General features: G+C 50.9%; 1 protein-coding gene across 1 annotated transcript; it reads right to left on the bottom strand.

The window, feature by feature from the left end:
• Window positions 1-17,726: 17,726 nt before the first annotated feature.
• On the bottom strand, window positions 17,727-56,014 carry LOC144253761 (putative RNA-binding protein 19). Its single transcript, XM_077796459.1, is given in 17 exon segments — window positions 17,727-17,824; window positions 21,329-21,534; window positions 23,214-23,304; window positions 24,420-24,644; window positions 32,623-32,673; window positions 43,033-43,153; window positions 45,014-45,214; window positions 45,767-45,876; window positions 47,029-47,129; window positions 47,482-47,600; window positions 48,181-48,246; window positions 48,936-49,156; window positions 49,938-50,009; window positions 51,754-51,832; window positions 53,161-53,216; window positions 54,768-54,831; window positions 55,844-56,014. Coding segments are annotated over 17 exon segments (2,052 nt in total).
• Between the last annotated feature and the right edge of the window lie 15,724 nt (window positions 56,015-71,738).

The following is a 71,738-nucleotide window of genomic DNA, read 5'->3' as shown; positions in this document are numbered from 1 at the left end:
TCCAATCCAAGGACAAGATAGATCCTCAGTGTGAAGCCACTCCGTAGCTGACCCAAGATGCTGGCTACGTGCTCCCAGGAGCCCTGGGCTCCTTAGCTGGTGCTTTGCACCTTAGAAGTTGACATAGGCTTGGGAACCCTCTGGGGGCAAAAGAAAGGACAGGTGGACTTTTCCAGGCTGTACCCCCACTCCCAGCACAGCTCACACGTAGAGTGTGCCCTCGAAGCCCACTTCCTTTTCCTGCAATGGATTCCACCAGACACTGAACCCCAAATGGACGCGCTGCAGCATGTGAGCCTATGGAAGGCCATGCGAAGATGTAAACGGGGATGTGAGGTCAAGAAAGTGGGTGAAGCAGCTCACCACAAAGTCAAGTTGGAAGGCCAAACCTAAACCTGGCTAAGATGAAGGATATTGATGCAGTCCCATCCTCTTTGATCCTAGCTGTCCCCCTAGGTGCAAAGGGCTGGTGTCTTGTTACTAAGGGAGCCAGAGGCCAAGACGGGAGATCTCAGCAAGAGGCCCCCAGTCACCATTCTAGCTTATACCCAAGCAGAGACCCCTGTGCCACTCTGCCCTTGGGGCTTCAGACTGAGCCCAAGGCAAAGCTCCGACTCCCCTCAGCATGCTCTGTGGAGAGCACAGACAGGTCAGCTCCCGGCACTCCCTTGTGTGACTTCCTATTGGAGAAGCCCCTCTCCCTCCCTGGCTCGGGTAGTGGGGGCCGCCACTGTCCTGTAGTTACTCCGAGTGTGGTTTCCTCTTGGGCCAGTTTGCACCAGGCTCGAAGTGCCCCTGAGGTTTCTAGGGGAACTTGGAGGGTGTCTAGACTTTTGGAAAAGGAAATAGTTATGGGACGTGTGATCCCTGGGGTCTGCCCCGTGGAGCATCAGGAATCAATCATGCAGGGGACAGCCAGAGAGACTCTGTCGGGGTTCAGCTGACTGGTTTGCACAGTCGAGGATGTGAACTCTGGCCTTCAGCTGTCTCCTCAGAGCTCCTCCTGAACATCTCTCCCTGAGCCTCATCCTTCCTCTCCCAGGAGATGGTGATGGGAGTCCCCTTTCATGGGCCATTGGGATTTAGTAACTTGAGATGACCAAGGGCTTGGACCTCACATGACACTGCGTAGCACTAGTTGCTATTATTTTCTCTCCTGTGGCAACCATCTGTTGGCTGTATAACTGGACATGAAAGGGAATTGTGCAATCACACCTGAAGGGAGGATGTGTCGTCCCCAAGGCCACGGTGAGGACCACATGATGTCAACATAGACCCCATGCTGCTTCACACAAAGTCATCTGTCTTGGGAGCTGGGTCAGATCCTCCTCCTCCCTGCAGGGTGTGGCTCTGGGCAATGCTGCCTTGCTTTGCTTCAGTTCCCTTCCCTGTAGGAGGGAGGTGACACCAAGCCGTCCCTGTGAGGCTCAGATGAGCCATGAACCTGGAATGCCAGGACTGCAACGGGGACTGCAGGCACAAGTTGCTATCCTGTGCAGAAACACCACTGAGATGTGACTAAGAACCAGGTTGTAATGAGAGTCCAGGATTCTGGGCCAATCCCTGAAGCAGCTGAGTTAGTGAGGGGCATATTAGTGCCTCCCCCTCCCTCCAGGTGACTTCTCCACCCCTTTCAGATCCCACCCTGTTTTCCTTCCTTTCCATCCCCCTGGTGAAGAAAGGACCCCATTGGAGGAAGCCCAGCCCATCTGTTTTAAAATTCTGGGAAAGATACCAAAGGCCTCCCCAGCTGGGGCCTTGCTGCCTCTGATAAGGAGGACCGGGTGAATTCTGAAAATTAAACAAATCCTGGTGTCTTTGAAAGGTCACTCTGCTCTGAGGTTGGCCGTCCCGCCCCAGACAGACTGCGGGGCCACCAGCCGGAAGGAGGGAGTGTCAGGAACACATGAGACCAAAGGAGAGGAGGCCCGAGAGGAGGCCCAGATGTGACTCCCACAGGTGAGAGGCCTGTGAGCTGAGGAAGGGTCCTCTCCTGAAGCTGGCCATCCCCAGGCTCCTTTGCAGAACCCACAAGGTGCCAGAGTCTGGGGACAGTGTCCCTCTCTGGAAGAACCCACTCAGGGGCAAAGCCAGAGCTCTCCTCCCTGGTGACAGCAGATGGGAATGTGTGTCTGGGGACATAGAGTCCATCCAGGGCTCTGCTGACCCTGCTTGGGGCTGCTCCTTCCCTCGGGAGCTGAGGGACACTAGCAACCAGTCACGTCTAGATGTGTACGTGCCTCGGAATGCACACAGCAGTAGGGCCAGGGGACGTTTGCCAACGGCTTTGCCCCTGTGTATGTGGCAGGCCATCTGGGCCACTGGGGACCCGGTGAGCCCCGGAGGTAAGAGGACCCACCAGGAGTCTGAGAAGGATGCCAAGCTTTGAAAATGTGCCCAGGAAACGTGGCCTGGACCACTAAGCCACATGTGGGCCTTGTCTCAATCCTTAAAGTGGCTGAGTTAGTGATGGATGCTCTGGTCAGATGTCGCATGTCGATAGCCAGAGGTGTTGGATCCCGGCTGTGCCACCCACAGCTGGGGAGCTTCGACTCAACCTTACCCCAAGCCTCTGCTCCCTATGGCCACCCGTTGCTGCTCCCCATCTCAGCCCTTATGACTCCATGAAGGGCCTCTGGAAATGGCTTCATGAAGCTTCATGTGTCTTGTAGTCCTTCAGTACACAGAGGATGCTTTTAAAGCTGTCAATCCTTTGGCATCAGACAATCAAACCTTTACCTGCAGATTAGAGGCTTAGGGGTCATAGAAAGGGGGTGGTAAATCTGTCCCTTTTAGCTTCCTAGGTCTATTCATGGAGAAACGGAGGAGGCCTTGATCAAATCCCAGGTTTATATCTGAGGCACCATGGAAAAAACAGCTGTGTGAAGTCACAACCTGGTTCCAGATCTCAGCCCTGCTGAAGGACAGAAGAGGCTGAACACCTGAGGAACTTTCTGGAAGCAGGTTTGTTGGCTGCAGCCCACCCATCCAGAGTGTGGCTCATGCCTGAAACATTCTCTGGACAGAGATTCTGGAAATTTTCTGACCTTTATCCCCTGGAGGCAGGGGGAGGGGCATTTACATAACAAGTTTCTCTGTTCCATTTTCTAGACCAGACACAGGTTTTGCAAGTCTTATGTTTTCTTGTTGTACAAAAAGATTATTTTTTAAAACTAAGTTTGCAGATGGTCCTCAATCCATGAGGATGAAATAATCCTATAAATATCATTTCACAATACCAACTTCTATCCAAACGGGGAAACCCACCCATGTCACAACTGCAAAACTGCATTGCTCACCTTCTGAATGATCATCTATCTATCCAGTCTAGTGTCCACTGCTGAGCATATTGCTGTCCACAATAGCCTCCTGCATGCACCTGCTCTCTCAGAGCAAAGGGAGGAGATATGCTCCCCTCTGAAGTGAGGGCTGATCCTGGGCCTTGCTTGAATCAACAGGGTATGTGGTAGGGGGACAGTGATGTCCTGAGCCCTTTAGAGAACTTGGCAGCTGTGCCTTCTAGAAACCCAGATGCCATGTTGTAAGGAAGCCCAGGCCAATCTGAGGAGGATCCAGGAAGAGACCCTGCATCTGAATCACCAGCTAAAAAATAAGCAGGCAAAGGACGGTAGCTGACAATCTCCTGAGACAGAACAACCACCCAGCAGAACCCTACCCCATGAGAAACACGTGGTCGCTGTTCTCTTCAGCTGCTGTTCTAGGGAGCATTGTTGTGCAGCAATCATTCTGCTCCTCTTGCAGGAGGTAAGCTCCATCACGTGTTTCCTCTGAATTGATGCCACCATGTCGCTGAGCCCTCTGTAATGGCTCAGAGATGGTGACAGTCATTCACACGGGTGTGGGGGCCTCTCCACCAAAGTCACAGGCCCCCTGTGGCTTGGAGACTACCTGGGTTCTTGAATTTTGTCTGGAGTTATCTATTCCTGAATAATCCGGGGTGGCAACAGCACTGTAGACCAGGTGACCTGGAATGTTCCCACACCTGACCAGGGTCGGCCCCCTTTCCAAGGGATCTCCATCTCCCCCAAACTGTGGCTACTGTTCTTTCAGTTGGGAGGTGCATTCTTATCCCCACCCTGCAGCAGGACCCCTTCAGCTTCTGCTTGAATGAGCAGCTATTCTAGCCACATCTGTCCCCTGTGTGGCTGGGCACACTGAGGGTGGTTTGTGCTCCCCCTTCACTATAACCCCCAGCCTAGCTCGCCAGCTCTGGTCATGGGTGAGGAGGAAGATGCCCAGCCTCCTGCACCAGTGGCCTCCATTATATCCCCCATGTTGGAGCTCTGTTCCAACCCCTCCCCCAGGCTGGGCTGACAGGCTCCTAGTTTGCACTTTTCCCAAGCAGTGTCCACTTTGGGAAGGGTGGCGGGACTCAAGAGCAGTCACTCCCTTTGACAAATGCCAGTGCTGACAGCTGGACACTGTTTTAAAAACCCCGGCCCCCACCACGCCCCAGGAGTGCTGGGTAGAGCAAGAAGATGAGGCCATTCTCCAAGGATGGAAACTCAAGTGGGCGTGTGCAGACGAACTCTGCCTAGAGAACAGTGCGTTCCAGGCCTGATGGCTGTGGTGGCATCACAACTCCGTGGCCTGGGGTACCCTCAGGTAGGCTAGCACACCTCTCTGAACTTCACTTTCCTCCTCTGTAGAGGTAAATATATTGCTGTCTGTCTTGCTAATTCTCCTCAATGGATCACCACACTCTGTTCACAACAGCCCACGTTTTTCTGTAGGTCAGACCATGAGCATTGGTTGGCCAAGCCTCTGGAACAGGGTCTCACGAGGCTGCACTCAAGGTGCCGGCTGGGGGCTCATCAGAAGGTTCCCTTATGCCAGGCACGGTGGCACATGCCTGTAATCTCAACTGCTTGGGAGGCTGAGGCAGGAGGATCATAAGTTCAAAGACAGCCTCAGCAAAAACGAGGCCCTAAGCAACTCACTGCAACCCTGTCTCTAAATAAGATACAAAATAGGACTGGGGATGTGGTTTAGTGTTCGAGTGCCCCTGAGTTCAATTCCCAGTACCCTCTTTTTTAAAAAAAAAAAAAAACACTTTTGTGCATAACTGCTCCAAGCTCCTGAGTTGATTGGCAGGATTGTCTTTCACAGGTTTTAAACTGGGAACCTTCAGTTTCCTGGTGACTGCTGGGTGGAGGCTGCCCTTGGGTCCTTGACACATGAATATCGCCAACATGACCAGCTTCATCATAGCCATCAAGGGGGAGGGTCTGCTGGCAAATGGCCTTCATTATTGTCTCTAATGTATTCGTACCCAATCTCTTGGCCATGTGCTGTTGGTGAGAAGTAAATCTCAGGTCACACTCATACTCAACAAGGAAAGGACTTACAAAAACATGAGTGCCACCGGGGACCTTCTTGAAGCCTGTTCACCACACTCCTCGGCTCCTTCATTTGGCCTCCAAATTGAGTAATATATTGGGGGGGATTGCTTCCTGCCAAGCCTGTTTTTTTTTTTTTAATTCTAACATCAGGGTCCCTGGAGGAATCGGGGCACACCTGTTTAGTTGATCAGAGCACAAAGTGACAAGTGTTGGAGAAAAGTGCTCTCAGAGGTTTGGTTTATAAATGCACTCAGGTACTAGGGAGGCTGAGGCCGGAGGACAGCAAGTTCAAGGCCAGCCTCAGCAACTTGGACCCTGCCTCCAAAATGTCAGTCAAGGCACAGGTAACCCTGCCATCTACTTGGTGCACAGTGATACTTGGTCCTGGGTGTTCAACAAGAATGTCTTCATATTTGCAGTGGATGATTCTTTTTTTTTTCCTAAAGCCAAATTTTTATTTCAAAGCTTCCTTTCATGGATTCCTCAGTTCTTGTCAAAAACAAACTGGGAACAAAATAGTCCAAGTTCGTTCATTCAATGAACATTCTAGCATCTTGTTATGGTGGGTACCCAGGTGCATGCTGGGGACACTTGGAGATGACAATCACTGGTTCCTCTGAGTCTGAATCTGAACCTCAGCTGGCTCCCTTCCCACCACCTGGGCCCCTTCGGTCCTGTTCCTTTCTTCCCCAGCCTAAGCCCCCGCCTCTTTTTCAATACAGTGTTGGGGGAAAAGGAAGAGTGTTCTGCAGTGCACCCCGGAAGCTCTCCTGCTCTCCCCACGGAGTGTGCTCCTCCCCCGCCCTGGGCAAGTCACCTGTCACCTCCTCTCTAGGTGGAGAATGGACTGTCACTCCCCTACTTCAGCAGCTGAAGAGACGACAGGGGAAGCCAAGTAGTGTGTAAGCTGCCTCCTGCGAGGAGCTCGATCAGCCACGGAGGGAGAACGTGGAATGGTGTAGGAGCAGGGGTCACTGGAGCCCCTGCCCCTGGGTTTTGCAGGACCAAGAGCTCTGGAGGAGGATGGTCGCCATGAGGGTCGTGCACCAGTGTGAACATCCTGAGGCCACGGGACCATGTTTAACAGGATGGAAGAGTTGAGAACATGGGGTGAGCACTGCATCAAGGACCTCCTTCTGGGGGGCTGTTGTGTTTGCCTGCGCCCTCAGCATGCAGGTCCTCGCAGGCTGTGCCCTTTGCTCCCTGCAGCTATCCAGCGTCCATCCATCCCTCCATCCCCGCTCTCATCCATCTTCTAGGTCAGCAGAGCCTGCTCCTCTGTCAGCTGTGCTGACACTGCCCTCCTCGCCCACTTCTCCCAGCCCACAGACTCCTCTCGGAGCCACCTGCTGCCGCGCCCCCTCCCTCCACGCCCCTCACTTCTGTCCTCCCTTGTCATCCTCCAACTGCAAAAGATGCACGAGATGGAACAAAGCAAGTGCCTGGCGGCAGGGAGGAGACTGACCGCAGGAGCTTCAACCCCTGACTCTGCAGAGTCCAAGACGCTGCTCCTCAAACCCAGACACACCTGGGAGCCACTGGGCCAGGGCCTGGCCAAACTGGGGAGTCCAACTCTGGAGGCCCAGGTGGGGCCTGGGATCCTGCACTTCTAGCAGCTCCCAGGTGGTGCTGCTGGCCAGGGACCACACTGAGAAGCCACACCTGGGACACCGCCCAGTTCCCCTCTGCCTGGTCCAAAGGAGGACTTTGGAGGACTCTGAGAAGGGCTTATCTGACAGAGGATCCTGTGAGGAAACTTCTGGGGCCTCTCAGGGAAGATGGTCATGGCAGGTGGGGTCATCCTGGGTTTCACCTCCTCATCCATCTTGGAGAAAGATGCATATCCTAATGGAGGTTGAGACTCTTTACAAAAGAAGCCCAAATGACCCGAGTTGGCTTCCCCCCACCCAGGGGTAGAGCTCAGTCTCCCCTACTCTCGCTCCCTGCAACCTTAAAAATGGGTGGTGGCAACCACTTTCTTCCTGTGAGGGCAGGCGACTGAGAGTCATCGCCCCATCTTCCCGGTAACCCATTGGCCCTGTCTCATGAGTAAACATCACGTCAACCCCAACAGAAGGGCCTCCTGCAAAATCCCTGACCAAGGGACATGACTAAGTACCATGTGGGGTGGTTGTGGTCTGGATCTGGATTGTCCCCCAGTGTGTTACGGGCTTGGTTCCCCAGGGGAACTGTAGGAGGTGGAACCTGGCTGGAGGTCGTGGGCCTTGGGAGTAGACCTTGGGGGACTTTATCTTGTCCCTGCCCCTCTGTCCTTGCTGGCTGCCTTGAGCTACGCAGCTCTGCTCCACCCTGCCGCTCTGCCAGGATGATCTGCCTCACCATGAACCCGCAGCCATGAGGTAGTGGAATGTGGACAAAAACCTCAAACTGTGAGCCCCAACATTTTTCCTTTAAACTTTTTCTCAGGTGTTTTGTCATAGCAATGAGAAGCTGACTGACACAGGAGTCCTGGAAGAAACCTTATAACAGCAAAGACAGAACACAGGTGTAAAAAGTGGTGTGTCCAACTGAAGACTGCCGTTAACGGGAATTGGTTTGGTGATGGTTCCATGAAAGCTGTTAACGTTAGGGGTGGGGGCTATTGAGGACTCGGTTTTGTCTGTAAATCTAAAATAATTCCCAAATAAAAAGTATACTAAGTAATTGTGGTTGAGAATATGACTTGGAACAAGAATTGCACAAGAGGCGTCTTGGAGTATGAGATGACAGGAAGGAATTAGCACTGTTTGAAATTCTGTCTCCTGCCAACTCTCCTCCAAAATATGTCCATATAACCAGCAAAATATGGTGGGGAGCAGAAGGAAGGGGTGTGGCGGTCCACCCAGATACCAGGAGGGTAAATATCTGTAAAGAACTTAACTTTTAAATGATTATCAATCTGCTTATTGTTGCTCTATGCAGGAAATTCTAAACAGTAATAACTGTGGACCTGAAAATTCAACTTTTAACTGTTGAAAATTGAAACCAACCTAAGTCTCAGTCCCAGTGTTGAATGTTGCTGCTTTAATCAGAATATTTGTCCCTAGAAGAGGAGGCTCATGAACTTTATTTTAAAAATAAAGTTTGTTTCTTTTGACAAGTGGCTCCTGAATTGTGCCCAGCCAGACTGTGGCATTTGGTGGCCCATATGGTGATAGAACCCGCAACCTTGGCATGGGCGGGTTCAAAAATAGTTAAAAACAGATATTGGTCCTGGTTATACTTCTACCTCTTTTAAAACAATTTTGCTCATCATTTGGCATTACTCATATGACAGGAATCCTATAAAATCCACAGGGACAAGGCATAGTTAAAAGAGCTCTTCAAACTATTAAAATATACTTATTAAAGCAAAAAGAGGGAATTGGGAAGGGGTATATATTCCCCAAAGATAAACTTAAAATAACACACTTTACTCTAAATTTTTTAAATTTGGATTCATCAGGGCTTAGTGCTGCGGAAAGGCATATGTGTCCAAAAAATGTACATAAGCCCAAGGTACTTTGGAAAGATATTCTAACAGGATAATGGAAAGTTCCTGACCCAGTAATTGTCTGGAGTTGGGGGTCTGTTTGTGTGTTTCCACAGGGAGAACAGCAGCCAATTTGGATTCCAGAGAGATTAACTAAGGTCCTGACCCAGTGATACTGTTTTCTCTTTGCTTTCAACTATACAAAGTCTAATCTGGGACAGAAAAGATCCATTCTTTATAGGACATATCAGGGCACATACAGGATTGCCTGGTGCCCTTAGTTTGGACAATGATTTAGCAGATAAAACTACACATGACATACATATTTTTTCTACATTGAAGAAGCTACAAATTTTCATAAAAAGTTCCATGTCAATGCTAATACTTTACAAAAGCATTTTAAAATAACTAAGGAACAAGCTAGACACATAATAAAACAATGTCAAAATTGTGTGACCTTTTTACCACATGTTAATCTTAGAGTCAATCCTAGGGGTCTGATACCTAACCATACTTGGCAAATGGATGTCACACACTTGCCAGAATTTGGAAAATTAAAATATTTGCATGTTACAGTTGATACTTCTTCTGGATTTTTGATGGGCTCCCTTCATGCCGGAGAAAAAACTAAAGATATTATAGCTCATTGCTTACAAAATTTTGCCACTGTGGGCATTCCAAAACAGTTAAAAACAGATAATGGTCCAGGAAGTGCAGGATTGGACATCTGTGCCTCCACCAGAACAGTACTAACTCCAGAGATGGGGGTTCAAATCATTCCCACAGGGGTAAAAGGACCTCTTCCCAAAGGAACAGTAGGCTTAGTATTGGGACGAAGTTCTTCTACTCTAAAAGGACTTATGATAAGTCCTGGGATAATTGATCCTGATTATGAAGGTGAAATAAAAATTATAGCCAGTTCTCCAAAGGGTATATCAGTAATTTCACCAGGAGATAGAATAGCACAGTTACTAATAATACCCAACCTACATGATAAATTTTCCAGTCGTACTGTAGAAAGAGGTTCCAAGGGATTAGTCTCCACAGGTGTAGATTGGTCTCTGCTTTCATTAAATTTAGATTCTTTCCCCATGCTAAAACTAAATATTCAAGAACATGAATTTAATGGGCTACTGGATACAGGTGCAGACCTTAGCATCATCTCTCATCAAGAATGGCCAAAACATTGGCCATTACAACAAGCCACTCAAACACTTCAAGGCCTAGGAGTGGCGACTTATCCCCATAGAAGTGCAATGGTATTAGATTGGAAGGATCCTGAAGGATGTGAAGGAACTATACAACCATATGTATTGGATCATCTTCCCATAAATTTATGGGGATGAGATGTCCTAGATCAATTAGGTTAGACATTAACAAATAACATCAATCAAAATGCACCCACTATTATGGCTAGACAAGGTTTCATGAAAGGAAAAAGATTAGAAAAACAAGAACAAGGTATAGCAGCACCAATACAAATAGATCAAGGAATAGACAGACATGGGTTGGATTTTCAGAACAGTGCTGAGAGCCATAGTCAAGTAGGAATCACACATGGCATTTTGGTTTGAAAGGTGACCCTGCACAGGGATTAGGGCGGCTCCAGGTTTAGAGTGGATCCTGCTGGGAATAGGGCGGCTCCAGGATTAGGGCATATCCTGCTGCCTCAGGTGCCCGCTCCTTTAGAGTTCCCATTGAGTTGTTGAGTTCTCGCAGGGTTCTGGTACACAGAGCCCAGGGGAGGGAGTGTATTTTTCCCAGAATGTGCATGTAGAGTGTCGGTGAGAGTTGGGGAATAAAGAGTTGCTGTTTGAATATACAAGGCTTTTGTGGTGGCTCCATTATTTTGTGCCCAGCCAGACTACTGCACTCAGCCATGGTCCCTCCACCAAAAATTCAAATACAAGTAGATCAACTCAAATCACTTAATGACTTTCGAAAGTTATTAGGAGACATAAATTGGATAAGGCCTTATCTAGGTATACCAACAGGACAGTTGGGACCTTTATTTGATATCCTAAAAGGTCCATCAGATCCAAATTCACCCCAAATGTTAATGCCTGAAGCAAGAAAGGCATTAAAAATCATTGAAACATATATTGAAAATATGCATTTGGATAGAATTGATATAAATTTGCCTTTATTATTTATTGTACTACCAACCAAAAATATCCATACAGGAGTATTTTGGCAAGAAGGTCCATTATTGTGGATACATTTATCTTACTCTCCTTATACTATTCTTACTAGGTATCCTGAGGCTGTAGGACAATTAATACTCAAAGCAATAAAAGCAGCAAAGGGAGTGTTTGGAATATCTCCCAATAAAATTATTACTCCATATACTATGGATCAAATTAATGAATTAGCTAATGAGTTAAATACTTGGGCAATAATCATGTGCAAATCTAATGTTTCATTTGATAACCACTTACCATCTAATCACTTAATTTTCTTTTTGGTCATTGCATCCTGTAATTTTTCCAAAAATGACAAGAAAAACACCTGTCATGAATGCTCCAAATATATTCACTGATGGGTCAAATAATGGTACAGCATTGTTTAGTACTCAAACAATCAGCTCAAAAGGTAGAGCTTAATGAAGTATTACAAACTTTTGTGATGTTTAAAGATTCTGTATTTAATTTATTTTCTGATAGTCAGTATATAGTTAATGCTATAGTATCCCTTGAAGATGCTGATAGGATTTCCCCTTCCTCTTGTCTGGAGTCGGGGGTCTGTTTATGTGTTTCCACAGGGAGAACAGCAGCCAATTTGGATTCCAGAAAGATTAACTAAAGCAATTACTACAGACCAAAAAGAAGATGATTTGGCTCAAATGCATAACAGCTGATATCCAAAACTCCAGTTTGGCTATTCTTACATCTGCGACAGAACCAGGATGCTTTTTTCAATATCTATTTTATTATTACCCTTTCCCACATCATGAAGTTCTATTTTGTTTTTTGAGCTCATACAGACCTAGGTTAATGTTTTTCTGATCAGTTCTATTTTTGACTATAGAGTTTTTAAACATTGCAATGGAGATTTCACTTGTAAAATGTTATAAGGCCTTTACTATTATGTTATGTGTTGTATGTATTATGTGTGCACACTTGTGTTTTGTGTTGTATGTTTGTATGTACGCATGTTCATATATCATATATAATGAGTGCTCATGAAAAAATGGATCCAAATATTTTTTTTATTCACGTGATTTAAATGACTTAATTTAAATTGGGTAAACAGCTGTTGAGGAGTGTTTTAACATGTGAACAAAAAACGAGGTTAACAGATCTGTTTACTTTCACCTTTCCTTTTCATTATATTTAATAATTCTGTTCAAGATAATGTAAATTGTTAAGAAAATTGTTTCTTTTAGTACCTTCAGGAATGTTACATAATTTTTTCTTTAGCCATTATTGCCAGAATTCCTATCTTCATCCCAGTGAAGGTGAAGACAAAGATAAAACCAATTTACAGCTTCTGCAAGAGCCATCAGTGAACTGCTTGCAGAACTTGCCTGGACTATGTATCACTTGTATGCATTGTGAACTCACTTGTATGCATTGTGAACTATCTGTTGGTGCAGCAACTTGTGGTAGTGTTGGGGTATTTTTGCTGATGGTGTCATCAGTGGTACAATTTTTCCAAAAGGAGCCATCAATTGGCTTGGTGTATCCTCCTCCCTTCTGCTTGTGATGGTCGTTCAGCTAAAATTTGGGGGCCAACAGAGGTGAGGCAAAGAACCTCACCCCCCCCGCCCCGTACAAAGACCTATCCACAGGTGTGGCTGTATGCTGAACCGGTAGTCAATGACAGGTAAGATCCAATTGCAATGGTACCAACCTAAGACAGGAGGCTGACACCCTGAGCTCAGCTCATAGGATGACGGGTAAGGACCATATGTAGTATTGGACAACCTAAGGCAGGCATGGTCCCTAAGCCACATGCTTGTTGTTTAAACAGAGAGGGGGAGATGTTGAGAGCCATGCCAAAGGGGCCCCAGCAAACTTCCAGCTGCCAGCAAACTTCCAGCTTCCAGCTGATGATTGGCTCACAGCAGCCCCAGCAAACTTCTAGCTGCCAACTGATTGACTCCTTTGTGTGATGCTCATTGAGTTGTTTCCCCGCCCTTTCAGACCACAGAGCTGCTCATTGAGGGACTTTTTTTGGCTCCGCCCACATGACCCAGCCAATCGGCCTCAAGAGCAGGTGGAGTGGGGGAGGTTGAGAGGCTTGTGGGAAGCCGGTGGTGGCAATTGGTCTCTGAAGATTTTCCTGAAGAGCTGTTTGGTTTGGCGTGTGTGTTCTAAAAATAAAGTCTGTTTCTTTTGACAAGTGGCTCCTGAATTGTGCCCAGCCAGATTGCGGCAGTGCTGTCCCCTGAGAACACCTGGCCCCTGGTACTCCTCCTCACTGGTGTGCCAGACTCGGCCGTCCCTCAAGAAAGAGGGATGGATGCAGCTCTTCAGCCCATAGTCAGCCATAGGGGAGCAGGTTCCTTCCAAACACTGTGTCTCTCCCTCCCTCTACACACACACACACACACACACACACACACACAAACACACCCCTCTGACACTTTTCTCCATTTTACAATCCCAAGCTAAGAGTGGCCTGCCCACCCCCCAGATGTCCCATGAGGACGAGATGAAGTCACACTTTGGAAGCACTTAGGCATCGTCATAGTAAGAGACCCGCCTCACACTGATCATCCCTGTCCCTATTACCCAGGGCACTTGGGAGCCACATTGGTGGACCAGCCAGAGTCGGGGCTGGAACTCAGATCTCCTGACTCTATTGCTTTCTTTCTTAATGTTGTTGTTTCCAAGGGGGGGCCTATCAGGAGCAGGGTGGGCTGCCTGGGGCTGGGGGGCTGGAAAGAGCTTCCCAAAGGCCTTGAGGCTCCATGGAGACGTGACTGGTCCTCCCACCTTGGCCTCCCACCTGGGCCTCCCCACACAGGAACCCCTGTGCCCTCACCTCCACCCTGCTTTCCTGCCAGCTAACGTTTCTTCTTGCCTGATTCCAGGGCCATTTTTCTGCCTGAACAGCCCAGAAATCTAAATGTGCGCTGAGTTGGGGGCAGGAAAGCTTTTACTTGTGAGAATCCCTCGGGAGTTACAGCCAGGGCAAGAAGAGAAGGGGTGATTTTACCTGGTGGTGATGCTAGGCCCCCTCCATTCACCAAGGGCTCAGAAGATGCCTGTCAGCGGGGGACAGCCCTCCTCAGAGCCTGGCCAGGAGCTCCCAGTGACTCAGGTGTCCGGAGTGTGAGGTCAGCTCCTGGGCGTCCTGGGCACACGTCCCAGTGAGCCAGCGTGCTCTGTGGCTCCTGACAGAGGTGGCACGTGTCATATGCCCCTGCGAGCCATTATCATCAGTGTCACCCACCTGTCTCCAGTGTAAAACCTACTGCCACCAACAGTCTGGAGCTGGGGAAAGGCGTTTATTTGGTGATTTCCAGCAAGTTGGTCATTTATTGTGGACGCCTGTGCTGGGCCTCCTTAGCCAGAGGAGGGTTGGGTCGGGTCCAGGAGTTTTGCAGGGTTCCTGAGGGGGACATGGGAGCCCAGACCTGGAGCCAAGAGCCTCAGGTTCTTATCCAGGGAGCAGTGACCTGGGTAGGGGACTTGGCCTGTAGAGTACAATGTGACACCTGGGGGAGGAGCCTCCAGCAAGCGCCTTGCTCACAGCTCAGTGGCCTTCTTTTCTCAGTGCCTTGTCCCCTCCCAGTGCCTCGTCCCCAGGGCCAGCCCGAGGCAGCCTCGCCAGCTGCTGCGGCCTGGCCGGTGTTCACAATCATTTTTATTCTAAGCTGTGTTGAGCCCTGTTCCCCAGACGCTGTCAGCCCTGGGTGGCGTTTGCTTGTGGGATTTGCATCCTGGGATGCTGCTGCTAGGACCTCCTGCAGTGGGGGTGCCCTGAGTCCTGTGTCTGGCCTGGAGTCATTTGCCACACATGTTGGATGGCGACATGCATTGGTCATCCCGTTCTGTGTGACGGACACCCTGGGACCTGTAGCTTCTGCAGTAGCAGGTTCTGTGGTTCGGGCTCGGCAGCCCTGCTGGGTTCTGGCTCAGGTCTCTGCTGGGGCTGCAGTAAGTGCCACCTGGGTCGCAGCCCCTAGAAGGCCCACTAGCACTCAGTGAGGATGTCCCTGACATGTTCCGAAAGGTACAGCTCATGTGCCTCCCCCTGGTGCTGTCTGGTGAGCAGCCTCTGAGTCCTGTAGGGAGATCAACTTTTGTGTCCCCTGACACAGCCCCTCAGACCAGATACGCTCCCCTCCCGAGTGTCCCCTGGGGGAGAATCCCCTACCCTGTGCACACCCCCTGGGTCTGCACAGCAGCTGAGCGCACCCTGACCTATGTGCCGTCTCCCTGAGGGCCACCACCCAGGGTCCCCAGCTCCAAACAAGCCGCTGTTCTCAGAGACCCGCCTTCTGCCTCCACTTCCCAGGTACCATGGCCTCAGAGGCCACTCATTTCCGGGAGCCTCAGTTTCCTCACCTGTGCAAGGGAAGAGTCAGCCCCGTCTGATGACATTGCCAAGAGTTAACAGAGGGAGGGACTGATGGAGGGAGGGACTTCCCTGGGACTGCTTTGTGTGGCGGGGGTGGGGCGCCACATGGGACCCCAAGGCCCTACAGTTCCCAGGATGCAGGAGCAGCTGTTGCCTGAAAATCTGCTCAGGAGAAGGAAGATCTGCTGCTGACGGGAGCCCAGGGCTGGGGCACGGTGGCCCTGTGGAGACTCCCCGGCCTGCTCCCAGGGACAGGAGTACTGACCCCTCCTGCCACATGGCTGAGCCTCCCCACCAAACGGCACCCAGTGGATGGAGGCGGGCCCTGTTGAGGGTGAGGAAGCCGCTCCTCTGGGCAGGGGGACCCGGCCCAGTTCCCCCTCACACTGGCTCCACGACTCTATTCTAGTGACCCCGGCAATGGTGACAACAGCCACAACTGTCCAGGGTTTCCTAACTGCCAGAGCATGTGTTTCAGGGCCCAGGCCCAGGGTCACTCAGGCCCCTGTTCAGACTCCAGGCTGTACCCTGCACCCAGAGCTGTGGTTCTGGAACCAGGCCCGGGGACAGAGGCGGGGCTGAGGCTGGGTGGGAGGGGCTATCTATGCTGGTGGCATCTAGAGGGGCTCAGGGGGAACAGGAACGACGAGGGTGGACACAGACCCCAGGCAGGGCCTGGGCCTAGGCAGGAAGTGACCTCACTCATGCGGGGAGGCCAGGGGGGTCAGATGGAGTTGGCCTGGTCCAGAGTGCGGTGCCAGCAGGTTACGCTGGCCACCTGCAGAGGGGGGTCCTCGTGGGTGATGGAGACCGGGGGCCAGGCAGCCTAGGGCCTCCGTGGGGAGTGACTTCCTGTTTGTCTAGGGGTCTGTCCCCACTGGCAGAGTGAGGCCGGGAGGCAGGGCCTGGGCCAGGCCGAGGACAGTGTCCAGCATGCCCACTGCCCCCGCAGCTCTGAGCAGGCCTGGTCAGGGCCGCGCTCTCCTTGCTCTGCTCCTGACTCGGGGTCACTCAGGCCTGGCCTGCGCCCTGCCAGCAGCCCTCACTCGCACTGGGACCCTGGACAGGCGCCCCGCACTCTCTGACCTCCACGACGGGGCTACCGTCCCCATTATCCTGCTTCAGCAGCAAGGAGGAGACAAGGGGGTGGTGGCGCTGGGCAGGAGCCGCCCTGGGTCCAGTGTCCCCGCTGCGCCCAGGGTCGAGCCAGGCCGCTGAGCGGAGCCCGTGCCCGGGAAGCGAGCTGAGCGCCCTGCTCAAGACCCAGGCCACCTTGGACACTGGACAAGGACCGGAACCTCGTCCCCACAAACGTACAGAGCGAGCTGACGAGAGCCCAAGGGGCCCTGGGCTCACTCGGGTCGCCCGCCCAGCGGCCCCGATTAGGAAGCAGACGGAAGCGTGGGAACGTCCTGAGCTTTACTCCTCGGCTCGCTGACCGTGGTCACCCCCAATGACAGAGCAATGACCATGACTCCAGGGTGCCCGGGCCTGTGGTCAATGGGCCGGGGTGGCTGCTGGAACTCAGGTGCAGGCTGCTGCCTGGCCGTCTCTGCTGGGCAGCGTCTCGCCCGCTGGCCGGTGCTCATGTGGCCCCGCCACGGGAGCTCCCCTCTGGCTGCAGCGGGAGCGGACGCACTACACGCAGGTGCCCGCTCTGGGCAAAGCCTGGGGTCGCTTCTGGCCAGGAGTGAGGTTTGTGATGTGTCCACAGCCCTGCTTGCGAGTGGATGCTGCTGGCGTTGGTGACAGGTTCGGCATGGAGCCCGAGGACTCAGTTGCTCGGAGGTGTCCCTGGAGGATTCCGGGGTTCCTGATCCCACTGATGTGGACATCTCTAGGCTGCCTTCTCTGTTAGTCCTTCTGCTAGTCTAACCACTCATTGGACGGACGGACGTGGGAATTCTTGTACGGCAGCCCTGGCAGGAGGAAGGACAGAGGTTCCTACCTGTTCAGCCCGTGGCTGACCCTTTCATGGGCCACCACCAGGGAACGAGGTGGCATCGAGGTCAGGGGGGCAAGGGAACTAGGTGGGGACCTCCCGGCTGGTGGTGCAGAGTCCTGGCTTCATGTGGCTTGACTCCTGTGGCCTCTGCACCCTGACACCCTGACCTTCCTCTCAGCAGGCAGATGGTTAGGGCCACCTGCCCGCATGGCTGCTCCCGCCCCTGCTCCCGGGGCCCAGCACAGGTGTGGGCTCAGTGTCACCCGCGAGGCACCTGCCACCAGGATGCCCAGGTGTGGGCAACAGGCCCTGGGCCGAGGCTTCGTCCCCCTCCACCCTGGACCTGTGAGGTCGGGCGCACAGGGGTGGGGGCGCTGTCCCAGCCCGGCCCCTGACCACCTACCTCTGTGCCAGCTCACAGCTGAAGTGTCTGCTCCTCGCCATCACGGTCACTGTCCTCCAGCTGCTCCAGGATCCCATCCAACACCACAGACCACTTCTTCTTCGGGGGCTCTGTGGGAGCCCAGATGGCACCAGAGGAGGACGCGGGGGCAGGGAGACGCAGGTCCAGGAGGACAGAGAGAAGGAGGGGACATGCACAGGGAGGAGCAGGGGAGGTGAGGCAGGGGACATGGGCAGGGACAGAGGGGAGAGGGGAGGCGGCGTGAGGAGAGGGAAGGGCAGGCGGCCTCTGGCCCCAGCCTCTCCGGCCTCCACCTTCCCCTTCCCCTGTCCCCAGCGGGCCTCCTTCCCTTCCCTCCCCCAGGTCCCAGGCCAGCCAAGCACGCGCCAGGGCTGAGGAGACGAGCAGAAGCCACTCCTCTGACTGGAGGCCAGTTGCCAATGGCGTAGGAAGTGGCTGGCACACAGTAGGAGCTCAATAAAGCTGGGTGCACAGCTGCAGAATCCAGGGACCCCAGGGGCGGCTTTGGAGAAGCGGGGACATCTGGCTTGGGCTTTGATGCAGGCTCCCCCTGACGGAGCACCTACTGCATGCCACGGCCCTGCTCCTCTCAACGGCCCACAGTAGGTGTACAGGGGGTGGAATGAACCAGACGGGAGGTCAAAGGCTGTCCAGCTACGAAGTGGCAGAGCGTGGACTTGACCTCCAGTCACACGTAAGTCACGTCCTCTCTGCTTCTCACGACTCTGGTGCTGGCCAGATAAGAGCCAGGAGACCACAGCAGCTGGCGCAGGGGTGCTGGTTCCCTGGCCCTCCATGAAATGGGGTAGGGAAGCTGGGCTCTGGGGTTCCTACTCAGTCCTTCTGCTAGTCTAACCACTCATTGGTGGGCAGCCTCACTCAATTTAAGGCTTTCTTTGTACAGAGGCAGCCTGAAGAACCTCATGTGCTCCCACTCCTCCTCCTCTTGAGTCTGCAGGTGCCTCGACCCCCCAGAGCCCTGGCCTCCTTCCACATTGGCCTGGGGGCTCCCCAAGGGGGGTGTCACAGTGCTTGGCCCAGGGTGGAATGTCTTGGTGCCCTTCCAGGAGCCCAGGGGGACTGACTGAGCCACCTCCCCCGTCTTACTGTCCGTCACTAAAGGGGACATGACCCTTCCTGTCCTGTCCACGCTGTGGTCTCCTTAAGCCCCTGTCACCTTCTCTCGGGAACCCCAACCTCTTGGGACCCTCTGAACATGTGCTCCAGGCATCTGTCACCTAAGAGACCCCACGTCCTCTGGGCATCGACTGAGCGGGCCCAGGCTGCAGCAGGTGCCCACCTGGAGCCCTCGCCCAGCTCCCTGCCCACCCTGCCCAGCCCGCCCACCAATGCAACAGCCTCCTTTGTCCTGTGCACCTCTGCATCCCCAGCCTGCATCTGGCACTGGGTGGGCTCCCGAGTTCCCTGGGGTGAGCGAGTGGGCTCAGGTGGGGACACGCTGAGCTGCCCACGGGGAGGCAGAGGAGGGCCTGGAGACTGCACCCTCACTGTTGGCCATAGAGGGGGACAGGGGACAGGATGTGGGGCTGGCAGCCTCCTCCCCCTCCCTGCCTCTGCTCAAGGCCAGGGCTGCGCTGATCGCCATCCTCTGAGGTGCACAATGGCCTCTGAGATTGGATCCATGGGCAGGTAACAGGCACCAGGAAATGGTAGGTGACGACACAGTCTGTGGCTGCCACCCACGCTCGCCTGGGACACCCAAGTGTTGGGGCAGGCACTGGCTATACCCATGCAGAATGCACACTGTCTGGCACCCGCACCTGCGCCCCCTGCAGCTGCATCAGGTGTCAATATGGAGGGCCCAGCCACGCCCACCTCGGGACAGTGCTTCCCAAGAGGGACCACAGGTCTTGGGGACCCAATGCCCGGCCTCCGTGGGGCGCTGCATGACCCAAGAGCCCCGTTCTGTGGCTCCTCCCAGGAGGATGGGCAGCGAGAGGGGCCAGTTCAGGAGAAATCGAGGCTAAGGGACTTGTTCTGGGCCTACAGGGATCCAGAAAAGCCCAGATACCTGGGCTCCTGCTGTGGTCCTACAGTGACCAGCTGGTGATCAGGGAGCCCAGAGTCCCCAGGCCCCAGCCTCCACATCTGTAAAATGACAAGGAAGAATACGGGCCTCAGCCAGAACCGTATGCAACAGCACTCCTAGCACACTGGGCTGCAGGGACAATGAACGAGAGCATGAGGACATGCCTAACCCAGCCCTGAGGCCTCCCAAGTGCCCTCAGTCCTGGCCACCTCTAGCCCAGCACCGTCCCCATACGTGCCCTGGTATGGAAGGCCATCATGTGAAACATGGGCAGAAGCGAGACCTGTCCAGTGAGTCCTTCAGCTCTGTGCACAGGGGCTGGTGCCCAAGGGCAGAGGCCCCAGGGCCTGCCCAGCACGCCCCCAGCCCACAGCCTCTCCACCTGGGGAACTTTCAGGTGGAGACTAGGGAAGGGCACATGGTGGACCAGACAGGGACGTCTGTACCAAAACTCATTTCTTATTTAGGAATCTGAAGCAACGTAGGTCTCTGGGCACCTGCTGGGGGGCCGAAACCCCTTCTGCCCTGCTCTGGCTGTGGGGTGGAGTCTGCTGGAGCCACTGTGCACTGGGGCCCTGCAGAGTTTGGGGACCCCAGCTGTGACCACAGTGCCTTTGGGCGGGTGGCAGGGGCAGCAGAACTGGGGACAGGTTCCCTAGAGCCTGATCCAAGGCAGCTTGGGAGGGTACAAGGGCAGGACGTGACTAGGGAGGAAGGCAAGTGGGAAGGACTCAGTCCTGCCACCGATGGCTCTGCCTTGGGTGACACTGTTGGCAGGTCCTCCCGCCTGCTGCTCCTGCCAGGTGCCTGATCTCATCTCAACCTCTGAACAGCTCCCAGGAGGGCGGCCACGCAGTGAGGGAGGAGCAGGGTGACAGTCTGAGGTGCCTGAGGCCTGAGGGGGCAGGACTCGGGCTCAGGAGCTGGTTTCCCTACTGGGAAATGGGGCTGAGGACAACCCGCAGGCTCTGATGACCCCGGGACCCGAGGACGGAAACAGCCCAGTCCCCTAGCCTGGGCCAGCACGCAGGACCACCAGGTCACCCCTGCACCATCGGGAACCACGGTGCCTGCGTCATGAGCTCTGCACGGTCTGAAGCCAGGAGAAACCGAGGCCCAGGAAGCCAGTGGCCGGGCAGGGGGTGGGGCCGCTCTGCCCAGCCTGCTCCACGGACTCTGTGTGGACTCTGAGCTTCCCACAGCAGTCCCTGAGCCGCCCACAATGACCCCAAGGAAGGGAGGGTCCGCAGGGCCTCTGGCGCCCGTCTGGGCATCACCAAGGCTGGACTACTCACGGGTGGGAGCACAGCGTGGTCAAGTGCAGAGGGCAGAGCCCTGGGGGGCCCAGCCGAGGCCTTTGGGGCCGGGGAGCCTGCTGCGTGGGCTCCCTCCCGAGGCTCCACAGGCTCTGGGCTGTGGAGGGCCTGGGGCTGCCTGAAACAGAGGCACGTGGTCCCCACACGACATCTGGTAAGAACGACACGCTGGCGGAGGCACAGCGTCCCCACTCAGACCAACCAGGGGACGACAGGCCCTTCCAGACCCGGGAGGAAGACAAAGGGTGGCAGAGAGGAGCCTTCCCAGCCCGGCTCTGGGTCAGACCAGCTGAAACCCACAGCTGTCATGGAGGTGGGGTCCCAGGCAGGACTGCCCTCCTCGTCTCCAGTCTCCCTGCGGGTGTAGGGGACGGTGGCCGCTCCTCCCTCACAGGGCTGCGTGTGGCACAGGGGGACAGGTGCACAGAAGGCGCTGGGCACAGACACAATACCGAGAGCGTGCCACACGGGGGCTGGTGGTTCTTCCTACACCTGGAAGGGCAGCCTGCAGAACCAGCCTGACGCAGAGCACCAGACTGTCCCCGGGTCCTGAGGTCCTCCCCTAACAGGTGACCTTTGCTGGCTGGTGGCTTTGTCTGAGATCTGGGGCTTCCCTGGAGGAGCCTCAGTCCTTGAGCAGGCTCACAGCGACCCCTGCTGTCCGCCACTCAGAACTGCCTCAAACCATCAGCCAGTGCCACCCAGGAGGCCAGCAGAGGGAGCAGGGAGAGGGAGCAGAGAGAGGGAAGGACCTGGTTCCCTGGTCTGGGAAACTCCACCAGGACAAAGCAGGAAGGGGACCCTGTAATTATGTTCAGGGGACAGTAAGTCCTGGTCTCCTACAATAGGCGTGGAGCTTGAGATCAAAGAAGTCCTTCCGCCCTTGCCACCTGCCTTGTGCCCCTGGATAAGTGTCACCTAGATGCACTAGATGCACGATGGAGCCAAGAGGAACTATGTTTCCCAAGGACGTTATTTTCTGATCAACACATGCTGTTCTCAGCAGCCTGTGCTGATCCAGCGGGTCTTAAATTGGACTTTTTAAGCAGCAGAAGCGGTGGAGACACGCAGACGCACGCGCCACGGCCCTCACCATACCCACGACCTCAAGCTCCTTCCACATGCAGGGAAATAACCCCCCAAGTCGTGACCCCATCCTGCCAGGCAGGGCACCAGGACCAAGGGAGACCCGCTGCCCAGACCAGCTCCCACCAGGGGAGCCTGGAGATGAAAAAGGGTGGGCAGGAGCAGGAGTGGATCCCCATCCACAGTGGGGCGCCCAGGGCACAGTCACACAGGTCACTCCTTGTCTCCTCTTGCACTGGTCTGCCTTGCCATATGCTAAAGGGTGATTCTAGGGACTTTGCTCTCCTATCTTCATGCAAAATGTGACCAACAGAGGCTGAAAGACGGAGGCCTGGGAGGGACACTCTACATGGTCACCCACACGGTAGACCCCAAGTGCTCTTAGACTCCAGCCAAGCCTGGACACAGGGCACACAGTGGCCACCCCCGCAGATGGCTCTGCTCTGTGCAGCATGGAGCCAGCTGCTAGATTCCCTTAAGACTGGACGGCCGGGTCTTCCTTCAAAATGCGACAGGACCTGGTCTGAAATCCAGGTTCCTCTGTGGAATCACTATGGGCCAGCAGCATCCCCACAGCCCCCAATCCGCTGGTCGCTGTCCCCTCCCCACCTGGCTCCTGTGCTAGTAGGCGGCGTGGGAAGCAGGTAGTCTGCTGCCTTTCGGGTGGGCATCCTGTGAGGAGCCACTGAGCCCAGGGGTCTACTACAGCCTGGACAGGATGATGCCCTGGGAGCTTGGATCAAGAGGCTGGTGTCTGGTGATCCAGCTCCTGGCAGAGCCTCAGTAGAGTTGCCTGGGGTCACCAGAGATGTTGACCCACCTCCTGCAGCTGCTGGGTAGCCAGGGGGACACTGGCTTGCCCCCCTCCCACCCGAGGAAGGATGTTTTGACTTTTCCGAGGTCACAGGAGATGAATCAAGGCAGCCAGAAGATGACCTCTGAACCCCACAGTGCTGACCCATGGGAACAGCCCAGCCAACAGGCGCCCTGCCTAGTTGGCCATGAACCTCCCGCAGTGCAGCTCACCTGAAGAGCTCGCGGATCTCCCTGCGGTCAGCCTGGAAGGGGATGTTCCGCACCAGGATCTTGGACGAGGTCTGCTTCGGGAAAGCTGCTTCTTCCGGCAGAGGTCAGGGCTGGCCTGGAGATGAGGGGACGGTACAGGTCACCTTGGCCAAGCTTCCAGCTTTCTCCTGGGCCTCGCCCTGGGAATGTCGGCCACCATGTTGGAAGGACACTCAAGCCGTCCAGGGCAGAAGCCCTAGGTGAGGGCCTGGGCCCCGTCCATGGCCCTGTGTGCACCACCTCAGAGGCCGAGTCCTGAGTGCTGGCAGGCCTTCCAGGGGCTGCAACCCAGGTGGCACCTACTGCAGCCCCAGCAGAGACCTGAGCCAGAACCCAGCAGGGCTGCCAAGCCCGAACCACAGAACCTGCTACTGCAGAAGCTACAGGTCCCAGGGTGTCCATCACGCAGCAAGGGTTGACCAGTGCACTCCGCCATCCAACACGCGTGGCAAACGACTCCAGGCCAGACACAGGACTCAGGGCACCCCCACTGCAGGAGGTCCTAGCAGCAGCATCCCCAGGATGCAAATCCCACAAGCAAACGCCACCCAGGGCTGACAGCGTCTGGGGAACAGGGCTCAACACAGCTTAGAATAAAAATGACTGTGAACACCGGCCAGGCCGCAGCAGCTGGCGAGGCTGCCTCGGGCTGGCCCTGGGGACGAGGCACTGGGAGGACAGCCACCCGGCTGGGTGCTCACAGGCAAGGTGCATGTTGGAGGCACCACCCCCAGGTGTCACATTGTACTCTACAGGCCAAGGCCCCTTCCCATGTAGCGGGTCCCTGGATAAGAACCTGAGGCTCTGGGCTCCAAGTCTGGGCTCCCAGGTCCCCCTCAGGAACCCTGCGAGCCTCCTGGACCCGACCCAACCCTCCTCTGGCTAAGAAGGCCCAGCACAGGCGTCCACAATAAACGACCAACTTGCTGGAAATCACCAAATAAATGCCTTCCCCCAGCTGCAGACTGCTGGCGGCAGTAGATTTTACACCGGAGGCAGGTGGGTGACACTGATGATAATGGCTCGCAGGGGCACATGACACGTGCCACCTCTGTCAGGAGCCACAGAGCGCGCTGGCTCACTGGGACATGTGCCCAGGACGCCCAGGAGTAGACCTCACCCTCCGGACACCTGGGTCACTGGGCCAACCCATCTGTCTCCACCTACCACCTGCTGAGGCCTCTCTGGCACCGCTGTCCAGCCCGAGGAAGGCCATCCCAGAGCACAGAAGGGCGAAGGCCATGGCCTCCAGAGAGGTTTGGCCAACCTCCAGCAGCACATAATCCCGGGATTCAAAGAAGGTGCATGAAACATCCCCCAAGTCAAAAGCATTGTCCCAGCTCAGCAGGGAGCAGATGTGGCTACAACTGCCAACCCCAATCAGGAAGAGTCCTAGAGGGTGGGGCAGGCAGGAGGAAGGGACATGGGACATGGAAGGGCTGAGAAACCATCCTAGCACTAATGTGGCACTTAGCTGCCCTTCCCAAACTGGTCTGAAGTGGTCAAGAACAGGGACGACAGGGGCGGAGCCGTGGGCCCCTGGGTCTTGACTGGAGGCCTGACCCCAGGTGTCAGAATCTCACTTGAGACCAGCTCTCTGCATCAATAATCAAGTCAATCGAGGTCACTGGGGTGGGCCCTAGGCCAGAGTGACCGGTGCCCTTTAAAAGGTGTGTGAGGATCGACCAAAGGACAGGCCTACGCAGGAAAGCCCCTGTGGGCACAGGGACGCCATCACAGCCAGGGAGGGAGGGCTGGACAGGCCGCCCCTCCCCGCCCAGCCCTCGGAAGGAGCCACTGCTGCCAATGCCTGGCCTTGGGCTTCTGGCCTCCAGAGCCCTAAGGCAGGCCGTCTTTGCCGATGAAGGCCCCAGGCGTGGGTCTCTGCTCCAGCACCTGAGCAGACGGAGGCAAGGGACTCTAGCTTCTATGCCACAGAAGTGTCTGCTAAAATTCTCGGTGGCTGCCCACCAGGCCACAGTCCAAACCTCTGCAGGGCACAGAAGCCATTTCTCAACGGGAGTCAGCCTCCCTTTCCAGGGCACCTCCCGCCTCAGCCTCTGCCACCAGGCTGCTTGGCCTCCTTCCTCCAGGCCCCAGTCTGACTTGGAGACCGCAGTCCTACCATGGCCTTCCTGGTTCAGCCTCCCGCGCTGAAGCCACCAGCTCATATGTCCCCAGGCTACTGCGGGTACCTTGGGACAGGGACTGCATTCCTCTGCTCTACTGTCCTGGGTGCCCACTGCCTGGTGGCCCAGGGCCTATTGGGAATGAAGGAGCAGCAGACACTGTGGCCATACACAGGTACCCAGGACGGTATCGGGCTGACTCACACTGCACCCCACCAATTCTGCACCCACCAATTCTGCAAGGCCAAGGGCTGCTGGATGGGACTGCATGGCTGTGAAAAGGACAAACGACCGTCCCGGCTCATGCTCTAATGCCTCAGGGCTGGACAGCACGTGGGCAGAGGACAAATGCGTCAGGACAATGTCCAGGGCGGACAGAGGGGCCAGGCATCCTCTGCCTGCCCACTACCTACTGGCCAAGGAGGTGCAGGATTACTGACGTGGTGGAATGTTCTAGAAGTTTCATATCAGGGTCATTTCCCTTGGAACTGAGGGGAAAGACCTCAATCCGTCCTTTTTGCTATGCCTGAGGATTTCCTGGGTGCCAAGGCATGGGAACAAGGGAGGCCTTGGGTGCTTGCCGCAGTCTCGCTGGGCACAATTCAGGAGCCACTTGTCAAAAGAAATAAACTTTATTTTTAAAACTACAAACGCCAAACAAAACAGCTCCTCAGGAAAAACCCTCAGAGCCCAACTGCCACCACCGGCTTCCACAAGCCTCTCACCACACAAAACTACTCCACCTCCCACAATCCTCCTGCTCTTGAGGCCGATTGGCTGGGTCGCGTGGGCGGAGCCAAAGAAGTCCCCCAATGAGCAGTTCCGTAGTCTGAAGGGCAGGGAAACAGCCCAATGAACATCACCACAGAGGAGCCAATCAGCTAGATGTTGCTGGGGCCACTGTGAGCATCAGCCGGCAGCTGGAAGTTTGCTGGCAGCTGGAAGTTCTGGGGCCACTTTGGCTGTGGCTCTCAACATCTCCCCCTCTCTGTTTAAACAACAAGCATGTGGCTTAGGGACGGTGCCTGCCTTAGGTTGTCCAATACTACATATGGTCCTTACCCGTCTTCAGATGAGCTGGCCTCAGGGCGTCAGCCTCCTGTCTTAGATTGGTACCATTGTAATTGGATCTTACCCGTCATTGACTACCGGTCCAGTATACAGCCACACCTGTGGAGAGGTACCAGCGGAGGGGGTGAGGTTCTTTGCCTCACCTCTGTTGGCCCCCAAATAGTTGAACGATCATGACAAGCAGAAGGGAGGAAGATATACCAAGCCAATCGATAGCTCTTGTTGGAAAAATTGTACCACCGATGACATCATCAGCAAAAATACTCCAACACTACCACAAGTCGCTGCACCAACATAGTTCACAATGCATACAAGTGAGTTTACAATGCATACAAGTGACACATAGTTTAGGCAAGTTCTGTAAGCAGTTCATTGATGGCTATTGCAGAAACTGTAGATTAGTTTTATCCTTGTCTTCACCGGCACAGGGATGAAGATAGGAATTCTGGCAATAATGGCTAAAGAAAAAATTATATAACATTCTAGAAGGTACTAAAAGAAAACAATTTTCTTAACAATTTACATTGTCTTCACTGGCACTGGGATGAAGATAGAAATTCTGGCAATAATGGCTAAAGAAAACATTGTGTAACATTCCACAAGGCACTAAAAGAAAACAATTTTAAAACATTGTGTAACATTCCAGAAGGCACTAAAAGAAAATAATTTTCTTAACAATTTACATTATCTTCACCGGCACTGGGATGAAGATAGGAATTTTGGCAATAATGGCTAATATTAATAATTGTATAACATTCTAGAAGGCACTAAAAGAAAACAATTTTCTTAACAATTTACATTATCTTGAAAAGAATTATTAAATATAATGAAAAGGATAGGTGAAAGTAAACAAACAGATCTGATAACCTCCTTTTTTGTTAATAATTCTTAACAGTTATTTACCCAATTTAAATTAAACCATTTAAATCGCGTGAATAATAAAAAAAATTTTGGATCCATTTTTTTTTATGAGCACTCATCATATATGATATATGGACATACGTACATTCAAACATATAACACAAAACACAAGTGTGCACACATATAATACATACAACACATAACATAATAGTAAAGGCCTTATAACATTTTACAGGTGAAATCTCCATTGCAATGTTTAAAAACTCAATAGTCAAAAAAGAAAACAAATAGAACTGATCAGCAAAACATTAACCTAGGTCTGTATGAGCTCAAAAAACAAAATAGAACTTCATGATATGGGAAAGGGCAATAATAAAACAGATATTGAAAAAAGCATCCTGGTTCTGTTGCAGATGTAAGGATAGCCAAATTGGAGTTTTGGATATCAGCTGTTATTGATATGAGCCAAATCATCTTCTTTTTGGTCTGTAGAATTCGTTTTAGTTAATCTCTCTGGAATCCAAATTGGCTGCTGTTCTCCCTGTGGAAACACACAAACAGACCCCCGACTCCAGACAATCACTGGGTCAGGATTTTAGTTAATCTCTCCGGAATCCAAATCGGATGCTGTTCTTCCTGTGGAAACATATAAACAGGCCCCCGACTCCAGACAATCACTGGGTCAGGACCTTGGTTAATCTCTCTGGGATCCAAATTGGCTGCTGTTCTCCCTGTGGAAACACACAAACAGACCCCCGACTCCAGACAATTACTGGGTCAGGACCTTTCCATTGTCCTGTTAGAATATCTTTCCAAACTACCTGGGGCTTATGTACATTTTTTGGACACATATGCCTTTCTGCAGCACTAAGTCCTGATGAATCCAAATTTAAAAAGTTTAGAGTAAAAAGGGTTATTTTAAGTTTATCTTTGGGGAATATATACCCCTTCCCAATTCCGTCTTTTTGCTTTAATAAGTACATTTTAATAGTTTGATGAGCTCTTTCAACTATGCCTTGTCCCTGTGGATTGTATGGAATTCCTGTTATATGAGTAATGCCAAATGATGAGCAAAATTGTTTAAAAGAGGTAGAAGTATAACCAGGGGCATTATCTGTTTTTAACTGTTTTGGAATGCCCACAGTGGCAAAATTTTGTAAACAATGAGCTACAACATTTTAGTTTTTTCTCCCGCATGAAGGGAGCCCATCAAAAATCCAGAAGAAGTATCAACTGTAACATGCAAATATTTTAATTTTCCAAATTCTGGCAAGTGCGAGACATCCATCTGCCAAATATGGTTAGGTATCAATCCTCTAGGATTGACTCCAAGATTACCTTGTGGTAAAAAGGTCACACAATTTTGACATTGTTTTATTATTTGTCTAGCTTGTTCCTTAGTTATTTTAAAATGCTTTTGTAAAGTACTAGCATTGACATGGAACCTTTTATGAAAATTTATAGCCTCTTCTAGTGTAGAGAAAATATGTATGTCATGTGTAGATTTATCTGCTAAATCATTGCCTAAACTAAGGGCTCCATGCAATCCTGTATGTGCCCTGATATGTCCTATAAAGAATGGATCTTTTCTATCCCAGATTAGACTTTGTATAGTGGAAAACAAAGAGAAAACAGTAGAAGAAGGGGAAATCCTACCAACATCTTCAAGGGATACTATAGCATTAACTATATACTGACTATCAGAAAATAAATTAAATACAGAATCTTTAAATATCACAAAAGTTTGTAATACTGCATTAAGCTCTACCTTTTGAGCTGATTGTTTGGGTACTAAAAATGTAAAAGTTCGATCAGGTGTAACTATTGCTGCTGTACCATTATTTGACCCATCAGTGAATATATTTGGAGCATTCATGATAGGTGTTTTTCTTGTCATTTTTGGAAAAATTACAGGATGCAACGACCAAAAAGACAATAAAGGATTAGATGGTAAGTGGTTATCAAATGAAACATTAGATTTGCACATGATTATTGCCCAAGTATTTAACTCATTAGCTAATTCATCAATTTGATTCATAGTATATGGAGTAATAATTTTATTAGGAGAAATTCCAAACACTGCCTTTGATGTTTTTATTCCTTTGAGTATTTATTGTCCTACAGCCTCAGGATACCTAGTAAGAATAGTGTTAGGAGAATAAGATAAATGTATCCATAATAATGGACCTTCTTGCCAAAATACTCCTGTAGGAATATTTTTTGTTGATAGTACAATAAATAATAAAGGCAAACTTATATAAATTCTATCCAAATGCATATTTTCCATATATGTTTCAATGATTTTTAATGCCTTTCTTGCTTCAGGCGTCAACATTCGGGGAGAATTTGGATCTGATGGACCTTTTAGGATATCAAATAAAGGTCCCAACTGTCCTGTTGGAATACCTAGATAAGGCCTTATCCAATTTATGTCTCCTAATAACTTTTGAAAGTCATTAAGTGATTTGAGTTGATCTACTCGTATTTGAATTTTTGGTGGACGGACCATGGTTGAGGATAATAGAACTCCCAAATAATTAATTGGAAAATTTAATTGTACTTTATCTATTGCTATCTCTAGATTATAATTTTTAATAAGTTTGTAAGTGTGGCATAACATTCTAGCAATGTGTTTTTAGCTTTGTGTGCTAATAATATGTCATCCATATAGTGAAATATTTGTAGCTCAGGATTTTGATTTCTAAGTGGCTGGATTACTTTGTTAACATAAATTTGACACATAGTTGGGCTGTTAGCCATCCCTTGAGGGAGTACTTTCCATTCATATCTCTGATCAGGACTTCATGATTTAGTGCAGGGATAGTAAATGCAAAACGTGGACTATCCTCAGCATGAATTGGAATTGAAAAAAAAAATCTTTAATATCTATAACTAAAACATACCAAGTTTTTGGCAAAGCAGACAATTGAAGAATCCCCAATTGAGCAGGTCCCATAATGACCATTTCATTATTAATGGCTCTTAAATCTTGCAATAATCTCCATTTACCAGATTTCTTTTTGATGACAAAAATGGGAGTATTATGGGGAGATACAGAAGGTTGTATATGTCCTTCCGCTTATTGTTGTTTGTTTGACCAGGTCATGGGCTACTTGTATCTTTTCTTCAGTCAAGGGCCACTGAGGAAACCATACTGGTCTTTCTGATTTCCATGTAATTTTTATTGTCTCAGTGGCCCTTTGTGAAAATCCAACCCATGTCTGTCTATTCCTTGATCTATTTGTATTGGTCCTGCTATACCTTGTTCTTGTTTTTCTAATCTTTTTCCTTTCCTAAATCCTTGTATAGCCATAATAGTGGGTGCATTTTGATTGATGTTATTTGTTAATGTCAAACCTAATTGATCTAAGACATCTCGTCCCCATAAATTTACAGGAAGATGATCCAATACATATGGCTGAATAGTTCCTTCACATCCTTCAGGATCCTTCCAATCTAATATCATTGCACTTCTATCAGGATTAGTCGCCACTCCTAAGCCTCGAAGCGTTTGAGTGGCTTGCTGTAATGGCCAATGTTTTGGCCATTCTTGATGAGAGATGATGCTAAGGTCTGCACCTGTATCCAGTAGCCCATTAAATTCATGTCCTTGAATATTTAGTTTTAGCATGGGGCGAGAATCTAAATTTAAAGAAAGCATAGCCCAATCTACGCCTGTGGAGCCTAATCCCTTGGAATCTCTTTCTACAGCATGACTGGAAAATTTACCATGTAGGCTTGGTATTATTAGTAATTGTGCTATTCTATCTCCTGGTGAAATTACTGATATACCCTTTGGAGAACTGGCTATAATTTTTATTTCACCTTCATAATCTGGATCAATTACCCCAGGACTTATCAAAAGTCCTTTTAGAGCAGAAGAGCTGTGTCCCAATAATAAGCCTACTGTTCCTTTGGGAAGAGGTCTTTTTACCCCTGTGGGAATGATTTGAACTCCCATCTCTGGAGTTAGTACTGCTCTGGCAGAGGAGGAGCAGATGTCCAACCCTGCGCTCCCTCTAGTCTCTCTGACGAGGGATCTGATGCCCTGGGCACTACCCTGATGGGGTTCCTGGGGTTGCTGGGTTCCTCCAGAGCTCCGTATATTTGTGGTTTGGGGCCCCGGAGCATTGGGGCCCCCTGTCCATTTTTTGGCAACGGAGCCCGATGCCTTTGTCCACGATATTGTGGATAAAAACCTTGTCCTTGTTAGTTTTTTGATAATGGAGTACCCTCTACGGTGGTTTGAGAACGCCATTCATTAGTCCAATGTCTCCCTCTACGGCATCGTGGGCAAATACCCGGTATTCTATTCCTTTGATACCTAGTATTGTTAAACCCTCCTCCTATGGGGCAATTCCTTTTAAAATGTCCTGCTTGTTGACAATTGTAGCATGTTCTTGGCCTGGCATCTAAAGCCTGTTTTACTGCAGCTGCCACAATTTGCCCTTGTTCATTAATGTCTCTGGCATCTAAAGCCTGTTTTACTGCAGCTGCCACAATTTGCCCTTGTTCATTAATGTCTCTGGCATCTAAAGCCTGTTTTACTGCAGCTGCCATGACTTGCTCTTGTTCATTAATGTCTCTGGAATCTAAAGCCTGTTTTACTGCATCTAAAGCCTGTTTTACTTTTTTAACTGTTTGGAGCTGATAACGCCAAGGTCGCGGGTTCGTTCCCCGTACAGGCCACCAAATGCCGCAGTCTGGCTGGGTACAATTCAGGAGCCACTTGTCAAAAGAAACTAACTTTATTTTTAAAACTACAAACGCCAAACAAAACAGCTCCTCAGGAAAAACCCTCAGAGCCCAACTGCCACCACTGGCTTCCACAAGCCTCTCACCACACAAAACCACTCCACCTCCCAAAATCCTCCTGCTCTTGAGGCCGATTGGCTGGGTCGCGTGGGCAGAGCCAAAGAAGTCCCCCAATGAGCAGTTCCATAGTCTGAAGGGCAGGGAAACAGCCCAATGAACATCACCGCAGAGGAGCCAATCAACTAGATGTTGCTGGGGCCACTGTGAGCATCAGCCGGCAGCTGGAAGTTTGCTGGCAGCTGGAAGTTCTGGGGCCCCTTTGGCTGTGGCTCTCAACAGGTGCTGATGGGTGCGGATGGGTGCTGTTGCTGCCCACCACACACACAGCTCAGAACCACCTGAGGGACTATGAAGGCTCTGACTCAGAGCCAGGTCCAGGGACCTCTCCAAAAGCACAGCAGGGGTCTCCAGGAGAGGAGGGGCTGTTCTGCACAAGCCTGCCCCCCCCCAGGTGTGGTCTCCCAGAACCGCGTCCTTCCACGAGAACAGGGTACCTGCTTTGTTCTTCTTCCTGGAGATGCAGCAGCCCCCACTTTGGAGAACACCTGGAAAGAGGAACATGCAACCCCTGCACTTCCAGGCCCTCCTGCCACCTGCTCAGGCGCAGCTCCTTATGGGCTGTGCGCCCACCGTAGTAACCGGGAGCAGGGGGCATGCAGACTGCCATCAGGTGCTGCTCCAGGTGTGCTGGCCTGTGCCAGGCCCCCAGCCTACCCACCCATCCAGTGACCCCAAAGGCACATTCAGATGGGTGGCTGAGGGCCTGGGGACCTCGGCTGCCAGCCAGGCTCTGAGCCACCACACAGCCCTGCCCAACACTGTCCTCCCAAGTTTGCCTTGTGGAGACCTGGGTCGCTCTGAGGGGGTGAGTGATAGCCAGTCCCCCAGGCCTCCCGAGGTGGCAGCTAGGCTGGTTCTTGCTCCACTTATAGAAGGAAGAACTGGGGCACAGAGCAGTTGAGGGGTTCACTGCAGAAGCCGGGTGTCAGTTTGGACACATGTAGCCTAGTGACCCCAGGCCTGACCTCACTGCCCCCTGTGCTTAAAGCCAAAATAATTAAAAAAAAAAAAAACAACAAACAAACAAACAACAAAAAAAAACCCCTCTAAGTCACATCCCACCCTGTATTTCCCTTTCCCTTCTGTCTCCCTGGGCCCCAGTTGAGGACAGCTCCACGTGGCTATGTCTGCATCTTGAGGATCAAAGACAGGCAGGCATTCAGTTGCTGAGAGCTATAGCCAAGTCCGAGTGATGCATGGCAATTTTGCCAGTACGGAGTGGTTGTGAGGTGACTCGAGCAGGCCGTTGGGATGATGATGGTTATGTAGAGCTGTGTATATTAGAGCCCTGCTGTCTGCCTCAGCCTGCTGCTTTGGAGTTCTCCCAGGGATTCCCGGAGAGTTCCCATTGGTTGGGGAAGTGCCGGAGGAGGGATTTCCGGTTGGAGTGTGGTTCCATGAGGAGCCGCGTGGCGTTCAGAATAGTTCCCGGGGAGCATGTGTGGAGTGTGCTGGTGGAGTTCAGAAATAAAGTTTGTTCCTGCTTCAGTGGTTCGTGATTTGTGCCCAGCCAGACTGTGGCAATTGGTGGCCCATTTGGGAAAACCGGAGGGTAAGTGATAAGGTAAATTGCTCACCCCTGAGGGAAGGCAAGAGAAAGAGTGACCATTTCAAAAAACAATGTGTTCTTGTTTTGATTTGTTTTGTTTTTGTTTCAAGCTGCCTATCCCTAGAACTTTCTCAGGCAAACTGGGAAAAAAGGTTGGCTCAAGCTTTGAAGTTATTCGCCCCTGAGGAAGAGATATAAATAGACAACAAATGCATATGTCAAGAAAATAGGAAAATTGATACAACGATTTTTTGTTCCATTTTTGTTTCATTCTATTTTGGTTTTGTTTTGTGTTATCTTGTTGGGTTGCATTATCTTTATAGTAGATTAGAAATTAGTAAAAAACAAACAGAAAGAGTGTTAAGTAAATTGTTTGAGGTTCAGACCATGGAGAAAGACATTTTAGATCAAGTAAAAGAGAAGGTCTTTCGAGCTAGTCAGAGGAAGAAAATTTAAAGGAAGAAAGCTTAGAGGAGAAACAGCTATCGGGGGAAGCTACAATAGGAGGCTGCTACTAACTCTGTTCTATCACCAGAGGGCGTAATTCAACCAACAGCTCCACCTATGGAGACAGCTGAGTGGCCCTCAACCCCCGTAGTTGATAGATGGGATCCTGAGACAGGACCTCAAAGATTAGCATGCCCTGTACTTGAGCAGGCAGGAGGGCAATGAATTCACCGTGCTTTAGATTTCAAAACAGTGAAGCAGTTAAAGGAGGCTGTAACAACCTATGGTCCCCAAGTACCCTTCACTGTAAGCATGGTCAAATCCATTACCAACTTGGACATGATGCCAGCAGACTGGGCTAACATGTGTAAATCTGTGCTAAGTGAAGGACAATACCTGTTATGGAAGGTTGCCAATGAGGAATTTTGCACAGAGACAGCTAGGCGAAATGCAGCAGCCAGTTACCCTCAAAGAAATCTAGATATGTTGTTAGGAAAAGGACCTTACGAGGGTCAAGAGCAACAAATTGAATATGATCCTGGTATATATGCAAATTGCTGCAGACGCAGTTAGGGCATGGAAGACTTTACTAGGACATAGAGATTTACAAGGTCAATTATCTAAGGTAATACAGGGAGCTAATGAACCTTATGCTGAATTTGTAGATAGGCTTATTCAAACAGCTACCAGAGTTTTGGGGGATACAGAATAAGAATGCCATTAATAATACAACTGGCTTATGAGCAAGCAAATCATTGGTACAGAGAGGTCATTAGACCATGAAAACATGGAGATTTAAACACATATATTAAATTATGCAGAGACATTAATGAACAAGGGCATGTCAGCAGATGCAGTACAACAGGCTTTAGATGCAAGGCCAAAACCAAGCTACAATTGTGAACAAACAGGACATTTTAAAAGGAATTCCCCCTTAGGAGGAGGGTTTAACAAAGATAGGTATCAAAGGAGTAGAATACTGGGTATTTGCCCATTATGCCGTAGAGGGAGACATTGGGCTAATGAATGCTGTTCTCAAACCACCATACAGGGTACTCCATTATCAAAAAACGAACAAGGACCAGATGTCTATCCACGATATTGTGGAGAAAGGCATCGGGCTCCATTGCCAAAAAAATGGACAGGGCGGGCCCAAAGCTCTGGGGCCCACGACCACAAATATATGGGGCACTGGAGGAACCCAGAGACACCATGGAGGAATCCAGCAACACCATCAGGGTAGTGCCCAGGACACATTATCCATGAGATCTCTCATCAGACGAACCAGGATTGCACATCTGCACCTCTGCCAGAACAGTACTAACTCCAGAGATGGGAGTTCAAATCATTCCTACAGGAGTAAAAGGACCTCTTCCCCAAGGAACAGTAGGCTTATTGTTAGGACACAGTTCTTCTACTCTAAAAGGACTTATGATAAGTCCTGGGGTAATTGATCCCAATTATGAAGGTGAAATGAAAATTATAGCTAGTTCTCCAAAGGGTACATCAGTAATTTCACCAGGAGATAGAATAGCACAGTTATTAATAATTCCCAGCCTACATGATAAATTTTCCAGTAGTACTATAGAAAGAGGTTCCAGGGGATTAGGCTCCACAGGTGTAGATTGGGCTATGCTGTCTTTAAATTTAGATTCTCGCCCCATGCTAAAACTAAATATTCAAGGACATGAATTTAATGGGCTACTGGATACAGGTACAGAACTTGGCATCATCTCTCGTCAAGAATGGCCAAAACATTGGCCATTACAACAGGCCACTCAAATGCTTCGAGGCCTAGGAGTGGAGACTAATCCCCATAGAAGTGCAATGGTATTAGATTGGAAGGATCCTGAAGGATGTGAAGGAACTATACAGCCATATGTTTTGGATCATCTTCCTGTAAATTTATGGGGACGAGATGTCCTAGATCAATTAGGTTTGACATTAACAAATAACATCAATCAAAATGCACCCACTATTATGGCTAGACAAAATTTTAGGAAAGGAACAAGATTAGAAAAACAAGAACAAGGTATAGCAGGACCAATAAAAATAGATCAAGGAACAGAGAGACATGGGTTGGATTTTCAGAAAGGGCCACTGAGACAATAAAAATTACATGGAAATCAGAAAGACCAGTATGGGTTCCTCAGTGGCCCTTGACTAAAGAAAAGATACAAGCAGCCCATGACCTGGTCAAACAAACAACAATAAGCGGAAGGACATATACAACCTTCTGTATCTCCCCATAATACTCCCATTTTTGTCATCAAAAAGAAATCTGGTAAATGGAGATTATTGCAAGATTTAAGAGCCATTAATAATGAGATGGTTATTATGGGACCTGCTCAATCAGGGATTCCTCAATTGTCTGCTTTGCCAAAAACCTGGTATGTTTTAGCTATAGATATTAAAGATTGTTTTTTTTTTTCCAATTCCAATTCATCCTGAGGATAGTCCACGTTTTGCATTTACTATCACTGCACTGAATCATGAAGGTCCTGATCAGAGATATGAATGGAAAGTACTCCCTCAAGGGATGGCTAACAGCCCAACTATGTGTCAAATTTATGTTAACAAAGCAATCCAGCCACTTAGAAATCAAAATCCTGAACTACAAATATTTCACTATATGGATGATGTATTATTAGCACATAAAGATAAAAACATATTGCTAGAATGTTATGCCACACTTACAAATTTATTAAAAAAATATAATCTAGAGAGAGCAACAGATAAAGTACAATTAAATTTTCCAATTAATTATTTAGGAGTTCTATTATCCTCAACCATGGTCCGTCCACCAAAAATTCAAATACAAGTAGATCAACTCAAATCACTTAATGACTTTCAAAAGTTATTAGAAGACATAAATTGGATAAGGCCTTATCTAGGCATACCAACAGGACAGTTGGGACCTTTATTTGATATCCTAAAAGGTCCATCAGATCCAAATTCACCCCAAATGTTAACGCCTGAAGCAAGAAAGGCATTAAAAATCATTGAAACATATATCAATTATATCCAAATGCATATTTTCCATATAAGTTTGCTTTTATTATTTATTATACTACCAACAAAAAATATTCCTACAGGAGTATTTTGGAAAGAAGGTCCATTATTGTGGATACATTTATCTTGTTCTCCTAACACTATTTTTACTAGGTATCCTGAGGCTGTAGGATAATTAATACTCAAAGGAATAAAAGCAGCAAAGGAGTGTTGGGAATTTCTCCCAATAAAATTATTACTCCATATACTATGGATCGAGTTGATGAGTTAGCTAATGAGTTAAATACTTGGGCAATAATCATGCGTAAATCTAATGTTTCATTTGATAATCACTTACCATCTAATCCTTTATTGTATTTTTGGTCTTCGTATCCTGTAGTTTTTCCACAAATGACAAGAAAAATACCTATCCTGGATGCTCCAAATATATTCACTGATGGGTCAAATAATGGTACAGCAGCAGTAGTTACCCCTGATAAAATTTTTACATTTTTAGTACCCAAACAATCAGTTCAAAAGGTAGAGGTTAATGCAGTTTTACAAGCTTTTGTGATGTTTAATGATTCTGTATTTAATTTATTTAAATAGTCAGTACATAGTAATACTATAATATCCCTTGAAGATGCTGGTAGCTCATTGCTTTCAAAATTTTGTCACTGTGGGTGTTCTGGTTATACTTCTACCTCTTTTAAACAATTTTGCTCATCATTTGGCATTACTCATATAACAGGAATTCCATACAATCCACAGGGACAAGGCATAGTTGAAAGAGCTCATCAAACTATTAAAATGTACTTATTAAAGCAAAAAGAGGGAATTGGAAAGGGGTATATATCCCCCAAAGATAAACTTAAAATAAACATTTTTACTCTAAACTTTTTAAATTTGGATTCATCAGAGCTTAGTGCTGCAGAAAGGCATATGTGTCCAAAAAATGTACATAAGCCTAAGGTACTTTGAAAGGATATTCTAACAGGACAATGGAAAGGTCCTGACCCAGTGATTGTCTGGAGTCGGGGTCTGTTTGTGTGTTTCCACAGGGAGAACAGCAGCCAATTTGGATTCCAGAGAGACTAACCAAAGCAATTTCTACAGACCAAAAAGAAGATGATTTGACTCAAATCCATAACAGCTGATATCCAGAACTCCAGCTTGGCTATTCTTACATCTGCGACAGTGATTCTCCCACACATGGAGGCTCATGAATAGTGAACACCATTAAAGCCTATTCAAATGTAAAAATCCTTGAGGCTTGCTTGTGGGAATACCTTCAGACCCATATTCAAGTTACAGGAAAAAGGATGGGATATCCAAATAAGAGTCAAACCCATGTGGTAACCAGGATGCTTTTTTCAATACCTATTTTATTATTGACTTTTCCCACATCATGAAGTTCTATTTTATTTTTTGAGCTCATACAGACCTAGGTTAATGTTTTTCTGACAAGTTTTATTTTTTGACTGTGGAGTTTTTAAACATTGCAATGGAGATTTCACCTGTGTAGAGCTACAAGGCCTTTACTATTGTCTTCTGTGTTGTATGTTATGTGTGCACACTTGTGTTTTGTGTTGTATGTCTGTATGTGCGTATGTCCATATATCATATATGAGAAGAGCTCATGAAAAAATGGATCCGAATTTTTTTTTATTCACTTGATTTAAATGTTTTAATGTAAATTGGGTAAAGAGCTGTTGAGGATTGTATTAATATGTGAATAAAAAAGGAGGTTAACAGATCTGTGTGTTTACTTTCACCATTCCTTTTCATTATGTTTAATAATTTTATTCAGGATAATGTAAATTGTTCATAAAATTGTTTTCTTAGTACCTGTTGGAATGTTACATAATTTTTTTTAGCCATTATTGCCAGAATTCCTATCTTCATCCCAGGGCCCGTGAAGACAAAGATAAAACCACACTACAGCTTCTTCGATAGCTATCACAGTAAACTGTATAAACTGATGCATCAATGAATAGTAACTCAACAAGTAATGCTCAATCAAGGAGTTGATTTACTTTGGGAGGAAATGGACATATTGATAGATTCCTCTGCTTTGAACTGCTTGTAGAACTTGCCTGAACTATGTATCTCTTGTATGCATTGTGAACTATCTGTTGGTGTAGCGAATTGTGGTAGTGCTGGCTTATCTTTGCAGATGGTGTCACCGGTGGTACAATGTTTCCAAAGGAGCCATCAATTGGCTTGGTGTCGTGGCATTTCTGTATCCTCCTCCCTTCTGCTAGTGATAGTCTAAAATTTGGGGGCCAACAGAGGTGAGGCAGAGAACCTCACCCTCCCACTGACACCAAGGCCAAATTTGGGGGCCAACAGAGGTGAGGCAAAGAAACTCACCCCCCCACTGGTGCAAAGGCCTATCCACAGTATGGCTGTATGCTAGATCTGTAATCAGTGACGGGTATGATCCAATTGCAATGGTACCAACCTAAGACAGGAGGCTGACGCCTTAAGGTCAGGTCATCTGATGACGGGTAAGGGCCATATGTAGTATTGGATAGCCTAACAGGCACGGTCCCTAAGCCACATTGCTTGTTGTTTAATTAAACAGAAGGGGCGAGATGCTGAGAGCCATAGCCGAGTCCGAATGATGCATGGTGTTTTTGCCAGTATGGAGTGGTTGAGAGGTGATGCCAGCAGGCCGTTGGGATGATGATGGTTATGTTGAGCTGTGTATGTTAGACCCCTGCTGTCCACCTCGGCCTGCTGCTTTGGAGTTCTCACTACTTTGCAGTTCTCGCGGGGATTCCAGAGAGTTCCCATTGGTTGGGGAAGTGCCGGAGGAGGGATTTCCGGTTGCAGTGTGGTTCCGGGAGGAGCCCCGTGGCGTTCGGGATAGTTGCCGTGAAGTGTGTGTGGAGTGTGTTGGTGGAGTTCAGAAATAAAGTTTGTTCCTGTTTCAGTGGCTCATGATTTGTGTCCAGCCAGACTGCGGCACTCAGTACCATCCACCAGGCCAACAATGGGGAGCAGGAGGAGTGGGGACCCCAAGGCACACACTCGCAGCAGGCAGGAGCGTTAAGCATGGGGCCCTGTACTGCAGGGTCTCACTGTCCCAGTCAGACCTTCAAACCACCCAACGGGAAGCTTCTACTCATGTCTCATAAACTAAGCACAGACAGGCTATAGGACACACCCACTGGCAGGAGTGAGGCCAGGATCCAGGCCCGAAGGACTGACCCCAATCACGGCTCTACACTCAGGTGCTTCTAATGAGCTGTGTGACCTCAGGACAGTGAAGCAGCCTCTCTGAAGCTCAGTCTCCAATCTGAACTAGATGATCCTGGCTGGACCTTCAGCTCCAGGGCCTTTAATACTGAGGATGCTCTTGAGCTGCTGTTTGCGCACCTCTGGGAAACACTGATCCCTGATGTCCCACACCACGCCAGGAGAGACCGTGACACCACAAGGACCACAGCTGGCCCGAGAGACTCAAGGCCACCTGCCTGAGACACTGCTAGCTGCACCTCTAGAGGCCAAGTCAGGCATGGATGTCTGTGCCTGAGAGGCGGACTGTGGCACACAGGCAGATCCAGGGCTCAGGCTTCATGACAATCAGGTGGGGAATGTGTGCGCTGCCCCTTCCTGGCTCTCCTGGCCACTGGCAGGGCTGTTATCAGTCCCAAACAGCTTTCCAGGACCCCACACCCAGAGCCCTTTATCTGGAGGTGCTGGTCTTGGTGGTGGGAGATAACACGGCCGCCCCCCTGGAGACCAGAACAGAGAGCTGACCAGAGCTGCCAGAGCTGCCCTCCTGCCCCGCCCAGCCCAAGACATGGCGGGGGTCCTCCTCCTGTCATCCTGGGGAAGATGACATCTGGAACAACAGGCAGCGAGCGGGGTGGGGAGCTGCAGGGGAGAAGGCACAGCTCAGGGGACCAGGACAGGGGATTGTGTAGGCAACATGGTCAGAAGAGAAAGACTGGCACTGACCCAGGAGGTGACATGAGCCCAGCGGGGGGACGTCACACCACGTCCTGGAGCAGATCCAGGCTGAGGCCTCCTCTGTCAGCCAGTGAGCAGAAGCCAGCCCCTCCAATGGCTGGACACTGTCAGGACACTCAACACCGACCTGAGGACAGGGGACAGGACCTCAAAACCAACCGGGGGACCAGGGACAGAGGAGCATTCTGACAGGGTCCAGACACAGGTGCCAAGAAGCCGTTGTTCATGCTCTAGAGCCCGTATGCCCCCAGGGCCCACCTCTGACATCACCTATGACCAGTCGAGAGATGCTGGGGACAGTCATGCCACGCCTGTCTTGGGCACCATGGGCAGCAGCCACCAGTTAGACAGGTGTTCCCAGCACGTGGGACTGTTGGTGGCCAGCAGGCTGCATCTCCCGCATCCTCAGGAGGGTGCCTGGGCACCACTCTCTCTGTCAGGGTCAGAAACAGCTTAAGAGGATGCAGCCGGCCCAGTCCCAGAGCAGGGGCCAAGGATGGCACTGCCCACGTCACCAGCATGGCGGCCAGTTCCCCAGCAGTGGCACCTGAGTGGAAGGACGTGGAGGGCAGGCCAGCAGGCAGGGAGCAGGTGCCACTCTGCCTTCTGTCACTCCCGGGGCCTGGCACTCCACAGGGTGCTGTGGTCAGCAAGGCAGATGCTGCTGTGGAGTGGACCCTCTGGTGGGAAGGAACTCAGGCAGCAGCCAGCCGCGAGGGGTGGTCACCTCACACAGCACATACGGCCAGTCCTGAAGACCCACGGGGAACAGACATGAGCCGCAGGCATGGCGGAAGGCCTGTGCTCAGAGAAGGCCGCGGAATCCAACCGACACTGGCTGACCACAGACGGCTCCTCCTCTACATTTAAGAAAAAAAAACCATAAAACATTTTAATTTTTGTAAATATACGAGAACAACGAGGGTGGTAAACAAGAGACGGTCTATCTTTAAGAGGAAAATCCTTATCTTAGTAAACTGAGCAACTGGAAGCCCTGTGTGTGTGGGGGGAGGGCCGAAGGTCAAATCTTAACATCTGGGTCAAACAACCCAGTCCTCAGAACCTCCCTCCAGGTGTCTATTCTAAGACGTGGTCGTGGTCTCCAGACTATGTGGTTCCATGGGAAGCTGCCTGTCTCCTAGGGGCAGCTGGGGGACGGGGAGAGTCTCAGGTTTTGGCATCCTGACGGGGCGAGGGCCAGGCCAAGCCATGACCTGCAGTGTGCACCACAGTCCTGAAGGAAAACCTCATCCTGCCTCCAATGCCCCACTGTGAGGGGGTACCCAGGGGGCCAGCACCCCTGTGGCTGGGGACACACATTGGTCTTTCCTTTCCTGCCTGTGCAGTCGCTGGACACCAGAGGGCGCTGAGCCACTCCAAGAACATGGCCCCTGGCCCCTCAGCCCCTATGGAGCTCTGGGCTTTCATGGGCTCTTCTGGGTATGAAGAGATCTAGGTTTTCTTCCTTAACCGTTAGCTGACAAACTAAAAATATGCTACATTACGTTGCACTCGTAATTCTGATCTCTCTCTCTTTTTTTTTTTTTTGGTACCAGGAACTGCATTCAGGGGTGCTTCACCACTGAGCCCCAGCCCAGCCCTATTTTGTACTGTATTTAGAGACAGGTCTCTCTGAGGCTGCCTTTGAACTCAGGATCTTCCTGCCTCAGCCTCCTGAGCTGCTGGGGTGACAGGCGTGGGCCTCATCACCCGGCTCTGATGCTGTTTTTCAGGGCTGTTTTAACACCTGCATAATCAGAGACCGAGACCCGCTGGTCTGTGGATGAACAAAGCCCTAAAGCAGTGGTCTGCTGAACAGCTCCTGGCTCTCCGCCCACCCCTCACCTGCCCGCCCAAGACATTGACCAGTTCTTACCGGTTTCCGGCTCCACCATGTTCTTTTCTGCAGATGCTTCTTGGGGCTCTTTCCCCTGTGGGGCTGTGCTGGAGAAGACGCCAACTGGAGCCCACTCGAGATACAGGGGGAAGTGGTGGAACTGCAGAGGCAAAGGTGCCAACACTGTGGGTCCCTGTCACGGGACACAGCTGAGAAGGACTCAGTTCCATGTGCAGATGACGTGCTCCAGGGTTGAGAAGATGGGTGCTCAGTAGGGCAGAGGAGCCAGGAGATGGGCAGCCCAGAACCCCAAGTGCTCTGGGTGCCTGAGGAAAACACTGGGGCCCAGGCTGAGAGGCAAAGGCCACGTCTCTGTCGCCTTGACCTGCGGTGGGTTCCAGGTGCTCTGTGCGCTTTCTCTAGTCAGAGGATGAAATGGGGACTGTGACAAGGGGAGGAACTGCTGGCACAGGGCAGCTCCAGGGGAAGTCAGCGGGTCGCAAAGCCAAGAGCGTTCGTGTTGCCATTCAGAGGCGACCTGTGTGCCAGGGGTTTCTTAAAAAAGGTTGAGACAGCCACTGCTAACAGCCACCTCAGTAGAAGGCCCCTGGGTAGCTACAGCGCAGGGTGGGAGGGAGACTTGTCAACTTACAGCATTTGGGACTCTTCAAATTTCATACTTCATTCAAGCCTCAAAGATTAATTATGCCCAGGAAAAAAAATAAAACAAAAACAAGCAGCCAGGCACAGTGGTGCATACCTGTAATCCCAGTGGCTTGGGAGGCTGAGGCAGGAGGACAGCAAGTTTGAGGTTAGCAGGTTCGAGGCCAGCCTCTGCAACTTGGTGAGCCCTTAAGCAACTTAATGAGACCCTGTCTCAAAATAAAATATAAAAAAGGGCTGGGGACAAAGCTCAGTGGACAAACACCCCTGGTTCAATCCCTGGTATAAAAAGAAAAAAGAAAAAGAAAAAAATGTGCTCGGGAGGGAGAGGGAGCAGCCTGGGGGTCGGACAGTTGGCGGTGCCACTTAGGAGCTGTGTGGCTTCCGGTCACTGGGCCTCAGTCGAGGCTGCTGACAGGAGCGGTCAGTGAAGCAAACACTTGTCAGAGTCAAAGGGGAGGCTGCGCCCGGACGTGCCTTCGCCATCGTCCACTCTGGTGACTTCATCGTCCTGAAGCAGCGGGGAAGGAAGGGGCAGCTGCAGTCCAGGCACAGCTCCTGGATGGGCAGTGGGCAGGGCCCCAGCTGGGAACCCCCCAGGGCTGGAGTGGGCCAGGAAGGCCTGCCTGCGGGTGACTGGGGACCATGGCCTGCAAAGCCCCAAGGGGCCTGGCAGACAAATGACCTGTGGTGGGTGAAAGGTAGCTCCCCAAGAGATGGCCGTCTAGACCCCCAAGACCTACCATTGCATCCCCTGCAAGTATCATCAAGACCCCCAGATGGTCCGGGGTTATCTGGGTGGGCTGTAAGCCCAGGAGAGGGATCTGGGACCAAGAAGAAGGCCACATAAAGACAGGGCAGGGACGGGAGTGGCGCAGGGAGCTGACAGATGCCGGGAGTCCAGCAGTGGGCAAAGGCAGGACAGGTCCTCCCCAGACCCCTTGGAAGCCCTGGCCACACCTTGCTCTTGGACGCCTGCCTTACTGTCAGCTCTGCGACAGGTGCACTGTGTGGTCTTAGGCCACCTGGCTCACGGCCACCTGTCATGGAGCCCCAGAGGCCCCTGTGTTGCAGATACACACGTGTGCACACACGGACGGCCCTGCACACAGGACCGGCTGCAGCTCACCACAGGCACGGACGCCGCCACAGCCAACCAGGAAGACCCAAGTCGGGGCAGGAACGGAAGGCCGAGGACGGCCAGAGCTGGACAGGGGACGAGGGTGCTTCCTGCAGCGCCCTCAGGGAGGGCAGGGGTGCGGGACCAGCACCAAGGTGGAGCCAGGCCGAGCCCATGCTGGGCAGTGGGCACACCAGCTCCCGGGCCCTCTCCCCGCAGCAGCTCCCAGCGGCCTACCTTGGAATAGGCCAGGTGTCGGAAGGCCTTGAGGGTCTCCAGGGGCTCCAGGAACTCCACGATGGCAGTGACGCCACCCTCGGGCAGCAGCACGCGGCCCAGGCTCCCAAAACAGCTGAAGGTCTCCCGCAGCTCGGCCGCCAGGGTGCCTGTTGGGAGGTTCTTGGCCAGAATCACAGTCTTGCTTCGTTCTGCTGCCGCCTGCAGGGAGGAGAGGCCACGTGAGGGACGGCAGCAGGACTCTTCAGCTGGACACTGGCACTGACCTGGTGGCCTCAAGTTTAGGTGCACACCTGGGTGCTCAGTAGCCAGGTACCTAGGAGGACCCAGGAGGCACCACCCGCTGACTCTACAGCCAACAGGCAGCTCCGCTGAGGTCGAAGGCCCAGGGCCCCAGGTGAGACCCCCGGGATCAAATCCCAGCCCCAGCTGAGTCACCAGATCCTGACCGTGACTAACCACAGCCCCTTGGCACCTCAGCGTGGAGGGCTCTTCCTGGCACTGCAGACCACCTGTGCACAGGCGTGGGAAGCAGAAGCAGCGAGGAGCCTGTGCCCCCAGGAGCAGCCCACCGCCCCCAGGAGCTGGCTGTCCCTGTCCTTGGGAGGGGCAAATCTGAGGTTGAGCCCTTGGTTTGGATCCAGTCACCACAAGACCCCCCACACCCCCAGCCTCCCCTGAGGCCGTCCCCAGCTTTGGATCAGCAGCAGTCGACTCCCCAGAGGTGGGGTCAGCAGGGCAGCGGGCACCCACCTGGCTGAAAGAGTCCAGGCTGACGCCATCATCGATGAGGAAGCGCCACACTTCTTGGACCAGCTGAGTCTCCCAGAGGGCCACTCTTACGGCCACCCTGCCCTTGGTGTCTTGTGGGGAGAGGAGAGGAGGCCGGGCCCGTCAGGCAGGGCCTAGCCCGTTGGGCAGGCCCAGCGGGGAGGGGATTCAGGGTGCTGCCGCCCACCTGCACTGAGGTGGGGACCACGCTCTGGTGCTACACCAGCTCTCTGCCCTCCCCAGCCACACATCCCCGCCCACCCTCGGGCTCTTCCCTTCTAGCAGTGGGCAGGTCTCTGTGAGGCTCCTCTTGCAGCCCTGGGGCTTCTGCATGCGCTGACTTTGACCCCATTACATGCAGTCCTTGTTTCTGTCACCTCCCCACCTGCCCACTTTCCTTCCACAGCCCCCCCAAGCCCTCCTCTCTTCCTCTGCCTCCTCTAGGTGGCACTACAAGGTGGGACCTCTGTCCAGGTGCTGCTGAGCCCCAGTGCTCAGAGGGCACGGGCAGGGCCTGAGCCGCTGTGGCTGTCCCTCCAACTCAGGCCAGGCTGCCCTCCCCAGCCCAGCAGCCACAAGCCACCATAGGCACCTGAAGTGTGGCATGTTCGGATCCAGGTCGTGCTACCCACAAAATACAGTGGATTGGTGGAAAGAAGGGAGGAAACACAGTGTGGCTTTTTACATTGCTCACGTCAAAGTGAGGAGGCTCTAGACGTCAAGTTGAACGGTGTCTCCTTAAGACTAGTTTTGCCTGTTTCTTTTTTTTTTTTTTTAAGAGAGAGTGAGAGAGGAGAGAGAGAGAGAGAGAGAGAGAGAGAGAGAGAGAGAAAGAATTTTTTAATATTTATTTTTTTTTAGTTTTCGGCGGACACAACATCTTTGTTGGTATGTGGTGCTGAGGATGGAACCCAGGCCGCACGCATGCCAGGCGAGCGCGCTACCGCTTAAGCCACATCCCCAGCCCTTGCCTGTTTCTTTGTATACTCGTGGCCACTGGAGTGCTCACAATTACACGCGGGGCTGGCCTTCTACCTCCAACGGTCAGCACTGACCCGAGTGCCATGAGGGAGGGTAAAGGACAATGGAGAAAGCAGCTAATGGGCAGAACCAAGGGACGTCCTTTGCCAAGTGGCTGAAAAACACTCCGGGGTTTGCTTGAATCAACACCAGCAGAGGGCGACCGTGGACAGCATTTGGAAGGAAGTCTGTGGACTCAATGTGCACAGGACACTCGGGCTCACTCACGTGGTCGAACACTTGACTCTTGGTGGCACTGTACTTCTATGCAATGGTATCGGCCACAGCATTGGGCCCCATGAACAGCGTGTTCCAGTTGTGGGAGCTGAGGGCAGGGGCAGGCCGAATGGGTCAGGCTGGGACCAACAGAGGCCTCTCACAGACCCCAAAACTGCCATGAACCTCGCTGGCCTTCCCCACCCCCCGCCAGCTCTCCTGTCCTGGGCGAGCACCCGGCCTGCAGTGAGGCCGCAAACCCAAGCCCTGACAAGTGTCGGCATCTGCCCTGTGCCAGGGACCCAGCCCTTGGTGACACCTCAGAACCTATGCTGACACAGTTCCACTCTCCCGATGTGCAGTGGGGACACTGAGGCCCTGAAGGCCCCACCCTACAGAGGGAAAGGGCCTGGGCGGCAGAGCCTGGACGGGTGCAGAGGCCACGCAGGGCGGACGAGGACCTGGGGCTGCGGGCTTTGTCCTCAGATGCCTTCTTCTTCTTGTAGGACGACCCAGGGACGTCTGTGTCCTCACTGGCTTCCTTCCTGATGGTGGACGGCAGCACGTGCAGCATCCTGCCCTGAGGGGACAGAGCAGGAGGTGAGTGGAGCCCCACCCTCCATCATGTCCCCTCGTCATAAGCCAGTTGGACTCACCACTGGGCCCTGATGGGAGACGGGGACGGCAGACAGAAAGCCATGTTGTCACTCTCCGTCCAGCTGAGGCTGGGGGTACCAGACACAGCCTCGACAAGGGGACTGTACCCCTCTGTGAGCACCCCACGGCTCCTGACTCCCCCTAGTGGACCTTGCACAGGTGACACTGTGAGCTGCACACGGCAGAGGCCTGTGAATGGCACAACAGTCCTCAAGCGCAGGGTGGCCTCGAAGGTCCAAGAATCAGTGTGTGGTTACTACCCAGCACTGGCTACACTTAGTGCCGCGGAAGTGTTTGTGACTCTGTCCTACTCAGAGGACACTGTCTGCAGTGGACACTCTGAACACCAGGCTGTGACCACGTCCCCTCTATGGGTCTTCCTCTTCCCAAATGGGCACTTGGAGCCTATGGACAATCCCCCTCCTGTTCTGTGTAGCACTGCTGTGTGGCCAGGGCACCAGCCTGGGTGGGAGGACCTGGGGAGCAGGACAGCATGGCCAGACCTTCAGGTCCCGTGTGGGACCTCCGTGGACGTCACGCTGTCTCTGATGCTCCACGTCCAGGCCAGCCTCCCAAGAGACAGGGGATCAGGTAGCACTTCCACACGGTGCCCCGTGAGCCACCCCTCCAAACAGACTCTGCCCCACGTGGGGCACAACCACAGGCCTGCAAGTTCCCAGTCCAAGAAGTGACGACCGAGGCAAGAACAAAGGGCCCTGGCTGTGGCCTCCTCTCTGAAGCTCGTTTGGATGGAAGATGAGGAAGGACAGCCTTCCCAGGCAGAGGAGCACTGCGGGCACTGGGGGCTGTGCGGCCGCTGGATCCCAACACCGAGCAGCCAAGGAAGCCCAGGAAAACGCCTCCACCTCTCCAGCTCGGTGCTTGGAGAGAGAGTGAGAATCCCAGCTCTGCGGGCGTCGTGGCTGGGGCTGTGCCTGTAATCCCAGCGGCCTGGGAGGCTGAGGCAGGAGGATCAAGGCCAGCCTCGTTGACCCACCAAGACCCCGACTCAAAAAATGAAAAGGACTGGGATGCAGCTCAGTGGTACAACGCCCCTTGGTCCAATCCCCAGAACCATTAAGAAAAAAAGAAAAAAGAGAAAATCCAAGTTCAAGTTCAGAGAGCAAAAGATGTCCTACATCTGCAGCAGGGAGGGACAGCAAGCCCTGTTCTAAGATGAGGAGACCCCAGCTGGGGCCACTGTCCAAGGCCAAGAGCTAGAGGGAGGTGGAGGGGGCTGCCCAGGGCCGGGGGCTACCCAGGAGCAGGTCCTACCGTAGGTGGAGAAGAGCTTCTCCAGGTCCTCCTCGGTGCTCGTGTAGGGCAGGTTACGCACAAAGAGTCTCCCAGAGCCGGCCAGGTCCTCCTCCTCCTCATTCTCCCCGAGTGTCCGGCCTTGCCAGGGCTGTGCGCTCTTCTGCAGGGGCCCCTTGGCCATAGGGACTTGCTTCTCCCTGAACACCTTGATGTAGCGTCCACCTGCACGAACGGAGGGGTCTGGGCTCCGGAGAGGCCCAGACCTTGCCAGAGGACTGACTGGCGACCCAGGCCTCTCACTGCTGCCCGCCAGATGCTCCGGCCGAGGAGGGCCACGGCCAGCACCATGCTCCTGGGCTCTATGTGGCCTGCCATGTGGCCTCAGCCCTCGGGAGCCACAGGGACATATCCTCTGGGCTCTGGCCCTCTCTGAGGCACTGCTGGCGGCTCTGTCTTGGGAAAGGCTCCTGTGACAGCAACCCTGGACAATCACCTGCTCGCGTGCCTCCCAAGGGCTCAGGGATCGCCTGCCTCTGCCTGCACCACAGCACTCAGTCAATACCTTCCACCTGACTCGCTGGCAGGACTCCTGGGGACCCCTGTCTTCCCCACACACTTGCCCCGGGAGGCGTCCATGCCACAGATGGGTTGAGGACCACGTCCCAGCTCAGGAACGGCGCACCTGCTGCACCTCCACCAACCCTGCGCCCTAGGCAGGCCTGCTGCTCACCCCAGGCTGCACGTGCCCCTGAGGCCCGGCGGCCACCCTGGGGAAGACCTGCCTCCTCCTCCCTGGCCCTCGCCTCATACCCTGCCTGCCTGACGCTGTCCCAGGGCCATGAGCCCATCACCTGCTCCAGCACCACCTGCCTCTCTGCAGCCTGTTTGCTGCTGGACCCTCAGTGCTCAGAGCGTGTAGCAGGAGGGGACACTCAGCACAAGAACCTAAGCCAGGGCCCACGTGGGAGCCAGGGAGCCCGGACGCAGCGCCGTGCCTCCTTACCCATGTACTCCCCGTTGCACTTCAGGGCTCTCTTCACCTCCTCTTCGCTGCTGAAATCCACAAAGACGTACCCTGAGAGGGGACCACGACAAGGTAACTGCCAGCCCTGCCGACACTCGGAGTCAGAGGACGTGGGCACCTGGCTAGGTGCAGAAAGCGGGAGCTGCCACGGCACAGGCTGACCCCCCACCTGGCCACCCTTTGGAGGAGCACTCAGCACCCAACTGGCATTGCAGATGAAGGCACAAAAACCAGGCCCCTTGTGCCTCCCTCCCAGCCTCACCCCTTCCCTGACCATGTTCTGCAGAGAAGAAATGCTCACGATGGCCGCTGTGACCCAGCCCAGCACTGGAGGGTCACCTCCACATCACCCTGCAGGTAGCTGTGGGTGACTACACAGCAACAAGCAGGTGCAGAGGCCTCCACAGCCTCCACCTCACTGGGCCTTGACCCGTGAAGCTGCCGAGCAGCACCCCGTCTACACCACCACAGTCTCCCCCAGCCTCCCCCGCAGCCCACACAAGCAAAAGCCTCCACTGCCTCCGAATGCCAGCGGCCCTCCCTGCACTAGCCAGCGGGCCTTTCTAAACCCGAGGCTGTCCTAAGCCCCAAGCCTCCACTGGGCCCAGGCTCCCCCTCTTACTGCAGCCCCAGGGCCCAGCCCAGCTTCCGCCCCCACACTTCCACCTGGGTCATTTGCTGCCTTCAACAGTGTCATGCTCAGGTGCTGGCTATCTCCAGCGCCAGGGCCTCCAAGATGCTGTCCCTGAGCCCAACAAGGCAGGTACCTTCCTCCTGGCTCCCTGCCTGGTCTCTGAGGCGCCATGAACCAGTGGCCCCACCACCAGCACCAACACCAACAGCTGCACTCCGAGCGTGCCCAGTGCTCACACCGTCCGGGGCTGACCCTGACCCCTCCCAACTGCAGGACAGGTCTGACCCCTTATGCAGACAAGGAAAGGAGGCTGAGTTCCTGTCCCAGGTCACAGGGCTCCTAAGTGGCTGGCTGGGCTGTGAACCTGGGCAGGGGCTCTGTCCCCCACCCCTCACACTGCCCTCTGCTGAGCTCCAGGAGAAACGGCTGCCTGAACCATCAGCCTGGTGAGCTGGGCAGGAGAGCTGGGGAGGGATGAGACCTGACACAGCAAGGGCACTGGACGACCCCGTCGCAGGAGCACCTTTCTCCTTGGGTGCCAGCTCGGCCAGACCTGACCACTCTGCCCAGGTGGCCTCTTCCTGCCAAGGCACTCCCAACCCCAGGGTCCAGACACCCAGTGGCCACAGAGCCTTAGTATGGTTCTCTGAGATGTGGCTGTTCTGCCACTGGTCTCCTATGGCTTTCTGGCCTAGCTGGCCACTAGGCTGGGCAGGTGCCCACCTCTCCCAGATCCACCTTCCTTCCAGCCATGCTCACTGCCTCGAGACACCAGACCCAGGGCTCCAAGGCCAGGGGAGGAGGCTCACAGCCCGGAGCGCACACCTGGGGAGATGTGGTCTGGGGCAACACCATGCATGCGCAGAGAGGTAGGGGACTGCCCACTGGCGGAGCCGCCCATGGACTTAGCCCAGAAAACCCAGACCTGCAGGCATCTACCTGAACAGAACAGGGGAACCTACTAGAACAGTGGAGGAGAAAATTCTGACAGTATACACCAGGCTGCCAGAGGCAAGGATGACACAGATCTGCGTCCTGAACAGTTAGCCACATCCACAGAAGTGAGGACCCCAAGGAGGAGAAGGGACAAGGCTGCTTTGGGACCTCCCCAACCATGTGGCCAGCCCTCCCCCGCACATCCGCCCAGCTCCCAGGCCTTACCTGTCTTGTTCCCGTGTGCATTTCTCACTATTCGAATGGCCACTGGTTTCAGGGGCCCCAGGAATTCCAGAACATTTTTCTGCAAGGACAAGTTTTGCCCCTTATCAGTCCCCCAAGAAACCATGCAACCCACTAAAGAGATAAGGAGCAAAGTATTGGATCAGAAAAGATAACCAAGTGATCACGGTTTTTCTCCTTCCTTAAGTCACACTCATCTCTCCTCCACCATAAAGAAAAAGTGGGAAATAAAAACTGAAGAAGAAATGAATAATGTAATAAACATAATAATATTAACAGCAGTGTTTTAAAGCATTACATCTGGTCTTTTGTTCCTAAGGAGTATTTTTTTTTGTTTTTTGTTTTTTTAAATACTTGGAGTTAAAGCTGGCTTTTCTTACTTCTCTTTAAAGCACTGATATTTGTCTACGTTAATCACAGTGACAAACCTAAAGTTCCATTGTAGGGAGCCCCCTGACCTTCTTAACTACTCCCTTCTCTGGACATGTGTGAGATTTAAACACATTTTTAAAAATATGTGAACATTCAGGGTGTGAAATTATAACAAATACTAAAAAGTACAAATCAGGAAACCAAACTGGTTCCTAATTCCGAGGCCAGCTCACTCTTCCTGGCTCTTCTGCAAATCAAAAGCCGCAGATCCATTTCCCATCTGGGCACTGGGGGAAGCCCTTGAGGTCCCGCCCTGATGTAGCTTGTCCTACAAGGTGACAGAAGGACAGAAGGACACATCTGGGCGCTCCAGGTCAGTGGAAGAAGCCCAGCCAAGTTCTGAGCTTTCACATTACTGCATCCAAGTTTGCAATTATCAGATTCTTTCCAAACCTTCCCCTGCCCAGAGGAAAGCCAGCATGGTGGGTCACACACAGCTAGGTTCCTCTGGGGATGAAGCCATGTCCTGCTCCATACCTGGCCTTTTCTACTGGCCGTGGCACCTTGGGGGTCTTCCCTGTCATCATGTTCTTTTCTGTGATACGTCATCTTACACCATTTTCACTTGTCCCTGTGAATTAACGAAGGTTTAACCTGGCACTGGTGACATTTTGGGCTAGTGACTCTTTGTTGTGGGGGCTGTCCTGTGGCAGGGCTTACACAGCACACCTGGTCTCTGTTCACTAGAGGCCAGCAGCCCTTCACAGATGTCACCATCAAGAGCACCTCTGACCACGGCCAGATGTTGAGCAGAGGTAGACCACTCCCCTCCGAGAACCACGGACACACCACTTGCCCAGAAATGGAGCTTCAGGGTTGATGTGGATTTTGGTTCTTATCAATGACTGCAAATCAACACGTTGAGTTATAAATAATAACAGGAAGGCTGCAAGAACATTCCCGCATTCAGGCTCTGGTGTGCCGGGATTCACCTGGGGCAAAGCCCTGGCCAGGCACCAGCTCCGCAAAGGCCTGGATGTCCGTAATGTTGCCGGGCAGCTCCACGCGGCCCTCTAAAAGGCAAGAAAATGTTTATTGCCAAACATGAACCATGCGTACCATTTTGGCAAGTGAAAAATGTGAACTCCAGTTTTGATTTTGTTTTTTGATAATCATGACAGAATCCAAACATGTGCACTGGCCACCCGAGTTCTTGCTCTTTGAAAACCTTCTGTTCTTTGTGTTATTTTTCTCTTGGGTCATAAATCCTTCATAAAAATCTCTGTAAATTAGAGACACTAGACTCCTGCCTCTGTTAGGCATGAACCACTGTGACTTCACGACAGCTGCTGGCTTCCAGAGCTCTGGGCTGGTAGGTAGGTAATCAACCCATTTTTTTTTCTTTTTTCCCACGAAACTTTACAAATTGCTTAGAAAGAAACTTTTTCAGCTCAAATCCTTGATGTATCTGAACCTGATTTTATCAGGAGGAGTAGGGCAGAGGTTCATCTTTTCTTCAAAAACAGTTAACTAGCCGGGCACAGTGGGCAGGCCAGTAATCCCAGTGGCTCTGGAGGATGAGGTAGGAGGTTCACAAGTTCAAAGCCAGCCTCAGAGACTTACTGAGACCCTGTCTCAAAACATAAAAAGGGATGAGGATGTGGCTCAGTAGTTACATGCCTTGGGGTTCAATACTGGTACCCCCCCCAAAAAAAACTGACCCCTAATTACAAGGAATTGTTTCAGTATTTCTAACAGCATAAATTGTAAGTAGCTCCCACATCCACTTTAGGAGATCAGGAAAGTGTATCAAGGCGTCTCCTGAGGAAGGAAGACTACACAACAAGGCAGTGGTGGGCAGCAAGCGCAGTCCTGCTGCAGGGACGCTGCAAACCAAAATGGGAATGAGAAACCAGACCAGTGTCAGTGCACAGGAAAAAGCGCCAAAAAGGCATGTCCCCAAAGTACCAGTGGTTGCCACTGGGTGGGACACAGGAATGCTGAGCAGGGTTGCCCACTGTGCCAAGGACAGTTGCACCTCCAGCTCTAGTCCTTAGACCTGCAGTAACCTTACCTGCACGCTGGCACCCCACCTGGCTACGCCCCAGCTCACAGCTCAGTGTGGACTGTAACCCACGTGGTCATCCCAGTTGTAGGTGACTTTCAGGTTCTGTCACGTAGCTGTGTCCTTTAGAATTTCCTATAGTGAGCTTCTCTGACTGTCACAGAAGGAAAATGAAGCAAGATCCTTTGCTGGCACAGAACTAGAGCCATCTAGCTGCAACGCGTGCTCCGTCTGGCCTGAGGCCTGTTTCTGGAAACAGTGTTGAGCCGGGCTGCAGCAATACCTACGCCCTCACCTGTGTCCGAGACGGCTGCCCCTACAACAGCAGGGTGAGGGCTCCCAACAGAGACCACACTGACCACTTGGCCTTCCCTAGGCCCCAAGCCGTTTTTTTTAGTTGTAGGCAGCCAGCTCCTTTCCTTCCCTGAAGTCATCTGTCAGCCTCTGGGCCTCATATTCCTTCTTGCTCTGGACACTAAGATACTAATGGCCTCAGGCAACAGAAGCTCCCCTCCCACCCCCATCTGTGCCCGCAGGATATCTTCCTCAGAGCACCTACCTCTGTGACACTGGTTCACGGTGTGGGCCGTGGTGGGTTCCTTCTGGTTTGCTGGTTTCTCTGTCTGAACAAAGAGAAACGACCACAGTGGATTCCCTGGGGCAGTGGTGGCAGAGGACAGACTGGGACATGGCAGCTCTAGGAGTGGAGGCTACAGGGTAGCACGAGAGTGCCGCATCTGTGTCCGCCACGGGCTCAGGGTCCAGGCACAGGTGGAGGTGGTGGCTGCGGGTCTCCATTTGCCTCTGAGGGCTGCAGCCAGGGCTCAGGGCACCGTGGCTGGGCGAGCAGCACCCCAAGCCATCAAAGGCCAGAGGAGATGGGAGGAGCCCCGGCGCAGAGACCTTGCTACCACTGATGTCTGCTTGCCCAGTGACACACAGGCGCTGAGATGAGGTCCCTTCCAGATGAGGATCAGAGAGGCCTGTGGGGCTGCAGCACCCTTGAGGCCCAGCAGTCACACAGGGTCAGAGCTGAGACTGAACCCCTCGCCCTCTGACCTCCCTGGACAGGGACAGGGTGGGCATTAGAAAGGAGGGCGGAGAAGAGCAAGGGCAAGAGGAGGCAGCAGACGGAGCCCCTTCCTCTTGTTGGAGCTTCCACTGAAGGGACTGGGAGGCACGCACGTCCAATGCCCTGTGTCTGGAGGACAGGACTCCAGGTGGGAGTCGCGTCCACCTTTACAATCTCAACTTCAAGCCTGACAGACCTGCGCCTGGGGCCTGACCTGTCACTTCCCTTCTCTGGGCCTCAGTTTTCTTACCTATAAAATGGAGGCAGGAGAATGCCTGCTGAGTGACTGTGATGGCATCCAGTGACAGCAGGCTTGTCCATCAAGGAGGAGCCCACCCACACCTGCCCACCTTGTGACTGAACACCAAGTAACCCAGCCGTCAACACCTCACTCGTGCCCAGAGCCCCGGCAGGCCACCCCTCCCGTGTAGCAGGCAATGAGCCCAGAGGATCAGGGAGTATGTGACAGGTTGCTGGGCTCTCCTCCACGTCACATCCCCAGCCGTGGGGCCACAACCCCAGACAGGCACACAACCCCCGCTGTCCCTCCTGCAGGCACATACCTGGGCTCCGGGCTCCTGCGGCCTCCCCCTCCCAGGCAAGGTCCCTGGGCTCCCTTGCTCTGGCTGGTCAGGGGTGGCAGGGGACTCCTCTTCCTCGCTGCCTCTGTCACAGTTTACAGCTTCGTCCTCACTTTCCTCCTCCTCTGAGGAAGAGGACTCGGCTGCCACCATCTTGGATTCAGGTATTCCATGTCCGACAGCCCCCGCTGGGCAGCCGCCTTAGCTTCCAGACCTTGCTCTGCTGAGAGGGCAGGGGGCAGGGAGGAGGTCATGTTCCTGAGCAGCCAGAGACTCGGGCAGCACAGGGCTGGAAATCTGGGGGATGGCCTGACCACAACCAGGGCCCTGGTGCCCACTGCCCCAATAAACCCTCTGATGGGCACCACAAGAGGGTGAAGCTCCCGTGCCACACACACAGCTCCATGGCTCCCTGCCGCCTGCCAGGCTCTCCCCTGGATGGCCCCTCCCAGTCATCAGTCACCTTCCCAATTGTGTCATGTACACTAAGGGGCTTCACGTGCCACAGAAAGCACTTACACAGCAGAACCGTTTCTACAGTAAACCCTTTACGGTACCCACCCATCATCTCACAGGGCCACCCACATAACCCTGGTGACAGCCACGCTCGATCATCTACTTAGGCAGCAAACACCCCAAACATTAGGACCTCACCCCAGCCCAGCTCCAGTGCTGGGCCCTGGCTAACTCACCTGCTATCTGCTACCCTGTGGGAAGCACACAGGTGTGAACAGCTTACAGGGGACACCTGGTGATATGCTAGCTGTTGAGGGGTGCTACAGAGACAGCCGGGAGGGAGGAGTGTGTCTACGCAGCTGTCACAACCGTCCTTCTAGCCTCACACCCCCACCCATGAGTTCTGGACGCTGAGAATGGAGCCCCAGCCCCTCCGCTCCAGGCCTGTGTGAGCTCCTTGGGCCCCACTCTTCCTGCCCCAGTGCCCAGAGCCACTCTGCCCTGCAGCCGCGCGCTCCCCTGTCCTGAGCCCCTGTGATGCTGTGCCCTGGTCTGCAACCCCCTCTGCCCCCCGCTATGTGTCCCACCACATGCCACAAGTCCTCCAGGTCGCAGCTTAGCACAGAAACCCTGCCAGTTGCACAGGTGACGCTACATACATATCCTCTGCCCTCAGCCAGCCGGACCGACACCCAACCAGACCTGCCACCCCATACTGCAGCCGGTCACTAGCCACCAGCTGCCGTGGACACGCTGAGCCTCCGAACAGTGGGCAGTGAAGCCACAGCTCTCCCCAATTCAAGACCAGAAAACTGGAGCACAGAGATGTGAAGCAACTTGCCCCAGGTGACCCAGGCCCTCAGGGACAGAGACTGGGGACTCAGGACCATCCATGCCAAATGGTGGCTCTGAGGACGGTGTGAGATGATGTAGGCCAGTGATCAGCAAGGGCGGGTGCAGGGGACACCGTGCTCCTGGGATCACTGGTGACCATGAGGCAAGCTCCGCTGGTCTGGGAGAACCTCCCAGGTAACAGGAGATGGGGTGGCCCCGGGGCCAGGAATGTGCTGAGGATGAAGCCTGAGCCAGACCTCTCCAGACCAAAGCCTCCAACGCACTCTCAGAGGTGACCCTGGTGAGGGCCGGTCGTGCTGGGAGCCCGGAGTGACAACTCCTAGACAGGTAAGGACGCCCTGGTCACCCACCACCCTCCCCAAAGCCTGCCATTTGGTCACATCCTGGCTGTGTGGACTTCCACAGCAGTCCCTTAAGTCTATGATGAAGGTCAAAAGGCTGTGACTCCAACTCATGTCACCAAAGATGAACCATCAGCACCTGGTGACCCCACAGGCCACCTCCTCCTAGGACTTGAAGCCGATGAAGCCAAACTTGCGGAACTTGCCATCTTTGGTAAACTTGAGGCTCCAGTCGGTCAGCGGGCCAAAGGCAGTGAAGAGAAGGTGGTGAAGAGCTTCCTGAGCCGCTCCTCCTTCATATAAATCAGAAGGTGGGAGGAGCTGGCGAGTCCTTCAGCAAAGGGACAAATGGCTAGAAACCCGGGGCTCCAGGAATCTAGGGGCGACCAGAGACGAGGAGGTGGCAGTATGCTGTGCCAGTCAGGCCAGGTTCCTGAAAGAACGAACAAGGGTCGTTGTTGGAGAAAATGCCCATTTATTGAGGAATAGCTCTGCATATTTATAGAGCCGGGGGTGGTTTGACAGTTATGACAGTTTAACGGGTGAAGGGTTTGACAGCTGGCATGGGGTGTTCTCTGATTGGTGGGTAAGGATCATGTGAGCCACAGGGCTAGTCTGATTGGTGGGTAAGGATCATGTGAGCCAGCAGGGCTCACCATTGGACGGCTCTTCTGGGGGATGAGGAAATTTTTTTTGAGTCCTGACAACTCCGAACAGTCCAGGCTCTTACACTGGAGCCATGCCCTCAGGCAAGCCCTCCTCACTTCACTGGTGAAGAAATAAGACTCACGAGGGCCACAAGATGTCTCGGTGCTCTGTGTGGCTGCTACAAGGTTAGGACCAAGGACAGGATCATCATCATGCCGCTGCCCAGTAGCCATTTCAAAAGGCTGGGCGGAAGGAGCGCCAGATGGAGTACGCATGCTCTGTTGTTTACAGACTCCCCAAGGATGCCCGCACCCTAGCCCCCCAGACGCTGGTTACACACCAGACATGGCACTTGGGATTTTCCATGTGATTCGATTAGGAACCCTGAGATGAGGAGAGGATTCTGCATTACCCAGGTCCAAAGTAATCAGGAAGATCAGAGTCAGAGAAGGAGATGTAATGAAATACTGAGGGAGAGAAACTGGAAGATGCTCCGCAGCACTCTGCAGACTGAAGTTGAAGGCTGTGGTCTGGAGCCACTCAGGGCAGGCAGCCTCCAGAAGCAGAAAAAGTGAAGGAACAGATTCTCCCCTGCAGCCTCCAGAAGGATGGCAGCCCTGCTGACACCTTAAGATCTCTGACCTCCAAAACTGTGGGAATCAATACACACTGTCTCACCTCAGGAAGTGTGGCCACCTGTTATGGCAGCCATGGAAATGTGACAGAACTTGGTCCCACAATCCCCATGGCCCTAGGACCACCCTCACAGCTCAGCGACTTTTCCCAGCAGAGGAGATTCCTGTGGCTGGTAGCGGGACCAAGGGGCACCAGGGCAGCCACAAACAACCAAACAAACTTGAAATAAGAGGAGGCCATAGGCGTAGGCTGCCCAGCAGGAAGAAATCTCCAGAGGAGCTGGATAATAACTCCGAGCTCATCCAAATCTCACAATCAGCAAGTTGGGGACTTTTATGCACATTTTAGAGAAGAGAAAATGGGATCCTCAGAGGATAAATGACCTGCCCAAGGTCTACAGAATCGAGGGCTCTGTCAGCTCAGATTACAAAAGTGAACTCACGCCCCCACTGCAGGGGACACCTCGCTGAAGTCTGACCCATCATTCTGCTGCTACAGCGACCGCGGAGCGCCCCTTCACTCTCAGGGTGCTCCTCTGCCGCCTCCCACAGGAAGCCTCTCTGAGACCCTGCAGCCTCCGGAAGGATGGCAGCCCCACTGACCCTGTGGGTCAGTAACCAAAGCCCCCTGTGCTCCCGCAGCACCGGCTCACACTTCAATCCCTGCATCTTGATCTGTTTCCCCTGCAAACTCCATGAAAGCAGGGAACAAGTCTTGTCCACTTCGGTCTACACTGTCAGCAACCCCAGAAGTACTCAGGACCCAATGTTTATCTGTTGGAAGATAATTAAGACAAGGGCACGCAATCATGCTACGCGAGACGGGAGGTTCAGTGGTCAGAACTGCTCATTCCAGACAGACGCCTCAATTCTGTCACTGTTGTATAAGTTATCTCACGTGAGTGACTTCAGGCCAGTAACTTTACCTTGATGTGCCCTGGTTTCTTCACTTTTAAAATGGGTATAGAAGCCGACTTGCAGGGTTGTGTGAGGAGTAAATGAATTACTTCACCTAACACATCTGAACAGCGCCTAGCACACAGTAAACTCTCCAAGGGCTCACTACTATTGTTAATGCTTGTTGTTAATTCTTTCATACATCAGGCAAGATGAACGATGAAAACATCTCTAGCAATTAGAGAAATGCAAATCAAAACTACTCTAAGACTTCATTTCACTCCAGTCACAATGGCTGCTATTAAGAATACAAACAACAATAATGTTGGCAAGGATGTCGGGGGAAAGGCACACTCATACATTGCTGGTGGAACTGCAAATTGATGCAGCCAATATGGAAAGCAGTGTCGATACTCCTTGGAAAACTTGGAATGGAACCACTATTTGACCCAGCTATCCCACTCCTTGGTCTATACCCAAAGGACTTAAAAACAGCATACTACAGGGACACAGCCACATCAATGTTTATAGCAGCACAATTCACAATAGCTAAACTGTGGATCCAACCTAGATGCCTTTCAATAGATGAACTGATAAAGAAAATGTGTTACATATACACAATGGAATATTACCCAGCAATAAAAGAGAATAAAATCGTGGCATTTACAGGAATATGGATGGAGTTGGAGAATATCATGCTAAGTGAAGTTAGCCAATACTCAAAAAAAAAAAATGCGGAATGTTTTCTCTGATATAAGGCAGCTGATTCATAGTGGAGTAGGATCATGGGAGGATTAGATGAACTCTAGATAGGGCAAAGGGGTGGGGGGGAGAGAGGGGGCATGGGGTTAGAAATAATGGTGGAATGTGATGGACATCATTTTATAAAATACAGGTACGAAGACACCAGTGATGTGAATATACTTTGTATAGAACCAGAGATGTAAAAAATAGGGCTGTATATGTATCATATGAATTGTAATGCATTCTGCTGTCACATGTAACAAATTAGAATAAAAAGATGAACAATGGGAGAGGAAGCCACACTGAGGTGCAAAATGAAACTAGGAGGGAAAAGAAGGGTGGCCATGCTGAAACTCTCATCCAACTAAGTGAAGCATCAGGAGACACTGTTTAGAGCTGATGGATGGCTGGGAGCCGGCACACACCTGTAATCCCAGCGGCATGGAAGGCTGAGGCAGGAGGATCCAGAGTTCAAAGCTAGCCTCAGCAATTTAGTGAGGCGCTAAGCAACTCAGTGGGACCCTGTCTCTAAATGAAATACAAAATAGGGCTGGGGATGGGTTCAGTGGTCGAGTGCCCATGAATTCAATCCCTGGTACCAACAAAAAGCTGATAGATGGATCAGTAAAACATATCTTAAAAGTATACCACTTCAGGTAAAGAGCAGGATAGTTAAAAACAAGAATATGTAGAAGAATCGATTATGTAAAGTCCTCATTTTTCATAGTAGAGGGAATCAGCAGATGGTCCCTGTGATCAACTATAGGGGTGAGCAAAGTACCTGGCTATGTAGAGAAGCCTCTGGGGAATCCTTCTAAAAACAAACCACTTGAAGATGGGTACTCTCAGAAAGACTTTGCTTCTCATTTTACATACCACGGTCCAGCTTTGATTTTTTTAAATTGTGTGGCATAAACGCCTCCCACATGACAAAGAGAAAAAAACAAAACTAAAAAAAAAAAAAAAAACACACAATAAAAACAAAACGGCTCCTAACATTCTCTGTCTAGGGAAAGAGACACCCAAGGATGGAGGCATGAGTTCAGAAGACAGTCTCACACCATCCAAAAGGCTGGCTTGGTATTTGGGGCATGCTTTCCTGGCCACACCAGTGGTGTGGGTGCTCTCTATCCAAGAAAAATGACAAGGAAACAGGAAGGAGGACCCACTTGGATACACCGCAGCCAGAAACATCACTACAAACATCCACCAGCTAGGAGCCTACCATCAGCTGGGTTCTGTGCTAGGGGGCGATAAAGGGCTTAAAGGGTCCCATTTTCAGATTCCTAACACCAGGCTCTCTCCTCACCCCATTCAGGAGGTTCTTCATGATCAGTCGCGACAAGGTACCAGGTCCCTCTGTTCTGATTCCAGCACCTCTGGACAGTGACTGCCCATGACAACTTTCAAGCTGTCCTGTGGGTACCCCCATCTTCAACAAATCAGAACAAAGTCACTTGGCCCTGCTCTTGGCCCGCCCACTTGGAAGTGGGCGTGGCCAAAGCCTGACCTCCCTGAGGAGGTCACACCCCTAAGAGGCGGGCCTGAGTGCTTGCATTCTGCCCAGGTGCCGGTTCTGAAGCGGTTCCGGGAGAGCGCAATGCCATGATCCTGTCGGCAGGGGGCGCCGGATTCCAACCTCTGCTAGGGGTTGCAGGGGATCTGCTCTACTTGGAGCGCTAAGCAGGGGATGTGGTTTTGTGTCCCTTTCTTATTGTACTTTATCATGGATTTCTAAGACAGCCCTGAGAATGAGGGCTAGACTAAGGATCCCTGCCTCCCTTTGGGAGGTGGAGAAACAGCCTTACTAAGCACTGCAGCTCGATGGTAGAATGTGCATTTTGGGAACAGTGCCATTTTGCAGGCAGGACACGGGGGACCTGAGGGGTGAAGCTACCTCACAGAAAATCGGAGATTTGGTTCTGATTGTCGTTGACAGCTTTATCGAGGTACAATCCACTTCCTACAATTCACCCACTTAACATGTACAACTCAATGGTCTTTAGTATATTTGCCAAGTTTTGCAGCCACCACCATCACTGTCAATATTAAAATGTCTGTATCCCCTCTCCCCAGAGGAAACCTGCACCCTTAGTTGTCACGGGCCAATTCCTCCTCCCTCCAGGCCCTGGCAACCACGGATCCACTTTCGGTCTCCCCAGAGTTGCCCCCTCTGGACATTTCATGCAAATGGAATCGGGCAACACTGGACACAAAACCACATCCCCTGCTGAGCACTCCAAGTAGAGCAGATCCTGCGCAACCCCCGAAGAGGTTTGTGACAGGCTTCCTTCATTTAGCATCCTGCTTTCGAGGTTCATCCTGAGCAAGGTGAGTTGGTGCTTCCCTCTGATGCCTGCTGGATAATATCTCATGGGCGGATAAAGAGCATTTCATCACCCAGTCCTCCACTGGTGGACATCTGGGCTGTTTCCACCTGTGGCTATTGTGGATAACCCTGCCATGAGCTTTCAAGTGTTTGTGTACAAGTGTGTTTTTGTTTCTCAGGGGTGTATTCCTGGGAGGGGCATCGCCAAGCCACATAGCAGCTGCACCGTGTGACTGCCCTATCAGTGGCATTTGAAGGTTCCTGTTTCCCCATATCTTCTGGCTTCTTACTAGGTCTCCACCCATTCTGGCCACCTTAGTGGGGGTAAAGCCACATCTCACTGTGGTTTGGGTTTGCAGGTCCCTGTTGGCTCCTGTTCTTGAGCATCTATTTGTGAACTTTGGGCCATTTGTGTATCTTTCTGAAGCAACCCCTGTCCCCATTCTCCAAGACCAGCACAGATGTAGTGTCCTTGAACCCATCTCCTCCTCCCTGAGTCCCAGATGCACGGAGCTCATGTGTTTGCCCTAGCACAAGCACACAGACGTCCCTACCAGGAACATACTTAGCTCATTCCAGGGTACAGATGAGACCATGTGGTTTTCCCACCTTAAGATGCCCAAGGGGCCCGAGCAGATCTGTGTTTGCAAAATGCTGCAGCAGGCACCAGGAGAAGGTGTCCCTTCCAAAGATACCGCCTCATCCTGGCCCCTGGCACTTGTGACTGTCACCTTGTTTGGAAGAAGAGTCTTTGCCCATGTGATGAAGGATCTCAAAATGAGAGGGTCCTGTATCATCGGAGTGAACGTTGATCTACTGACAAGTGTCCCTATGAGAGACACAAGAAGTCAGTCGTGCAAAGATAGAAGAAGAGGTATGGGAGTCCCAGAAGGGTATGGGAGTCCCCTGCCCCATCCTGTTTCCCTCCTACTTCCTGTTACCTGTTGGGGACTCCCATAGGCTGAGCCAGCCAGAGACCAGAGACATGGTCGGAGCACCAGGCGCACACAGGTAGCTCGTGGGTGCAGAGCAGGGTAGAGGAGCAGGTCAGTTCTCGGGAGACTGACCAGTGGAGAGTGAGCAGCACCCAGGATGGCCTTGAAGCCAAGTGCTAACTAGTGTGTGACAAGTGCTGTCACTCAGGTGGACAGAGGACCACGGGGTGCAGTACCCCTGTTCCCCCTGTTCCTGTGAGCTAGGGCCCCCATGAACTTAGGAACAGTCCTCTGTGGGTCGAGGTTGGGAGGACGGTTCCTCCTTCGACCCATGAGGGCGCATCTGCCCCTCCCCTCCCCTCCTTTCTGGGTGACCTTTGGTGTGGCCCAGGTGGTGGGTGCATCGCCCCATCTCAGCCTCGTCTTGTGCTCACAGAAGCCCATCAGGATGGTGGCCACGTCACCATGGTGGCTAGCGCAGTCCTAATGAGCACATTTTAACTGACCATCCAGTCTCCAAATGGAGTCACCACCAGGTGTTCTAGAAGGAGGGACTCTGCCCTGTGAATTTGGGAGGGGACCAGGAAGCAGGTGTGTGGCTGGAGGGACACACCCTTCATAACTAAGAAACCTTTTGTTATTTTTTTTTTCACTCCAAGCCCCCAAAGACAGCACGCACAGCCATGTGGCAGCCACACCGTCTCTGTGTCTTTAAGTGAAAGGACTGTGGGGCCCACTGGTTCCCTGGAGCCTCTGTAACAAATTACCTGAAACCAGGCAGCTTAAAATAACAGAAATTGTTCTCTGGCAGTTCTGGAGGCCAGGAATCCCAAAATGAAGCTGTGGGCACACCCATGCTGTCTGAAGGCTCTAGGGGAGGGCCCTCCATCGCCTCTTCCAGCCTCTGGGACCCCAGGGCTCCTTGGCTTGTGACTGCATGGCTCCAGGCCCCGTGTCTGTCTTCTTATGGCACCTCCTCTCTGATGTCTGAGCCCATCCTATGTCCCTCCTCACCTCTGATACACACCTGCCACTGGGCTGAGGATGCTTTAAATCCAGGACCATCTCATCTCAAGACCCTCAGTTAGTCTGGATGCAGTGGCTCATGCCTGTCATCCCAGTGGTTGGGAGGCTGAGGCAGGAGGATTTTGAGAACAAAGTCAGCCTCAACCAAAGCGAGGCCCTGAGCAACTCAGTGAGACCCTGTCTATAAATAAAATATAGATTAGGGCTGGGGATGGGGCTCAGTGGTCAAGTGACCCTGAGTTCAATCCCTGGTACCAAAAAAAATAAAATAAAATAAACCCTCAATTACATCTGTAAAGCCGTTTTTCCAAATAAGGTGACATCATCAGTCTGGGGATTAGGGTTGGGGAAGGCCAGACCTCACCTTGCCTCTGACCTCCATGGATGTCTGTTCAGTTAAAACTCACACGCATAGCAACGCACCTCCACAACCCATGCTAGACAACAAAACAGCCAGAGAGAGAGAGGATTTTACATGTTCCCAACACCAAGAAATGATAAATGTCTGAGGTGGTACCTAGGCCAGTTATCTGATGGTGACCCCATCAAAAAGCACAATTATCATGAGTCAATTAAAATTTTTTAAAAAATTTAAAAACATACCCTCCACGCTGGAAATGACGTTGGGGGTCCTTGTTTTGAGGTCGTTCATTTATTCAACAGCTATTTCTATGTATTGATGTCTTTAATTAAATGACCATGGTCGGGGGTGGGGGGGTTCTGTGCCAGTGGCCCTGTCAGGATGCCTTTTGGGGGTGGCTCCGAGGCATAAGCCTTGGATGAGAGGTCAGATGGGGGCTGCACACCTGCCCTGGCTGGCTTCCTAAGTTTTTTTATATTATCATGAATGGCCTTTATTAAAACCTACGACTAAATATAGCCTTCCCAAAGACATTCGCAAATCAAAAGGTGTTTGAAAGGTATTAAAAGAAAATGGAATGCTCTTTACGGATCTCCAGGTCCCCAGGCCTGCCCGGGAAATGTGGCCACCACATGTGGGGAGGAGAGGGCCATTCAGAGGCTCCGTGTTCCTGGCCCTTCATAAGCGCGCGTGTTATTGGACGTTATTTGTCGCAGTCTGGCTGGGCACAATTCAGGATCCACTTGTCAAAAGAAACTAACTTTATTTTTAGAACTACAAACGCCAAACAAAACAGCTCCTCAGGAAAAAACCCTCAGAGCCCAACTGCCACCACCGGCTTCCACAAGCCTCTCACCCACAAAACCTCCACCACCTCCCACAATCCTCCTGCTCTTGAGGCCGATTGGCTGGGTTGCGTGGGCGGAGCCAAAGAAGTCCCCCAATGAGCAGCTCCATGGTCTGAAAGGGCAGGGAAACAGCCCAATGAGCAGCTCCGTGGAGGAGCCAATCAGCTAGATGTTGCTAGGGCCGCTGTGAGCCAATCATCAGCTGGCAGTCTGAAGGGCAGGGAAACAGCCCAATGAACATCACCACAGAGGAGCCAATCAGCTAGATGTTGCTGGGGCCGCTGTGAGCCAATCATCAGGTGGCAGCTGGAAGTTTGCTGGCAGCTGGAAGTTTGCTGGGGCCCCTTTGGCTGTGGCTCTCAACATCTCCCCCTCTCTGTTTAAATAACAAGCATGTGGCTTGGGGACCATGCCTGCCTTAGGTTGTCCAATAGTACATATGGTCCTTACCTGTCTTCAGATGAGCTGACCTCAGGGCATCAGCCTCCTGTCTTAGGTTGGTACCATTGTAATTGGATCTTACCCGTCATTGACTACCGGTCCAGTAAACAGCCACACCTGTGGAGAGGTACCAGCGGAGGGGGGGGTGAGGTTCTTTGCCTCACCTCTGTTGGCGCCCAAATTTTAGCTGAACGATCATGACAAGCAGAAGGGAGGAAGATATACCAAGCCAATTGACTGCTCCTTTTGGGAAAATTGTACCACCGATGACATCATCAGCAAAAATACCCCAACACTACCACAAGTCGCTGCACCAACAGATAGTTCACAATGCATACAAGTGAGTTCACAATGCATATAAGTGACACACAGTTTAGGCAAGTTCTGCAAGCAGTTCAGTGATGGCTATTGCAGAAGCTGTAGATTAGTTTTATCTTTGTCTTCACTGGCACTAGGATGAAGATAGGAATTTTGGCAATAATGGCTAAAGAAAAAAAATTATGTAACATTCCAGAAGGCACTAAAAGAAAACAATTTTCTTAACAATTTACATTGTCCTCACTGGCACTGGGATGAAGATAGGAATTGTGGCAATAATGGCTAAAAAAAAAAATTGTGTAACATTCCAGAAGGCACTAAAAGAAGACAATTTTCTTAACAATTTACATTATCTTGAAGAGAATTATTAAATATAATGAAAAGGAAAGGTGAAAGTAAACAAACAGATGTGTTAACCTGCTTATTTGTACACATACTAAAATAATCTTCAACAGCTGTTTACCCATTTTAAATTAAACCATTTAAATCATGTGAATAAAAAAAATATTTGGATCCATTTTTTCATGAGCACTCATCATATATGATATATGGACATACAAACATTCAAACATATAACATAAAACACAAGTGTGCACACATAATATAATACATAGAACACATAACATAATAGTAAAGGCCTTGTAACTTTTTACAGGTGAAATCTCCATTGCAATGTTTAAAAACTCTATAGTAAAAAAAAAAATAGAACTGATCATCAAAACATTAACCTAGGTCTGTATGAGCTCAAAAAACAAAATAGAACTTCATGATATGGGAAAGGGCAATAATAAAACAGATATTGAAAAAAGCATCCTGGTTCTGTTGCAGATGTAAGGATAGCCAAATTGGAGTTTTGGATATCAGCTCTTATGGATTTGAGCCAAATCATCTTCTTTTTGGTCTGTAGAAATCGCTTCAGTGAATCTCTCTGGAATCCAAATTGGCTGCTGTTCTCCCTGTGGAAACACAAAAACAGGCCCCCGACTCCAGACAATTACTGGGTCAGGACCTTTCCATTGTCCTGTTAGAATATCTTTCCAAAGTACCTTGGGCTTATGTACATTTTTTTGGACACATGTGTCTTTCTGCAGCACTAAGTCCTGATGAATCCAAATTTAAAAAGTTTAGAGTAAAAAGGGTTATTTTAAGGTTATCTTTGGGGAATATATACCCCTTCCCAATTCCGTCTTTTTGCTTTAATAAATACATTTTAATAGTTTGATGAGCTCTTTCAACTATGCCTTGTCCCTGTGGATTGAATGGGATTCCTGTTATATGAGTAATGCCAAATGATGAGCAAAATTGTTTAAGAGGTAGAAGTATAACCAGGGGCATTATCTGTTTTAAACTGTTTTGGAATGCCCACAGTGGCAAAATAGTGTAAGCAATGAGCTATAACATCTTTAGTTTTTTCTCCCGCATGAAGGGAGCCCATCAAAAATCCAGAAGAAGTATCAACTGTAACATGCAAATATTTTAATTTTCCAAATTCTGGAAATTGTGTGACATCCATCTACCAAATATGGTTAGGTATCAATCCTCTAAGATTGACTCCAAGATTAACTTGTGGTAAAAAGGTCACACAATTTTGACATTGTTTTATTATATGTCTGGCTTGTTCCTTAGTTATTTTAAAATGCTTTTGTAAAGTATTAGTATTGACATGGAACATTTTATGAAAATTTAAAGCTTCTTCTAGTGTAGAGAAAATATGTATGTCATGTGTAGTTTTATCTGCTAAATCATTGCCCAAACTAAGGGCGCCAGGCAATCCTGTATGTGCCCTGATATGTCCTATAAAGAATGGATCTTTTCTGTCCCAGATTAGACTTTGTATAGTGGAAAGCAAAGAGAAAACAGTAGAGGAAAGGGAAATCCTACCAGCATCTTCAAGGGATACTATAGCATTAACTATATACTGACTATCAGAAAATAAATTAAATACAGAATCTTTAAACATCACAAAAGCTTCTAATACTGCATTAAGCTCTACCTTTTGAGCTGATTGTTTGGGTACTAAAAATGTAAAAGTTTGATCAGGTGTAACTATTGCTGCTGTACCATTATTTCACCCATCAGTGAAAATATTTGGAGCATTCATGATAGGTGTTTTCTTGTCATTTTTGGAAAAATTACAGGATGCAATGACCAAAAAGACAATAAAGGATTAGATGGTAAGTGGTTATCAAATGAAACATTAGATTTGCACATGGTTATTGTCCAGGAATTTAACTTATTAGCTAACTCATCAATTTGATTCATAGTATATGGAGGAATAATTTTATTGGGAGAAATTCTAAACACTCCCTTTGCTGTTTTTATTCCTTTGAGTATTAATTGTCCTACAGCCTCAGGATACCTAGTAAGAATAGTGTTAGGAGAATAAGATAAATGTATCCATAATAATGGACCTTCTTGCCAAAATACTCCTGTAGGAATATTTTTTGTTGGTAGTACAATAAATAATAAAGGCAAACTTATATGGAAAATATGCATTTGGATATAATTGATATATGTTTCAATGATTTTTAATGCCTTTCTTGCTTCAGGCGTTAACATTCGGGGTGAATTTGGATCTGATGGACCTTTTAGGATATCAAATAAAGGTCCCAATTCTCCTGTTGGAATACCTAGATAAGGCCTTATCCAATTTATGTCTCCTAATAACTTTTGAAAGTCATTAAGTGATTTGAGTTGATCTACTCGTATTTGAATTTTTGGTGGATGGACCATGGTTGAGGATAATAGAACTCCTAAATAATTAATTGGAAAATTTAATTGTACTTTATCTATTGCTATCTCTAGATTATAATTTTTTAATAAGTTTGTAAGTGTGGCATAACATTCTAGCAATGTATTTTTAGCTTTGTGTGCTAATAATACATCATCCATATAGTGAGATATTTGTAGTTTAGGATTTTGATTTCTAAGTGGCTGGATTACTTTGTTAACATAAATTTGACACATAGTTGGGCTGTTAGCCATCCCTTGAGGGAGTATTTTCCATTCATATCTCTGATCAGGACCTTCCTGATTCAGTGCAGGGATAGTAAATGCAAAATGTGATGAATTGGAATGAAAACAAACAATCTTTAATATCTATAACTAAAACATACCAGGTTTTTGGCAAAGCAGACAATTGAGGAATCCCTGATTGAACAGGTCCCATAATGACCATTTCATTATTAATGGCTCTTAAATCTTGCAATAATCTCCATTTACCAGATTTCTTTTTTTATGACAAAAATGGGAGTATTATGGGGAGATACAGAAGGTTGTATATATCCTTCTGCTAATTGTTGTTTGACCAGATCATGGGCTACTTGTATCTTTTCTTTAGTCAGGGGCCACTGAGGAACCCATACTGGTCTTTCTGATTTCCATGTAATTTTTATTGTCTCAGTGGCCCTTTGTGAAAATCCAACCCACGTCTGTCTGTTCCTTGATCTATTTGTATTGGTGCTGCTATACCTTGTTCTTGTTTTTCTAATCTTTTTCCTTTCCTAAAACCTTGTCTAGCCATAATAGTGGGTGAATTTTGATTGATGTTATTTGTTAATGTCAAATCTAATTGATCTAGGCCATCTCGTCCCCATAAATTTACGGGAAGATGATCCAATACATATGGCTGTATAGATCCTTCACATCCTTCAGGATCCTTCCAATCTAATACCATTGCACTTCTATCGGGATTAGTTGCCACTCCTAGGCCTCGAAGCGTTTGAGTGGCTTGTTGTAATGGCCAATGTTTTGGCCATTCTTGATGAGAGATGATGCTAAGGTCTGCACCTGTATCCAGTAGCCCATTAAATTCATGTCCTTGAATATTTAGTTTTAGCATGGGGCGAGAATCTAAATTTAACGAAAGCATAGCCCAATCTACACCTGTGGAGCCTAATCCCTTGGAACCTCTTTCTACAGCATGACTGGAAAATTTATCATGTAGGCTTGGTATTATTAGTAACTGTGCTATTCTATCTCCTGGTGAAATTACTGATATACCCTTTGGAGAACTGGCTATAATTTTTATTTCACCTTCATAATCGGGATCAATTATCCCAGGACTTATCAAAAGTCCTTTTAGAGTAGAAGAGCTGTGTCCCAATAATAAACCTACTGTTCCTTTGGGAAGAGGTCCTTTTACCCCTGTGGGAATGATTTGAACTCCCATCTCTGGAGTTAGTACTGATCTGGCGGAGGCGCAGATATCCATCCCTGCGCTCCCTCTGGTTTGTCTGATGAGGGATCTGATGGACAATGTGTCCTGGTCACTACCCTATTGGGGTTGCTGGGTTCCTCCAGTGCTCCGTATATTTGTGGTTTGGGGCTCCGGAGCATTGGGGACCCCTGTCCATTTTTTGGCAACGGAGCCCGATTCCTTTCTCCACGATATCGTGGATAAACACTTGGTCCTTGTTCGTTTTTTGATAATGGAGTACCCTCTATGGGTTTGAGAATGGCATTCATTAGCCCAATGTAATGGAGTACCCTCTATGGTGGTTTGAGAACGGCATTCATTAGTCCAATGTCTCCCTCTATGGCATCGTGGGCAAATACCCGGTATTCTACTTCTTTGATACCTGGTTTTGTTAAACCCTCCTCCTATGGGGCAATTCCTTTTAAAATGTTCTGTTTGTTGACAATTGTAGCATGTTCTTGGCCTGGCATATAAAGCCTGTTTTACTGCAGCTGCCACAATTTGCCCTTGTTCATTAATGTCTCTGGCATCTAAAGCCTGTTTTACTGCAGCTGCCATGACTTGCTCTTATTCATTAATGTCTCTACATAATTTAATATATGGGTTTAAATCTTCCTGTTTCCGTGGTCTAATGATATCTCTGCACCAAAGATTCGCTTGGTCATAAGCCAGTTGTTTTATTAATGGCATTGCTTGTTCTGTATTCCCAAAAATTCTGGTAGCTGTTTGAATAAGCCTATCTACATATTCAGCGTAAGGTTCATTAGCTCCTTCTATTACCTTAGATAATTGATCTTGTAAACCTCCATGTCCTTGTAAAGTCTTCCATGCCCTAATCGCCTCTA

Source organism: Urocitellus parryii, chromosome 3 (assembly GCF_045843805.1).
Source record: "Urocitellus parryii isolate mUroPar1 chromosome 3, mUroPar1.hap1, whole genome shotgun sequence".
Classification (NCBI taxonomy): domain Eukaryota; kingdom Metazoa; phylum Chordata; class Mammalia; order Rodentia; family Sciuridae; genus Urocitellus; species Urocitellus parryii.
This window is presented reverse-complemented; position numbering and strand designations above follow the sequence as displayed.